The sequence below is a fragment of the Schistocerca serialis genome, chromosome 11 (genome assembly GCF_023864345.2).
Source record: "Schistocerca serialis cubense isolate TAMUIC-IGC-003099 chromosome 11, iqSchSeri2.2, whole genome shotgun sequence".
Classification (NCBI taxonomy): Eukaryota; Metazoa; Arthropoda; class Insecta; order Orthoptera; family Acrididae; genus Schistocerca; species Schistocerca serialis.
Window position 1 is genome coordinate 48,090,668 of NC_064648.1, and position 72,089 is coordinate 48,162,756.

Sequence of the window (72,089 nt, forward strand, 5' to 3'; positions counted from 1 at the left end):
TTGATTGTGAAAATTTACAATTTGATCACGTTGGAGTACATACTGACGAAACAAAAATGAGCTCTAACATGGAAATTAAGCGTTTCCGGACACATGTCCACATAACATCTTTTCTTTATTTGTGTTTGAGGAATGTTTCCTGAAAGTTTGGCCGTACCTTTGTGTAACACCCTGTATAATCACAACAAGTATATGGCGCAGTTGTTAGATCGGTTATTGCTGCTACAATGGCAGGTTATCAAGATTTAAGTGAGTTTGAATTTGGCGTTGCAAACAGCGCACGAGCGATGGGATGCAGCATCTCCGAGGCGGCAATAAAGTGGCGATTTTCCTGTAGGATCATTTCGCGAGTGTACCGTGAATGTCAGGAATATGATAAAGCATCAAATCTCCGACATCGCTTTGGCCAGAAAAATATGCTGCAAGAACAGGACCAGAAACGACTGAAGAGAATCATTGAACGTGACAGAATTTGCAATCCTTCCGCAAATTGCTGCAGATTTCATTGCTGGGGCATCAACAAGTGTCAGGGGGCGAAAAATTCAATGAAACATCATTGATATGGGTTTTCGGAATGAAAAGCCCACTCATGTGCCCTTGACGACTGCACTATGCAAAGCTTTACGCCTCACCAGGGCCTAGTAACACCGACATAAAAATGTTTATGGCTGCAAAGTAGTTGCCTGGTCAGACGAGTCTCATTTCAAATTGTATCAAGTGGATGGATGTGTACAGGTATGGAAACAACCTCATGAATCCATGGATCCTGAATGTCAAGCTGGTGGAGGTCTGTAATGGTGTGGGGTATGTGCAGTTGGAGTGATATGGGTCCCTTGGTGCATCTACATGCGACTGGTGACAGGTGATATGTGCGTAAATATCCTGACTGAACACTTGCATCCATACATGTCCTTTGCCCATTCCGACAGACTTGGGAAATTCGAGCAGGGCAATGCAACACCCCACACGTCCAGAATTGTTACACAATGTCTCCAGGAACACTCTTCTGAGTTTAAATACTTCTGCTGGCCACCAAACTCCCCAGAGATGAACATTATTGAGCAAATCTGGGGGGCATGCCTTGCAACATGCTGTTCAGAAGAGATCTCCACCCCCCCCCCCCCCCCCATAGTCTTACGGATATATGGACGGCCCTGGAGGATTCTTGGTGTCAGTTCCCTCCAGCACTACTTCAGACATTAGTCGAGTCCATGCCATGTAATGTTGCGACACTTCTGTGTGTTTCCAGGGTCTCTGCACGATATTAGGCAGGTGTACGAGTTTCTTTGGCTCTTCAGTGTAGTTCTCAGAGCATGTAGATCATACAGATGGTTCTCATTTCTCCGCAGAAGAATGAGCTTTGATTATGAAGTGACAAGAACACAAAGGCATGAGAAAGGTAAATTAGCAGTGGTCAGGTCATATTAGGATAAATTTGTTACAGACTGTGAGGAAAGCAACAATTTAGGTGAGTTTGCAATCATATACGATATGCTGACAGCTTTTAGAGAAAGATTACACAGGCCAACGATGGAAAAACGTTTTTGCTGTAAATACCTAATTCTTATGTCTTTTAGGGTGGGAAATCCAAATATGATAATTAAAAATTGATAATTAAAAATCTGTAACAGCTACCATTTCTTCACGTTTTACAGTTAAATTTATTAAATTAAGCGACTTCTTAAAGAATTTAACAGCTTTTATATAGGTCAAATTATTTTAAAAGCAGGTGTAATGAATGTAGATGATGGTAGCAGTGCTGAAAAACCTTTGCTGGCAAGAAAAGGTCGTTTCTATTTTTGTGATAACAGATGGTGCTTTGTTTACTGTCAACCTAACCTCACTTTCCCACTTCCTGTACATGTGCTCAGTACAATGTCTAATAGTGGCTGTAAAAACTCTGCTGACAGTTTTTGTTACATCTGTGGTGCATTGTGATTAACAAACATCAAAGCAACATTACAGACTTTGTGAAAAAGGTTTATCTATCATACTTTGGATCTAAACTTGGTTATCAACATTAATCTTGGGCGCTGCATAAGGTATGTTATGTGAGTTAACGATCTGAGAAAATGGTCCTAATGATATGGAGGGAGGCAAGATATCATTCCGATGATTGCTACTTTTGCAGTGTTGATATTACTGGTCATAATTAGAAAAACAAGAAGGTAATAAGCTACCCTAACCTTCTGTCCACCATCCGACCTGTAGGGCATGGTGTAGAATTGCTTGTTCCTGAACTACCAGATGGTTTAAATTCTATCCAACAGAAATATTTTTTGATGTGCAATCTGATTTACATGAACCAAATATTCATGAATTCCATTGTAATACAGAAAGTCTAGAGCCCAAATTGTTTACTCAGACTGAACTTAACGATTTGGTTAAGCTACATTGCTTGGCTCGAGATTAAAATAAAACTTATTAGCAGTTGGAAGCAGCATATATACGTATAGAAAGAGAGAGAGGAGCAATTTTCCAAGCCTTTTCAAACAAGAAGGTGATTTAGTGTACTGCCCAGACATTCCCAATCTTATGAATGAGTTTGGTATTGAATACAAAAAGGACGACTGGAGGCTGTTTATTGATTCATCCAAAACTAGTTCAAAGGCTGTTTTATTACAAAATGGTAACATGTATGAATCTATACCTGTTGGACATTCTGTACAAATGAAAGAAATCTATGAAAACCTAGAAATAGTGTTAAATGAAATAGGCTGTTCTGCTCATGGTTGGATGATATGTGGCGATCTAAAAGTAACATGCATGGTCCTTGGTTGGCAAGGTGGCTTTACCAAATTTCCATGATTCTTATGTGAATGGGACAGTAGTGCTAGGGATCAACACTGGCGCAGAAAGACCTGCCCTCTGTGGAAGTCTTTAAAACCTGCTGAGAAGAACATTCTATGCAGAAACCTTGTAGATCTAATTAAACGTACTCTTAACACCTCTACATATAAAGTTAGTCCTAATGAAACAGTTTGTAAAGACTTTGCCTAAAGATGGACCATGTTTTCAGTATCTCTGCCAAACGTTTCCAAACCGTTCAGAAGCTAAACTAAAAGAAAGCATCGTTGTCAGACCTGACATTACAAAATTGATGTTTGATGTTAACTTTGAATCCACAATGACCTTAAATGAGAAGGAATGACGGTTATCATTCAAGCAAGTCGTTACAAAGTTCTTAGGACATGAAAAAGAATATGTTTCTATTAAAGCTACAATGTTAAAGAAGTTTAAAACCTTAGGATGTTCAATGAGACTTAAAGTTCACTTTTTGAACAGTCACCTTGAATACTTCCCCCACAATGTGGGAGATGTTAGTGAGGAGCATGGAGAGCGATTTCATCAGGACATAAAAGTGACGAAAAAACGCTACCAAGGCCGCTGGAACACCAACATGATGGGGGACCACTGTTGGTCACTTCATCGAGAAGTTCAGCAAGAACCTCATCATAGAAAAAGCTACTCAAGAAGCTTCAAGGAAAAAGAGAAAGAAAATACAAACCTATTCCAGCTGACAAGTGAAAACTCTATTAACACATATCATTGTTTTAAGTAAAAACAACTGTAAATACAAACCATGCCTATTTTGTAACAAAGCATTTCATTAATGTCCCCATTTACCATATAGCATGGGATTTTTATACTCTATAATAAAAAGCATAATGTTCGAAAACCATGGACAATAGAAAAAAACCTGGGCTAGATTTGGATTCAGCTCATAAAAATCTATAAAGATCATTTACCAAAGTAAAAAATTTTTTTTCAAAAAACATTTTTCGTTGGCCCATGTTATTGTTCATTCAGTACATAACAAACAAACCAGCCATTTATGGCTCGAAATTCTTTGCTATTTACGAGGCCACATCATTCTACAAATCATCAGTTGGTGGAACACAATCAGATACCCTTACAAGGTGTCAAATAAAGTATATAACATTATGCTTTGCCTGGCAGAAACTGTGGATGGATCCAAATGGAATATTACTTTTGGTAACTGGTGTACTAGTTTTCCAATAGGAGTCCCACTTTTGCAGAAACACATCACTTACATTGACACTTTGAAAATAAAAATGCTCAAACATTGTTGCAGTCCAATGTAGGAAGCCCAAGAAAACCAAGAAGGATATTTTTGAAACAGTTGTCTCAACAACTTAGAGGAAGCTCATTAGTTACAGCATTGCACATTTTTACCCTTCCAAATGATCCCAAAATATTTTTGGCACCTTATAAATAGGAATAACCTTGACAACTGGAAGAGCCTGCAAACAAGGAAGAGTCACTGCTTTATGTATGCAGGAAAAAGGAATGTTGTTACCAAAATTTGTTGTAGTCAGTCTAAGATGTTTATGTGCAAAAATCATTCTTCCATTGTCTGTGGAAACTGTACATGTGGTACTTTGAATGAAATGGTGGAACAGGAAGAGTAAAATTTTGTGTATAAGTAACAACACGTCTAATAAATAACCTGAGTATGATGCAATTAGTGGTGTAGAAGCAATATACACTGTAAAATACATGTCGACCAAATGTGATGTGAGATTATTGTGTGCATTAGAAATTTGTGGTTAAATAAAAGAGTAGGATACTTCTGAGATTTGGTAACTACCTATGAAGAAGAAATAAAATTCAAACATTGAAATATATATTTATTTATGTAAAAAGCAAAGTAAAGTTTTTTCTCAATACCAAACATATTGAGGCACTATTTTTCGTGCCTCTAAAGAACATGAAGGCTGGTTGGCGACTACTAATGTTACAAAACTGACGTGACAGCTGGAGCGTTAAAATGGTTGCTCAACTAACGTTTTTCAGATCTTTCCCTAATGAGGAAGAATACTTACATTACTTATGTTACTATCCATATTGTACCTATTGCTGAGTTGTTAGTGGAGTAGTACATGCACTACACAGTGATGGGTGCAAACAACAGATGCCGGATTAATACATTACTCAAAAATAATGTTAAGTCATGACATGATGCTTTGTTTGTTTTCCTCCTGATTTTTGTTGCCTTGTAAACTTCACGTGAGTATCCCTACGAGCTGCTGCTGATTGTTATGTCTAGCAAGGTCCAGTGGTGTGTTCCCCCTGTTATCTCTTGCACTCCTGTCAGATCCCGCCTCCAGCAGCACAGCCGCCACTTCTGTGTGACCATAGCATGCCGCAAAGTGCAGTGGCGTCCACCCACAGTCACCCTTGGCGTTGGGGTCTGCAGAACAAGCCACCAGCAGCCGCACCACAGCCGTGTGGCCTTTCCATGCAGCTAAGTGCAGAGGTGTGCTCTGCTTCCTGTTCCTGTCTTCCAGGCTTGCACCACACTCCACCAGATACTTCACTGCATCCACGTGTCCCTCCCTCGCTGCACAATGCAGGGCGGTCCCCATGTACTTGTCCCTCACTCCTAAGTCAGCACCTGCGGCGAGTAGAGTCCGTATCTCTTCCACTGACCCCTCCTCAGCTGACTGGATCAGCCTCCTGCCTTTCTCCTCGACCGAAAGACTCCTGTACAGAACATTGAAGTTCTTACACTCTACTGTAAACACATAAATCAAATGAAGGTAATTGTCATAGCAATGAAACTGTATGAATACGCATCTGTCCAGTGAAAAATTAAAAAAGTAGCAGCATCCCATCTGCGATATGGAATAGTCAAAGTCAATGTAAAAGATATTTATGTATATCAGCATGCTCTCATCAAAGTTTTCATTCACGTACCATTACAACTTGCTACAATTCAACTCATGAGTGAGTCATCGCATTTTACGATAATTCATTCTAGACACAAAGTTCCTTTGAAATCAGGATGTTACTGTTGACCACTTGTTGACCTCTGTAGAAACATATACTTAATACAGCTAACACTGGATCTCTGAACAGCAATATTTTCTGACGCTTTAAAGGGAAAACACAAAACCAATCAAATCTCTAGGAATTTGATGGCAATGTCCTCAAATGGCAGGATAAAATTTCAGTCCAGTTAGTCAAATTCTGTGCATGCCCTCACCTATTAGAGAAAATTACAGCTTCGCAGAAAACAATTTGTTGACATATTACAGATATAATAATGATATTACGTCCATTACACACACACACACACACACACACACACACACACACACACACACACACACACACACACACACACACACAAGCATGTGCACATGCACTCACACTATTTGAAATAGATTATTGTGGTGGCCATGTCTAAATATTACATCAGAAAGACCTATAGCCTCACAGTAAATTAACAAATCAAGCACTTGTGTACATATTATATGTATTCCTATAACCCAACCTTAGCTTCCTGAATACACTGTACTATACATGCAGCTCATGAAAGAACTAAGAAATAGCACAAAAGTGTAGCACACATTCTGAGACACTGACAAACAGAGATGAGAAGGAAATGTGTGTCCCACACAAAGTTGCTGTGTTACTGTTGTGTGGACTGGTCTGATGTCTTGTGGATACACAAGGAATAAACTGCTACACCCTGCTGCCCCTGTGCTTGCAGCACCTTGTGTACTGGATGGCTTGCACACACAACCAGACTGAGAACCATACCATTTTCCTTAGTGCCTGATATATTTTATTTGATGTGCATTAAAAGTTACATTGCTGGCAGTTAATAGAATAATTTGCTACCAAAACTGTTCGCATATTGCGTACATGTACTAAGGAAGTGGAAGCGAATAATGCAACACACAGACCTGTGGTATTGTCCTCTACTGTGGCAGACACATGCCGTGGTAGTGTGAGAGGAGCACCAGTGTAAGAACTCCTCCATCATCACCATCAGGGAGGACTATGGTGGAGGATACAATCGAAAATTTGAGTTTTATTCGAATCTGATGTGGCAACTGAGAATTTTTCAGGCAAAGACTGTCATGAAAAACTTCATAGCCAACGCCAGCTGTTGATTACACTGACTGGTATGTAACACCATTAAGTAGGCGTTTTTATTTATTAGGAGATGTCGAGTTTTAATATCCACCAATGTAATCACCACTAATAATGCAAGGCTACCCACTTGTTTGGCACTTTATGGGAAGTTTGTGAAAGCTGGAACAGCTAGACTGTAGAATGCTGAAGTGTGCAGATGTCCGCTTGTCAGCTCTAATGTGTGGTCTTCGTCGCTGAATGCATAGTGAGAGACGTTGATTTAGGACTGAGGTAACAGTGGTATACTTCCCTGCACCAAAAAGCTTCGACAGGTAAGCGCTTACAGCATGGTAACACGAGAAATGCAAACTGTAAATATGTTGCTGCCCTCGTTGATTCAAGTTCAACATACTAACATGTTCTTGGTGCTGGTATAGATTGACATACTTACTTTTTATCTTCAACTTCCCTTTATCCAACAGTATGCCATTCATAGCGATCTTATTGCCTATAGCACCAGCAGCTACAGTGACACGAAATACCTGAAGTATTCTCACTGTAAAGAGGTTATGGTGACCTGTAGTTCATGCAAAACAAATTCCAAACACGCTCCTGCCTAACTACAAACTACACACACACTCATGTCTGTTTCTGTAGTGAGCAGCACATCTTTGTGACCACAGCAAGAATGTCACCTGCTGGGTGCATTGTTAACATAATCTTTGTTTGGAAACCAGATGCCAACATCTAACAATGTGTTGTACATACACAATGTAACAAATTAATTACTGCAAACAAATGGAACATGTTAAAGATGAAAACAATTTTTGAAGCTATCAAACATTTGGCTGATCCCTGATTTTTCGTAGCTAACTTATCTACTAATAAACACAGTTCCATCCAGAGATCCAGTGAACCAGTCATGAGAATACAATGAAAGCTTTGTGAGCTATCAGCCAGTGGCTTTTGTAGCTGTCAACAGATGTATTTCACAGTGTGGACACATGCAAGGAAATTCAATGGCAAACATTGTAAACTTGAAAACACACACACACACACACACACACACACACACACACACACACACACACACACACACACACACACACACAGAGAGAGAGAGAGAGAGAGAGAGAGAGAGAGAGAGAGAGAGAACTGGGCAACACAGATAAGCACATATTCTCATATTTACCTGATTTCTTCTGGTGGTTCAGCAAGCAGGCGACTCACTTCAATCAAATCTTCAGTGTGGCTACGCATCATGTCTGCCCAGCCCTGTGTAGCCATTACTCGGAAGTTGTGGTCTTTTATGAAGGCGACTGAAGCCGTAGTCAGGCTTGGGCAGCAGTGCCTCACTGCCAGGACAGCTGTGGCTGCCGCGTTCTCCACAGTCAGCTGAGTGGCCAGCTGCTGCTCACAAGCAGCCTTCAGGGCCGACAAGCCGTACTTATCAGCAGCTGCCAGCATTTGTGGGGTCATGCTGGACAGCTGGGGGGCATGGAGGGTGTATGTGTATGAGAGCAGCTGGCGCAAAACTGGGCCCTCCATATCCGTGATGCTGACTTCACCTGTGCTGGCCTCCAGTGTGTCGTGCTGGAACATGGCCGCGAAGACGGGGCTCCTGGCGGCCAGGACTGCCCTGTGTGCCACCAGACGCGTCTGCCCTGCCACCAGAATCACTATGGCGCCCTCACTCTCATCGAGGAGAGCACCCAGATCCACAGCTGCGGTCTCCTGAACTTTCTTGGTGGCCAACATGGTGGTTGATTCTGAAACATGTCGCCACTGAGCAGCTCTTTGTCCTTACAACAGCATCCTCAGCATTTGTATAGGGTACAGAGACCTGTGTCAAGAAACAGTTCGTAAAAGCTACCCATAACAGATGAATTACAACACCAAGTTATCATTGGTATGTCAAACTACACAGGTGAACAGCTGGAAATCTTCGCCCCAATTTAGAAGATTTTCCACAATCTGTTCTCAGATAGACTGGAGATGTAGGTCCGTAAATTTGTAGCTACCGCACAGTCACCAAAATCGATGTCTAGCAAACTACTAAGAACGTCATAAATAGCTACAGTAAACGATGTATCTTACTAATCGCTCATCGTATTAAGGAATCTGTTTACACTGCTCTTAACAGCTATTTCTGTACGTTGTCTTGCATGACTTGGATCACACAGTCAGTTAACCAATCCGACTGTGACTCGTCAACACACTCGACACATTCCAAGAGGACGACACCCAACCACGAATAGGAAAAAATGTTGAGCCAGAAATATAGAACACACCAGCCGTCCAACTAACATGTGTGTTATCGTTCTGGAATTGATCTCCCGTTATCGCAGCACTGGAGATAATACTGATATAGTTTTCATTGACATTACTCCTCCATTGTGTAATTATTTTGTTTCAAACATCCAAAGCCTTTCTCTGCTCATGCTCACGTTCAATGCAATTAGTGTCAGCATACACTTTGTGGTGAACTACCCAGTGACTGATATTCCAACATGTAACCTGTATGCCCCACTACTAATTGATCTGGACATTCACTGTCGATTGCTGAGAATTGGTTCATGCTCCCCCACTCCGAACTAATGACCAAATACACGGAATTCTTAAACAAAAATTTGAAACCTACTTGAAGAGAAAGTACTTTTTTCATTACTTTAAAACTTTTACGGCGAAATAATTACTATGTATCAGAATCATGTAATAGAAAATGAATATAAGGCCAAGGATAACAAATCTAATATTCGGTTGCTCCTCACCGCAGCTGTATATGAGAAATGCTAAACATAATATCATGATCTCTCTGAATTTCATCTCGAAACAAAAGTTTGGGAAGTGAGGATCTTCTTGGATTTCATTTCAGTTCTTACCTATGAGACGACAGAAGGCGTGTTTAATTGGGAGCTGTGTACTATCTCACTTTCCGAATAATCATCACAACTTTCCTTGTAAACTTGTTTGCATTCATTATAGGATCCTCTTAGTGAGAACGTATTGATTTCGTTATTTGAGTTTTGTCTTGAATACCACCCTTTTCTCGCGAACATAGAGGTAATGAGAACACACACACACACGCAAGTGTAGAGTTACCCCCTTTCCTATATCTTGTCGTTACCCTAAAGACGCAGAACTCCTCTCTACGATATATTCCGATTACTCCCTCGGTACAAAGCATTCTCGCGCTCGCGCGTGTGCGCTTGTGTGTGTGTGTGTGTGTGTGTGTGTGTGTGTGTGTGTGTGTGTGTGTGTGTGTGTGTGTGTGTGTGATGCTCCTCCCATATAGAGGATGTCCGTAATTAAATCTCCACTTTCAAAACGCCACTGCTCAGAATGGCGTCAGATTTGAACATCATATTATTGACACAGGGAAACACATGATGGAACAAAAAAAAAAGCTAAAGAACATTTTGTCAATAGATGATGCTGTAAAGCTCTTAAATTAAAATGGGGTCGGTTTCAAATCACAGGTCAACTGCAATACGAAGTCTGCGGTTTAGGTAGCACATTACACCATCTGTACTGTTCAATGTGCGCAACTGCACAAGTCTGGCAGTCTTAACAGATGTGGCAGTGTTATTTAGGCAAGCCCATCCACCGCGCCGAGATCGTAGCACATCGGATGGGAAAAACCGGTTTTTAATTGTGCTGGGGCCAAAGCCCGCATAAAACGCAACGTGACATCTGTTTCTAACTGTCGTGAAACTGGCGCGAGGCACGTACAGTAAGCTGTCCACCGCTTTGTGCCACAAGTCGAAACTGAGAAACAGTGTGTTCCACAACAAATGGAAGTGCCTCGGGGGTCACGCTGACAATACGTCGTGCATGTGTGCCTCCAATTCAGCAACGTTCGTAACTGAAGCACTGAGCGTGTCATCTTTCAGATAACCTCACAGCAAGAAGTCACACGGATCAAGATCAGGTGAGCTGGACGGCCAGGCTGATAATTCAACCATTTCCGAAATGGCTCTGAGCAACTGCTTCACTCGCTGTGCAATGTGTGAAGGAATGCCATCTTGCACAAAAATGATCCTATCCACAGACACACGTGCTATTAAAGGGTTGGAATGACGTTGGTGCGCGAAAGACTCTCACATCATCAACCAGTGACGGTAGAGGTAACAGGACCCACAGGACTCATCCCCTCGGGGAAATACGGCCTTGCGATAAACGATGCCGTCCACCGATTTCTTTGCAGAATGAAGTGATATCGTTTGATGGCCGTCCAGATTTTTTGTTGCCCATATTCTGCGTATTCACATGTCGTTGGAACTGGGCTTCGTCTGTCCACAGAGTTCCATAGCACTCATTTTCCACTTCCATGAGAGCAAGAAATTCCAGATCGAAAATCGGTCTTGCTGGCAGGTCAGCAAGAAGCAGCTCCTGAACATAGGTAATTTTGTACGGATAGCAGTTCAGGATGTTTCGTAGGATTTTGAGCATTGCGTCACAGGCGTGGCCAATGTTGGAGTAACTCCCCATGCACTGCATTTTTGTGCACCACTGCTCGACCGCTCCTGCAATGCTGAGTTCTCATCTGTCAGAGATCGAATGAACTGCATCAGATTGGATGCAGAATGTACATACGAGTTATGTCTGCACTAGTGACAAGAAATGTTTCCAACCAGCGTTGGTCTGGGGGTGTTGGGAGTAAAAGCTGAGAGCGAGAAACCACGACGCACGAAAGTAGCAAAAGAGAGCTATGTATATGTGTTTATAACAGGATTAAGTCAGTTCCTCAAACATTATTTCCATATGTTGCATACATAAATACACCCATCTCGGATCTAAGTTCTGATAGCTGCAGTTGATCAGAATTTCGAAGACTATTTCCATCTTGTACCATTAGAGTCTATATCATAAATTCTGACAGCCCTAGTTGGATTATATTTGGAGTTATTAACTTACAAGAAAATATAAACAGATGTCATCGTTATGTGGTCATGGAGTAATACACTACTGGCCATTAAAATTGCTACGCCACCAATATGACGTGCTACAAACGTGAAATTTAACCGACAGGAAGAAGATGCTGTGATATGCAAATTATTAGCTTTTCAGAGCATTCACACGTGGTTGGCGCCAGTGGCCACACCTACAACGTGCTGACATGAGGAAAGTTTCCAACCGATTTCTCATACACAAACAGCAGCTGACCGGCGTTGCCTGGTGAAACGTTGTTGTGATCCCTCGTCTAAGGAGGAGAAATGTGTACCATCACGTTTCCGACTTTGATAAAGGTCGGATTATAGCCTATCGCGATTGCGGTTTATCGTATCGTGGCATTGCTGCTTGCGTTGGTCGAGATCCAATGACTGTTAGCAGAATATGGGATCGGTGGGTTCAGGAGGGTAATACGGAACGCCGTGCTGTATCCCAACAGCCCCGTATCACTAGCAGTCGAGATGAGAGGCACCTTATCCGCATGGCTGTAACGGATCGTGCAGCCACGTCTCGATCCTTGAGTCAACAGATGGGGACGTTTGCAAGACAACAACCATCTGCACGAACAGTTCGACGAGGTTTGCAGCAGCATGGACTATCAGCTCGAAGACCGTGGCTGCGGTTACCCTTGACGCTGCATCACAGATAGGAGCGCCTGCAATGGTGTACTCAACGACGAACCTGGGTGCACGAATAGCAAAACGTCATTTTTTCGGATGAATCCAGGTTTTGTTTACAGCATCATGATGGTCGCATCCGTGTTTGGCGACATCGCGGTGAACGCACATTGGAAGCTTCTATTCGTCATCGCCAAACTGGCGTATCATCCGGTGTGATGGTATGGGGTGCCATTGGTTACACGTCTCGCTCACCTCTTGCTAGCATTGACGGCTCTTTGAACAGTGGACGTTACGTTTCAGATGTGTTACGACCTGTGGCTCTACCCTTCGTTCGATCCCTGCGAAACCCTACATTTCAGCAGGATAATGCACGAGCTCATGTTGCAGGTCCTGTACGGGCCTTTCTGTATATAGAAAATGTCGACTGCTGCCCTGGCCAGATCTCTCACCAATTGAAAACGTCTGTTCAATGGTGGCCGAGCAACTGGCTCGTCACAATATGCCAGTCACTAATCTTGATGAACTGTGGTATTGTGTTGAAGCTGCATGGGCAGCTGTACCGGTACACGCCATCCAAGCTCTGTTTGACTCAATGCCCAGGCGTATCAAGGCCGTTGTAACGGCCAGAGGTGGTTGTTCTGGGTACTGATTTATCATGATCTATGCACCCAAATTGTGTGAAAATGTATTCACATGTCAGTTCTAGTATAATATATTTGTCCAATGAATACCCGTTTATCATCTGCATTTCTTCTTGGTGTATCAATTTTAATGGCCAGTAGTGTATTTTGTAATAATCTGTGGACAGATAGCTGCACTCAAGATAGGGCTAAACTCTGCACTCAAGTACCCACTCTGGCTGGGTTTGGAAACCTAGGGAGGTAAGCAATAAGAACATATACTGAGCAGCCAGAACATTATGACCATCGACCTACTATCGATATAAACCTGTCCAGCATATACCAGCGTCACCTGGCGAGAAACGATTGATAGTCAGATACACACATGGTGCATGTAGTATGAGTGAATGTGTTGTCCATGTATAGAGTGAAGAAGGTGCACGATCTGTCTGAGTTTGACCAAGGGCTGATTGCGATGGCTTGGTGGCTCAACGCGAGTATTTCGGAAACTGCACGGCTTGTATGTCATGAGTGTCTTCAGCACATGGCGAAACCAAGGTGAAACCAAGTCCAGACATCGTGCATTGGTTGGCCATCCCTCATTCGACGTGTTGTATATTGTAGGCTTTGCACACTAGTAAAATACATCAGTCAGCGAACTGTGGCAGAATTAACATCAGACTTTATCCCTGGGCAGAGTACAAGTGTGTCAGAGAACACAGTGCACTGAACACTCCTAGCGATTGTCCTCTGCAGCCGATGACCGATGCATGTGCCAAGGTTAACACCAACAACATCGGCAGCTACAACTGAAATGGGCATGTAACCACTGGCACTGGACATGGCACAGTGGCAGAGCACAGCACAGTCTGATGAATTCCTACACCTTCTTCATCATCATGCTGACGGGAGGGCGCGAATCCGTCATCTTCCAGGGGAACCACTCCTCGATACCTGTACTGTGGGACGGAGACAAGCTGCAGGCGGCTCCATTACGCTCTGAGGAAAATTCACATGGGCATCCGTGTATCCAGTGGAGCTCGTGCAAGGGACCATGACTGCCGAAGAGTATCGTACACTGGTTGCAGACCACATACACCCCATCATGACAATCATGTTTTCGTTGGCTGAGGCATTTTTCAACAAGATAATGTGACACATCACAAGGCCAAGAGTGCAATGGAGTGGTTCAAGGAACACAGTGGCGAGTGCTAATTGATGTGACGGCCCCCAGCTCGCCAGATCTGAAGCTGATCGAACACATCTGGGATGTGGTTCTACGTAACGTCAGAGCTCTTCACCCCAGAATTTACATGAATTGGGTGACTTTTGTACAGATGTGGTGCCAGCTCCCTCCAGAGACCTACCAGACCTCATTATTTCCATGCCATGACACATCATGGCTGTTATCCGTGGTAATGGTGGACATACCGGCTGTTAGGTAGGTGGTCGTAATGTTCTGGCTGATAAGTGTATACATTTTTATTCATTTACATAGACTGGAAAAATACATAAAAGACTAAAAATTTGGAAAATATAGAAAAATCCAGACCCTAAATGGTAATACAGGATATCTGTACTCATACAGAGGGAGTATTCGAAATTTGACGCATAAGCACTACATGATAATAACAGAGGCATGACATCACACATAAAAGAGACTGTGCATTCTAGAGAGATATTGTGTCAACTACCACATCCCACTAGTTCTGCGTCCGCGAGGAAGTGGTATGTTATTCCCAAAAAAATGGTTGAAATGGCTCTGAGCACTATGGGACTTAACTTCTAAGGTCATCAGTCCCCTAGAACTTAGAACTACTTAAACCTAACTAACCTAAGGACATCACACACATCCATGCCCAAGGCAGGATTCGAACCTGCGACCGTAGCGGCCGCGCGGTTCCAGACTGTAGCGCCTTTAACCGCTTGGCCACCACGGCCGGCCATGTTATTCCCAGTTCTTATTATAAGTCTAAAACAGAATGAGATGTTTAGGCAATACATAAATTGGCCTAAGTATCACTTCAGATCCATGAACACAGAAATAAGAAAATTTAATGGTTTAACTAATACACATACAGTACAACTACAAGACAAGCTATGCTTTCTCATATAACATTGCTCTTTTTTAGCGTGTCTTGCCCTTTACGATATATCAAACACAAATGTGCCAGAAAAACTTTAAATAATGGTATAAATGGCTGGTCTTCGAGCCGTGTAATTTTTCGTAATGGCTGCTTCTCAAACCCTTAAGTTTTGAATGAGAATCAAACGCTTCGAAATTTAACAAATTCATCACACGTTCTCACATGTAACATAATTCATCTTGCGTGAAAGGAAATCTACTTCGAAAGTAACGCTTCCCAAACCACCATTCACAATATTTTCCCGCAATCTGTGACAAACGTGAAGAGTTGTGACATCACGCTCGTCGAAGGCGAAAGCAGTTTGTTGTTACGAAATACTGCATAGTCTTCGCCCTAAAGCTGTGACATTTTGCTGTAGGCAGATGCTTGTGTGTGTACTTTGTTTTGTTGTTGTAAACGGCGCATTTTCTTTGTAACTTGAGTTTTATTTGGGTCTTGTGTTGTTTATGGTTTATTGCTGCAGTATTATTCTGTGCCAGCGGTATAAAGCAAAATTACAAAAAATTAATTGAAAACTGCAACAACAAAAACTGTCAGAATTTTAAAAATTCCCGCGTTTCCCAGAATTTCCCAGTTGTCCTGGATGCAATACTGTGCTCTGTAGGCGTATTATTTAACACAGAAATGAGCGTACGGCATTGTGGGCCGGGAGTCCCCCATTCGGGGGAGTTCGGCCGCCGAGCGCAAGTACTTACTGCATTCGACCCCACACTGGGCGACTTGTGCGTCGGAGAGGGGGATGAAATGATGAGGAGGACAACACAACACCCAGTCCGTGAGCGGAGAAAATCTCCTGCCGCAGCCGGGAATCGAACCCGGCCCCATTGGTGGGGCATTCAGCCACGCTGATCACTCGGCTAACGGGAGTGGATAGATATGTAACATGAAAATCAGTTACACAAAGTACCAAACAACGATACCGACTGTTGTATTCCAGACTGTATCTTGGTGAAATTCTATGTTGCTATGCTGGATGGCTGTCTAGTCTTCGTAAGAAAATTACATTTCAAATGCAGTACGGAATGCATCTGCTGTAGTTTCAATGGAACATTTGTTCGATAGTAGGACCGAATGGGTGAGTGGCTATTTGCTACACGGAAATCTATTCGTCAGCGAAGTTGCTTGGGTTTGACAATTGCTATGGAACGAAGTTGATGATAATGATACTAGGGAATATGTTATTGTTTGAAGTTACGCACTCGCAAGTATGGCGGGCAAAAGCACCACCGTCCCATAGGGTTTTGCTCGTGTTAAGAACATGAAAAACTCGGTGAGACTCATTGTCTCAATGAGGCTAAATCTCAAAATGCAAAGAATATCTATACGTCTCTCCTAACCAGGGAGTTAGCTGACTGTCTTGCTGGCAAAAATGTAGATACCTAAAGTGTTGTGGACTGACAAGACAGCCAGTCCACAGCGACGGGTAACCGAAAGGCATGCGTTTAAACTCACGCAGGCTGGCGTGAGGTCTGAAACAGGATACGTAATGAATGCTATAAAGAAAAGTACGTAGCTGCTGGAATACTTAACTTTAATCCACAATTGGTGACATTGGTCTTGTTACTGTACATGTTTCATTAGATACATAGCAAAGGATAAATGGCTCCTTGCTAGGTCGTAGCAATTGACTTAGCTGAAGGCTATGCTATCGTCTCGGCAAATGAGAGCGTAATTCTCAGTGAACCATGGCTAGCAACGTCGGCTGTACAACTGGGGCGAGTGCCAGTACGTCTCTATAGACCTGCCGTGTGGCGGCGCTCGGTCTGGATTCACTGATAGTGGCGACACGCGGGTCCGTCGATACTAGCGGACCGAGGCCGATTTAAAAGGCTACCACCTAGCAAGTGTGGTGTCTGGCGGTGACACCATATAAAGGATTCAATCTGTCAGTGAGACTTAAGCCATTACTTGTTAAATTATACACTGAAGCGCCAAAGTAACTGGTACAGGCATGTGTATTCAAATACAGAGATACGTAAACAGGCAGAATACAGCGCAGCAGTCGGCAACGCCTGTATAAGACAACAACTGTCTGGCGTTTTTGTTCGATCGGCTACTGCTGCTACAACAGCAGGTTATCAAGATTTAAGCGAGTTTGAACATGGAGTTATAGTCGGCGCACGAGTGATCGGACATAGCGTCTCCGAGGTAGCGATGAAGTGGGGATTTTCCCGCACGACCATTTCACGAGCGTACCGTGAATAACAGGAATCCGGCAAAACATCAGATCTCCAACATCGCTGCGGCCGGAAAAGGACCTGCAAGATCGGGACCAACGACGACTGAAGAGAATCGTCCAACGTGACGGAAATGCAACCGTGCCGCAGATTGCTGCAGATTTCAATGCTGGGCCATGAAAACGTGACGGAGTACGAACCATTCAGCGAAACATTATCGATACGGGCTTTCGCAATCGAGGGCCCACTACTGTACCCTTGATGACTGCACGTCACAATGCTTTACGCCTCGCCTGGGCCCGTCGACACCGGCACTGGACTGTTGATGGCTGGGAATATGTTGTCTGGGCGGACGGGTCTCGTCTGAAATTGTATCGAGCGAATTGACGTGTACGGGTGTGGAGATAATGTCATGATTCCTTGGACCCTGCATGTCAGCAGGGGAGTGTTCAAGCTGGTGGAGGATGTTTAATGGTGTTTGGCGCGTGCAGTTGGAGTGATATGGGAACCCTGATACGTCTAGATACGACTCTGACAGGTGACATAAGCATCCTGGCTGATCACCTGCATCCATTCAAGCACCTTGTGCATTCCGACGGACTTGGGCAATTCCAGCAGGACAATGCGACACCACCCACGCCCACAATTGCTACGGAGTGGCTCCAGGAACACTCTTCTGAGGCTAAACACTTCCGCCGGCCATCAAACTCACCATAGCTGAACGCTACCGAACGTATCGGGGATGCTTTGGAACGTGCCCTTCAGAAGAGATCTTCAGCGTCTCGTACTCTTATGGATTTATGGAGAGCACTGCAGAATTCATCGTGTCAATTCCCTCCAGCATTACTTCAGACATTAGTCGAGTCCATGCTACGTCGTGTCGCGGCACTTCTGCGTGCTCGCGAGGTCATTACACGATATTAGGCGGGTGTACCAGTTTCTTTGCCTCTTCAGTGTCAATATGCAGTTCTGCCAGTTGTCTACTGCGAAGAAATAAAACTCTGTAAGTTGATCACGTGATCATGAGTTCCAAAATTAGAATAAATGTTGGCACTACTGTGATTAGTCGGTACTTAATCTTCTCGATTTGTGTTAGGTGCTCTAACATTACAACATAAGACATTTGAAGTGGCCATGTGTTACAGTTTCACCACGACATCCTAATGTCAATATGCAGTCTTAAAATACCCACAACACACATCATGATGGGTCTAATCTATAATTAATTGTTATTTGCCTTACACATTTCTGGAAATGATTTCGATTTTTCGTGGTGTGTTACCTGAAAGAGACATCACGATATGAAACTTGTTCATCAGCATGCGAAAATTATCAGTTTGTGTTAACAGATGTGAGGTATAACTTTTCGTGAGAAATTTCTTGTGACTATCACGGAAGTCTATTTTACTGCAGAGATGGGAAACCTGATCAGGGTTTACATATGCATGTGTGTGAAGAACAATCACACTGAATCGAGAAGCAGACAAATGTTCGCTAACCCTGCACACGTCATCGTGTTCTTTTTAATGCTGGTCCGAGCCCTGGGTGGCTGTATCCTTACTGATCCTGATCATTACGACTCTTCTAACCTTCTAGAACACATCTACTCCAGAGGGCACTTTGTGCTGCATAGTAGATGGTACGTCATGACACTCAGAAATAGAGCGTCTATGTTGTATGTCACTGTATGAGCCCTAGATATTCTCTTGTCTTCATGGGACTTACACAGAATGTACATCATCGACCCCTAAATTGTCTCGAATGAAAGGTCACCTTCCCTCCAGGGATTCTAAGGCATCTTCATAATACTCGCAAGTTAATCTATTCTCCTGGTAAAAGATCTCTGATGCAGCGTTGTGCGGTTTCAAATCAAATGGTTGAAATGGCTCTGAGCACTATGGAACTTAACATCTGAGGTCACCAGTCCCCTAGAACTTAGAACTACTTAAACCTAGCTAACCTAAGGACATCACACACATCCATGCACGAGGCAGGATTCGAACCTGCGACCGTATCAGTCACGCGGTACCGGACTGAAGCGCCTAGAACCGCTCGGCCAGTTGTGTGGTTTCATCTGGAGTACACCGTCTATAAAGTTAGCCATTAGTGTGCATTTTCACATTTCTGCAAGCGACACACGATTTACTCCTACCAAAATGCATGTTACAGAGGGATGTCAGGAAGCTTACGAATCACAAACAAATTAAGTGTAAAGGGATCTGGTGTCATGAGCGCCCAGAAAATGGATTTTTTTATTTAATAAAATTATGCGATTCTTCCTTATTGTAAAATATTCATGCTTTGCGTGTATTACCTCACTACTGTGGTGTTTAAATGTCCTTCTAAAGCATAATATGTAGCTCTTGAATGCCTGTCACGCTACCATCAAACACAAAATCTTGCCTGCAGTGTCTTGTTACTTCACTTTGGCGCCGCTATTTCCATAGCAAGTCATTTGTATAATATCCTTAAAGAAATTATGGACAGTATTATGACCAGGGATTTATTACAATCGATCTTTCTGTTAATACAATTAGATTACTTTACTTACGTTTTTCGTGAGTTCGTGTTGTAAAGTTGTTGTGACTGCGTATTTCAACGATTTGACATCATAAAGCACCAAAACCGAATAAGTTTAATTACAGTCGTAAGTTTTACTGTAATCACTACAAACATTTTGATGGACACTGTAAAAATGAAAAACCTGTTACGCTGCGGCAAAGTGGGTTTAGGCCTGAAAGTCCGGCAGGCTGTACTTCAAAAATAAGTTGAAACATCTTTTAGAGATTTTATTAACAAAATGTTGGTGCTTTAAACAGTGAAAGCAACGGCTACATTTATTAGTAAGTGCATCCTTTCACAATTGCATTTGTCTGTTGCTAATGTAAATACTGTACTAGTGAAAAATATCTCACATTTAATGAAGACGTAAGTAAGAACGAATTCTATCCAGCAGACCTGTAGTGGGATGTCAAGTCTGTAAAGAAACGAAATGTACATGGTGATTACAATTAAAGTTAAACTTTCGAAACGCTGCAGAAATAGCACCACTGGTCACAATGACATCAAATTGCAACGGAATATTATCGGAGAAGGGGGAAAATACGTGGCAGAAGAAAAATAAATAGTTGCAAAACGTAGAAATAGACGGCGCTGTAAATATAATTTAATGGTGCTCGACTGCAAATGACAAATGAGTCATACGACAATGCCTGAGGTGTACGTTTGACGTTAAATAAACTGTACTATTCATTGTGCATGGGTGTACAGGTGTTATACTGTTTCTTAAGTAAGTCCATCCACAGCGGCAAGGTCATATCACATCGAATGGGAAAAATCAGTTTTTAATTGTCCTGAAGCCAACAACCGCATAAAAAGCATCACTCACATCGGTTTTCTATTTTCCCGAGGCCAAAACCCGCATAAAAAGCATCAATCAAAATCAAATCGGATTATTAATTTCCGTCTGACTGGCGCCGAACATGTTCAATATGCTGTCCACCGTTTACGGCAAAAAGTTGAAATCGAGAAACAGTATGTTCCACAACTGATCGAAGTGTTTCCGGGGTCACTTTCAGAATGTGTTGCGCAATGCGTGCCTTCAGCGCAGCTAAGTTTGCAATCGGAACAGTGAACAGAACATCTTTCAGATAGCCCCACGGCCAGAAGTCTCACGGATTGAGATCAGGTGATCGGGACGGCCAGGATGTAGGCAAATGGCGGCTGATAATTCTAGCATTTCCGAAATGGCGCTTCAGCAGCTGCTGAACTGGATTTGCAATGCGCGGAGGAGCGCTATCTTGCATAAAAATGATCCCATCCACACATCCAGGCTGTTGGAGTGCTGGAATGACGTGGTTGCGCCAAAGACACACACAGCGCTTACCAGGTACAGGCAACAGGACCGAAAGCACCTGTGTCTTCGAAAAAATTATGGCCCTATGATAAATAATGCCATAAACCTCCGCCACACAGTGACCTTTTCATGATGAATGGTACTGGTTAATTTGCGTGTGGAAACAACTAGTGTACATGGATAATTTTGAATGGCTAGTAAAGAAGGATGTTTCGTAGGATTTTACCCGCCGTGCTCACGGGTGTGTCCAGTGTTTGGGCAATTGTCCGGCACCACACGTTTGCACACCACCACTCGTCTCCCCCTCCACTGCAGTGGCCACTGCTTCCACTGACGTCGAATCAACTCGTTTCCTCCCTCTACCAGGTTGTACACCAAAAGAACCCGTCTTTTAGAATTTCCGAGTAATTTTCTCCAGACCCACGGCAGTCATCGCACCGACGCCTTTTTTCAAACCCTTAAGTGTCCGGAACTTCTGCAGAGCGACGCGTGCACAGTCATCATTCTTGTAATACAGCTTTACAAGCAGAGCGCGATCCTGCATTGAGGCAGTCATGGCAAACGTCGCAGACGCGAAAGGAGGAAAAGCCGTGTAACCGGCATGTTTATACCAACTTCAGTGGGTCGTGCGCTTAACAGGTGTTTCCATTTACGTATTCTGACACATACAGCGCCATCTATTTTTTTTTATTCTATCGTACGTTTTCCCCTTCTCCGTTAATATTCCGTTGCAATTTGACTTCATGCTGACCAGTGGTGTTACTTGTACAGCGTTTTGAAAGTTTAACTTTATAATTAAAGTTTAACTTTAATTATAATCAACCTGTACAATGACATCTCCTGTAACAAGCATAAAATGTAGGGAAGTAGATATTCGCTTTGCACGTGACATGAGGTGTATTCGGAAGGGAAGAAAGCAGCCCAGATGTTGTGTGCTATGATGGATCTCCCACTGCGACCTGTCAGGTCCGAGAGGTATTACAAGTGTTTGTACAATGGCCTAACAAAGTGAAGTTTCTATGTGAGGACAGCGAAATAAACTGCAGGTATTAGTCAGTATGCTGATACTGTTGCTGCACTGGACGGTTCCTGGCAGACGTGACGCCACACATTGCTGACTGAAGTTATCACAGCTACCTCTGTAGATATGAGCAACGTGCTGAACTACGAATGTCTGACAAAACATTGCCAAGATTAAGTCAGTAACGCAGACTAACACAAATGTGACAAAAACTTTGAAGGTTTCAGTGATGGTATGAAATGTAGGGAGGTAGTCTATTTTCAGTAGGTTAGTTGTTAGATGCTGTGTGCAATACATTCACTACTGTGGAATCTGTGACTTTGTTGTGACTGCTAAGCCATATGCTGAAACTGAAATTTAAAAAATGGGATGTGTAGCGTATGTGCAAAAGAGAAGAACACGATAGAAAAAAACTTTTCTATTGGCATAGCTGTTGGTGGACAAGGCTGACAACAAATCGAAGATAGAAAACCTTACACAATATTATGGTCTGTTCATCAGGAGAAACAGTGATGTCAGTGAGATGAGAAAAACAAAAGAAAATGGACAAAAACAGGCACATGCACACCTCATGCCAGAAACTGTTACTGTGGAACTAATGCCAATATACAGAGATCTTTCAGATTCTAAACCCCTGGAAAAATATTTACATGGCAAAACACAAAAACAGAATGAAAGCTCCAATAGCTGCAATTTGGGAATGCTTGCCTAAAACTGTCTTTTTTTTTCTTTTTTGTAGGTCACCCCTTCATGATGGTCTGATTGTCATAATATGTTTTAATAATGAAGTAACAAGCAGATTACATAGCATGAATGGACTAGGTGTCAAATAGTGAGTGGGCTCCATGAACGGACTGGCAATTTGTAGCTGAAGCTGAAAAAACTCCTGAAACAATAACAAAGAAGGCCAGAATAAAGAAGATGACTGCAGGACAAAAAGCTTTGTGACTCGCCTGGACCCGTCAACACCGACATTGGACTGTTGATGACTGGAAACATGTTGTTGCCTGCTTGTACGAGTCTCGTTTCAAATTGTATCGAGCGGGTGGACGTGTACAGGTATGCACACAATGTCATGAGTCCATAGACCCTGCATGTCAGTGGGGGACTGTTAAAGCTGGTGGAGGCTCTGTGATGGTGTGAGGCATGTGGAGTTGGAGTGATATGGGACCCCTGATACGTCTATATACGACTGTGACATGTGTGCATAAGCATCATGTCTGATCAACTGCATCCATTTACGTCCATTGTTCATTCCGACGGACTTGGACTATTTCAGCACGACAATGCGACAAGCCACACGTCCAGAAATGCTACAAAGTGAATCCGGGAACACTCTTCTGAGTTTAAACACTTCCGCTGCCCACCAAATTCCCCAGACATGAACATTATTGAGCATATCTGGGATGTCTTGCAACGTGCTGTTCTCCACAACCTCATATTCTTACGGACTTATGCCCTGCAGGATTCATGGTGTCATTTGCCTCCACCACTACTTCAGACATTAGTCGAGTCCATGCCACGTAGTATTGCGGCACATTGCGTGCTCGTGGGGGCCCTACACGATATTAGGCAGGTGTACCAGTTTCTTTAGCGCTTCAATGTATATTCTTTTCGTCCGTGGCATATGAAAGAGTTCGTAGAGGTTTTCAATAACTTAACGGTATGCGGAACGTGATGGAAGAGTAACGATATAACATCGCAGCTGATGTTAACTGGAAGTTATGCTTTTTCTTTACAGTAGGGTATAAGAATTTGGAAGTTACTTCGTTCATAAATGTGTAATATTATGCATTCACGTGAACTGGGCTGTGGGTAGGAGAGAGATTAAAGTGTTGTCAAGAATTAGCGTGGAACTTACTGAAAAACGTTGTGCTATTTTCTCTATACGCCTTTGTCAAAAATTTGTACAAAATTTTGGACATGGCAGGACGCGAATCATTCCCACAGTTACCTGCTCTGTAACTCAACGCTTATAACGCCTACATCACAATGAACTACTGCAAGCGCAGCCTCCGTACCGTAACTTAAATGTAATGAAGGCTTTACCTGCCCACACGTCATTACATGTCGTTTATTTATAACAAATTGTACCAAAAATTACGTTTTTTTTGCAAAGCTTCGATGTGCTGTTGCCTTGAAACGGCTTTCATAATACGCAGGCGAGACTAACTTCCCACCCCCATGTGTTGAGATTTCGCCCCTCCCCTTTCCCCCGCCGCCAACAGAGCTGACTGCCCATGACTTTTAATGGAAGTATACACGAACACGAATTCACAAAATTATCTAGTCAAACTATTCCAAAATATAAGCAACCGTTTGTCAAAGATGAGGAAAACATTATTCTACCTGACAATTTCATGTAGCGTACACAGTTACTACCTATGCCACAGTATTTTCCTACGAGGGACGGTCCGAAAAGTTTCTAGCCCGAGAAGGTTACCGTAATGTCTCGCACAAACAACGTCACCTACTTTTATGGTGGCCTTTAGTGGATGTGCAAGTCAAATTTCGCGGCTCCGGCTTCGTTAGTTTTGCCGCTAGGATACGTTGTATACCGTAGTGTAAGCTTAATGGCAGATAACGAGACACTCAAGAAACGTGCTGTGTTTGAATATCTTCATTTGAAGTGAATGACGCCCAAGAAAACTGAGCAGGACATGCAGAATACACTTAAGAAGGAGAGTGCTCCGTCTTACGCGACAGTGAAAAACTGGGTGTCCGACTTCAGACGTGGATGAACGAGTGTGGGAGACGCGCCAAGGAGCGGAAGGCGTGTCAGCGTTGCCGCTGATGAAACAGTGGCTGCAGTTCACGATGCGATGTTGCAGGATCGCCGAGCACCATCGCAGCACACTGAAGCCACATTCGGAACCTCCCACGGGCGTGCGCTTGACATTGTTGTGAATGTTTCGGGAATGCGGGAAGTTTCATCTCGGTGGGTCCCGAAAGACTTGAATGCAAATCAGAAATTGGAGCGTGTGCAGTGTTGTGAAGAAATCGTCCGCCAATCTGAAGCGGATGAAGAGAGGTTTCTTGCATGTATGTGACAATGGACGAAACGTAGGTACACCACTTTGATCCTGAGACAAAACAACACTCACAACAATGGTAACATCCTTCGTCCCCTACCCTCAAAAAAATCTCTGGTGGAAATACCAGGCGCTAAGGTGATGACATTGGTCTTCTGGGATGCAGAAGGGGTAATTGTGGAGGATTGCTTGCAAAAGGGCGTTAACTATCAATGAATCATACTATCGCACCCTCCTGCGCCGTTTGAGAGAAGAGATAAAGATAAAAAAAAAGGCGGGGAAAATTGGCGAGCGGAGTGCTTTTGCATCAGGACAACGGACAAGCGCACAAAGCCCTCGCAACACTGGAAACTCTGCGTGACTGCCGGCTCGAACTGCTACGTCATCCACCATATTCTCCGGATTTGGCTCCATGCCAAGTTTTTCTTTTCCCAAACATAAAAAATGACCTCAAAGGACGGAAATTTCACAATAATGATGCAGTGATTGATATTATGAACGCTTGGTTAGACTCTAAATCGAAGACCTTTTATTTTAATGGTTTTATTTTAATGGTTTTATTTTAATGGTTTGAGCATGGCTACTAAGTGTATTAGTGTACACGGGTATCATATTGAAAAATAAATTGGTATTATGAAATTTCTGCCATTGTTTATTTGTTAGAGTAAAAACTTTTCGACCCCCTAGTAATTATTGTGAAACATTATTTTCAAACAGTATGAGACATGAAATGCACTCTAATAAGCATATTTTTCTATTCCGATCCAAAAAATCGCAATTCAAATGAGTGAATCAAAGTCTTGCTGATCATGTATATTGTGTGAAAATGAAACCGAAAGATGTAGCACAAAATTATTGTTGACCAGGAGCATGTTGCAAAAATAAAAAATAAAATAAAAAAATAGAAACGGCTAATACCAACTACGCTACAGTGTGTGGCGGAGAGTACTTGTGACATCAAGGCCACTGCTTTTCTCTGCCGTCGTGTCAGCCTCGCTGCTGCTATTTCCCACCCTTCTGCCCACAGTACTTTTCCGCCAGTGTGGCCGCACTGCGTCACCTGCTCCGGGAAGCCCCGGCCTCCAGCGACCCTGTGTTGCTCGCAATAGATGCAGTTACCTTCACTGCCTGCTGCCGATAAAGTGCTGTTTCGCAACGGCAACTTATTTCCTCACAGCTTCCAGAGCAAGTGCTTCCTATAGCGTCCACCAAAGGAACTTTGGGGTTATCAGATGTCTGTGCCCTGAACGAGGCTTCAACGTTGACCCTCTACTTTCACCACCTGAGCTATTTGTGGAGAGCCTTATGACAGCCAGAAACACATATAGACGTCGAGTGTTCACGTATCGTATGCTTCAAAAATATAAAGTGTCTGGAAGATTTACAATTGCATAAACTACACTGCCAAGTTCAACATTCATCCTCATTACGGTGAAAAAGTATGGACTTATTTATAAGGAAGATACTCGAGCTTCACACCAAACATACCTATGTTAAAGTGAAAGAGTCACAATTTATGTTGAAATAACTTTTCCCACTAAAGAAACTGTTAGGTGCGCGACAAATTTTATAGACATCCCCACGATAAAAACGTAACATTCACACTGCAGGTTCATTGAAATCGGAAGCGGTTTTCTACACGGTGACTCTGGGGCGGGCGGGGGGGGGGGGGGGGGGGGGGGGGAGGGTACGTGGTTCCAGGAGTGATAGTATTGCTTATGTTGAACAAGAAACTTCATATCGATGTACACCCTATTCTGAATGGTTTCCGAGATAGAAACGTTTAATGGTCATTGTTGGTTTTCTCGTGAATAATTCAGTATATTGCGATTGTTCTGAAAGCACCAAAATAGTGCAGAGGAATTCGAGACGCACAGTTTCACATGGGGAATATCTGGTCTATTAAGTCGGGAAACTGTCGAAACTGGCCTACAAGAAATACCTAAACTACGGTGCATGTACGTCACGTGAGATCGTTATATTCTCTTGGTCTTATCAGGCCAACTATTAGATCAAGAGAAAACGAATAGGAACTTTCTTATAGCAAATTTAGTGTCGCTTTTAATTTTGTACTGTGACACGTTTTGGCTAAAGGCTATGGTTTTCGAGTTATTCAAGAAAACTGTACGAAACTAACATTTAATCTGTTCTATCTTGAAAACCATTGGGAATACTAACCAAACAACTTGCACCATAACACAAAATTTGCAGTACAGACAGAACAAAACGAATCATTAAACTTTTTAGACCTAAAATTGAGCAACAATAGCTACCACCAATTTCAAATATATAGAGGAGCTAACCTACTACGACTGACATCATAAACAAAAATTCCTGACACCCAAATTCGCATAAATACCCAAATTTCAAAACAATGATTAAAATTCTGTTAAAGTTAGCTTTCGATGATAACGAGATACAAAAGAAAAAAAAGTCTGCAATACTTGAAACAATGAAATGACTTCAACCCCAAAATAGTTATAAAGTTACATGAACAGCATGCAAAACCATAAAGCAGGTGGGAAAAGTAAGGAAGTAACAATATAATGAGACGAAAGAAAATCACAAACTTATGCTACCTGTTACAACACCATATGTAGGCCAAATACCAGAAAAGGAAACAAAACAAAAATCAGCATTTCTTACTAATAACTTCAAGGCTCAAATACGATAAGAAATAGTATCTCGATATTCTACTTGTATTTAAAAAGTCAAGATTATAAGCCAGAAAATATGTGTCCTTAAAATTCTACACAAAGTACCTTAATGACAACCTATGAACATTTTGGAGAAAATGGAAATTTACACTCATACAGAAAAATATCCAGAGTACATCCCCAACTATCACAGAATTTTAATATGAAAAATATTTCTAAAATTTTATTCCTGCTGTAAAAGAAAAAGGGTGAATTATCGTGATAAACACAAAATATCAATATTTGTAGGCGCAAATACCTCAAAATACTGTCTCTGAAAAATTAAGTGTGATCACAGACTTCTGGAGAAATATAAATTCCTTTGCAAACATATAGCATCGATGGAGGATGAAGCAAATGAAAAGCAAACATATAAATGATATGATCAGATCATAAAAAGGCAATCGACATTTTCGCTGCAAGAAGCCGCAAGGGGCACGTGATACCAGCTAAAACCTCAGCATAAGGTGGCCTATTTAGGCGTGGACAGACGTAAGGTACAATGTTATACGTATTACACCATCTTCACAGGTACAGTTCGTAATGGAAAGTCGCCGAAACGAGGTCCTCGTGCAAATTTATCATTACGAGTAAATAAATAACTCGGCAGTAAAAATGTTGTACTTAAAATAAGTCATTCTATCATTTCCATTGCGTCTCTTCTCTTCTGAAAAAACTGGGTGACAAGAGCTAAGAAACTGCTATGATACATTCCTATGAAATCAGCCGAGTAATACTTTTGTTTCGGAGGAAGTTCCATTCTTGTTCGCCAAACGTTTGCGACACGAAAACATTACTATGCTCGTATCCCTACCTGCCGTTTCCGCACACACTCTCGCCCGTCCTGCTGTAGGAAAAGAACCACGCGTCGCCAGAGAGTGTTCCAGAACTGACGGGGCAGCTGACCCCCCCCCCCTCCCCTCCCCCCTCCCGACTCACGCCACACACACACACACACACACACACACACACACACACACCGCGTAGAATGCTGCCGCAGGAGGTCGAAGGCACGAGGCGTGACCCTCGCTTAGGCTCGTACTACACTATCTTTGACAAAGAAATATTATCACATACTGATTCGTCAAATTGCTTTGACTCAGATCATTGACGTCGCGCTAAAAAGGGGTATTACGTTGTTGTCACATTTATCAGCAAATTTCAAGACAGCGGACAACAACAACTTGTTATTAGGCGCTGCAGTTGCTAGAATCGCAATTCCACTGTGTGCGTATTTGGAAGAAAAGCGGCGCAAAAAGGAAGGATACCTACTTGGATGAAGCCATAGGCATTACGTCGTGACAGTAAAAGCATTCAGCAAAATTTGTTACGAGGGCTGCTAGTGGAGGATGTCAACTCTGCTATTATATAAATTACTTACGAGTGGATGAGAGTGCATTTCAGTATTTTCTCAGCACAGTGACTTCTCATATTACCAAACAGAATACTCTCTTGAGAAAAGCTGTATGTGCAGAAGACAGGCAAACCGTGACACTGGAATTTCTCGATACAGGATAGAGGTACTCTAGTTTACAACACAGCACTGGAATATCAAATTGCACATTAACGAAAATAGTTGCAGAAACGTGTGAAGCGATTTATAAAGCACTGGTGGGAGAATATTTAGAGGCAAATAAATGTTTAATACACTATATGGGCAATAAGAGCTATTTTTATTTTTGAATAATTGAATTACTGGAATTAGTGTTCGAACAACTACAAAATCACGAGGGAAAAATCAAGATTTTTCGATAACAGACCCGTGATTATATTTGTCTAGTACGGTTTTTGTTGAGTAACGTCTGGCCGCACTGCTAGTAAACACAGCGTACAGCGCACACGCAGGAGAGCCGCTCTGCGATTTTCGGCAGAGGGCGTTGGAGTGTGGCACCATCTACCTGCAAAGCATTGCGCATGCGTCATTTCCGCGCCTGCGCATTCTTCGCGCGCGTGTTCTAGAAACGAGGCGTCGACGTGCGGATACCGCCCGTCGTACCAAGCCACCAGCAAGGTTGAACAGTTGCTTCGAGGAAATACTGTGGAATTTGCACAACGTTATCACGCGGCAAATCTGTGAAGACTATGCACTACATATCCATCGGGTAAGCTTAAAGAGTCACAACTACAAAATTAATAAAAAGTACTAAACAGATGAAGCGCTTTTTAACTTGTGGTATCCAGAGTTCGAAAACAGACAAAGTAGAACGCAAAACTAAGAAAGAATTTTTATTTTATTTTATAGTGTGAGCACATCCTCTATGCCGGCTTGATGAAAAGCTGCCTGGATGTTTCCAGATGTAGATGGCTGTAGCTGTGATCGTGGACATGGAGTCGCCTGCAGCAACTCCAGCTGCCCATCAATACACAATTAATAGCGTGCACTGTGCCCCTTGCTCAAACCCTCACCATAGTCGAAGCAAGATTGTAATTAGGAGTCGAAGCAAAACGCCAACTGTGAAGCCATGTTTACAGACACACTGCAGAGACGTCAAATAGCTGTAGCGACGCCAGCGCTCCAGGCGGTTACATTTCACATTGCAATGAAGAGCAAGCAAATAACTTGTATGATCAAATCTACGGCGATACACTAGGTTTGATCATATTTATTTGATGGCAGGCTAGATTTGAGAGTATTTCCTATTCCACCATTAAATTTCTTTGACATAAGTATTTGACGTATCAACTTTTACAGGGCTATTACAAATGATTGAAGCGATTTCATAAATTCACTGTAGCTCCATTCATTGACATATGGTCACGACACACTACAGATACGTAGATAAACTCAAAGTTTTGTTCGGCTGAAGCTGCACTTCAGGTTTCCGCCGCCAGAGCGCTCGAGAGCGCAGTGAGACAAAATGGCGACAGGAGCCGAGAAAGCGTATGTCGTGCTTGAAATGCACTCACATCAGTCAATCATAACAGTGCAACGACACTTCAGGACGAAGTTCAACAAAGATCAACCAACTGCCAACTCCATTCGCCGATGGTATGCGCAGTTTAAAGCTTCTGGATGCCTCTGTAAGGGGAAATCAACGGGTCGGCCTGCAGTGAGCGAAGAAACGGTTGAACGCGTGCGGGCAAGTTTCATGCCTAGTCCGCGGAAGTCGACGAATAAAGCAAGCAGGGAGCTAAACGTACCACAGCCGACGGTTTGGAAAATCTTACGGAAAAGGCTAAAGCAGAAGCATTTCTTAAACAGGAGATTGGAAAACCGATGGATCGGTCGTGGTGGAGATCATGATCAACAATTCATGTCATGGCCTCCACGCTCTCCCAACCTAACCCCATGCGATTTCTTTCTGTGGGATTATGTGAAAGATTCAGTGTTTAAACCTCCTCTACCAAGAAACGTGCCAGAACTGCGAGCTCGCATCAACGATGCTTTCGAACTAATCGATGGGGACATGCTGCGCCGAGTGTGGGAGGAACTTGATTATCGGCTTGATGTCTGCCGAATCACTAAAGGGGCACATATAGAACATTTGTGAATGCGTAAAAAAACTTTGAGTTTTTGTATGTGTGTGCAAAGCATTGTGAAAATATCTAAAATAATAAAGTAATTGTAGAGCTGCGAAATCGCTTCAATCATTTGTAACAACCCTGTACAAAGAAATATGATAGTGCAATTCTGGCATCAGAGCACTTTCTTTTCCCCGAAGTCTGGACTCATCCTGCGACTGAATGCTGCACGTCGAGTGAATCATTGCGTCCTCCATTATCTTCGACGCCCCACAAAGTAATGACACGAGCCGTCTATCGCAGCCGCAAACTTTTTGACGGCTGTCTCGCAGTTTAAGGTGAATGATGTCTCGTAAAATCGCCCTCCCGCTTTTATTATATACAGAATTTACCTATCCAACATCACACACAGAGAGGCAGAATGGCTGTGGCCCATCTTAGGTAATATCGCGGTTTTACAATGTGTCAAGGATTTCAGATTGAGTTCCAGCATTACAAGTACTTTTAAATCGAAGGGCACACCCTCTTATATTTTTGCGGTGCTGTTTTGATTTAAAGCTTACAGAGAAACAGAGACGTTGCAGGTATGTGATGGGATTACACTGGCGTGACCAAGGTCACGGGACAGCGGTATGCGCGTGGTAGTAATGCGTATACAAGGTAAAAAAGACAGTGCATTCTCAGAGGTGTGACTTGTACTCAGGTGATTCGAGTGAAAAGCATCCCGAAGTGATTATGTCAGCACGAAGGGAATTGATAGCGACAAGACCACGTTTGAGGCGTCACCTCCCACTGCGGAGACAACGCAGTGGCCGGCGGCCATCACGTAACTACCGAGAGCAGCGGCGCTTACGTAGAGTTGTCAGGGGGCAGTGGTGCTTTATTTACGTGACCATCACGGCACTCCAACCCCAGTTCTCGATACCAGTAATATCGTACTGCTTTTCCGCGAAGTAACAGACATTTTTGTGACAATATTCACATTTGGTTTTATTAACGTAAAGGTACACCGATGTATCGATATATTACAGTGATATGGTTCTTGTGTGTAATCATTTCTGTGAAACTGTCATAATCTTTAACTTACTTGTAACCGTTTTGGCGCGAATGCGCACAGAGCGGTCTTTGTTTCACTTTGGCAGAAGTTAAGTTGTTATTTCGCTTTGTAAAAGAAGTCAAGTCTTGTGTTTGGTTAAAGTGGAAATTAAATATATGAAGATTGATACAAAACTGTTTTCTTGATGATGTGACAATTAAGAAGAAGTATATGTGTATTTACAATAAGTTTAATAAAAATGTGGATGGTGGACACCAATAAATAATTATTTCCACCATACCATTGTTCTGATCTGGGATTGTTTGATCATTAAGAATTTACTGAAAAACCCATTTGTTAGGTCTTCAAATATTGCTAAAATACAGATCTGGACCTTCTAGCAGTCAAAGTGGAATCACCCTAGAATCAACAAGATGAGCCATAATAACTTCGACGAAGTCTACATGGGAATCCATTCAAGATAAGTGTCAAAATTAATAACTTTTTTACAGTGACTTCATTATTTCCATTGTTGTTGCCCGATAAAGCGAACATATGCTGCGTGAGCAACATTATTAATCTGATTTCTAACCTACTGCAAGTAGTAGTATTGTTGGAATGGCTAACAGACGAACAGCATTGCCTGGAATAATTAACCGCAGATTTCAATGTGGCACGTACGAAGAACGTAACCGTTAGAACAATGTGGCGCCAGTGGGCTACGGCAGCAGAGGACCGGCACGAGTGCCTTTGCTAACAGCACGTAATCGCCTGCAGCGCCTCTCCTGGGCTCTCGGCCTTATCTGCTGGAAAACCGTGGCCTGGTCAGGTGAGCCGTTAACAGCTGACAGCTGTGTTCCAGTGTGGTGCAGGCCCCACGAAGCAACGGACCAAACTTGGCAACAAGGCACTAAGCATGCTGGTGGCGGCTCCATAAAGGTGTGGGCTGTGTTTACACGGAATGGAATCGGTCCTCTGGTGCCACAGAACCGATCATTCACTGGGAACGGTTATGTTCGGCTACTTGCAGACCATCTGCAGCCGTTCATGGACTTCGTGTCCCCAAACAATGATGGAATTCCTATGGGTGAAAATGTTACTGCGCCCCAACTGTTCGTGACTAGTTTGATGAACATTCTGGACAATTTGAACGAATGATTTGGCCACCCCGATCGCCTGATATGAGTCCCACTGAACATTTATGGAACATAATCGAGCAGTCAGTTCGTACACAGAATACTGCAAATATCTTAGTATGTTATTCTCCAAGTAAAACCAAAGAAAAAAGTTCATATAAACATATGTCCGCAAATGTTTGGTTACGGAGTTGAGGCTAATAAAAGATTTGGTCTGACATTTAGCAAATTCGCTGATACGAAGCCATCGCGAAACTGTACGAGGTTAAAGGAAAGCACGGTTTCCATTTACTTTGTTGTTATTGGTCTGGTGAATCTAATACAACATGTCCCAGATGTGAATCTGCAGTAGTTTTCCAAAACATCCAGAGAAGCAAAGACTATTATACAAGTAAATTTGTTTACTTTCCATTACGAATTTTGTAACGTTCATGTCGTTGTTGACAACCATGAGTGACTTGTTTCAGTCGTTTCCGAACCTTCAAACGAGTTAGTTTTCTGTGTTTTTCAGTGAAAGAACATAATGTAAACAGTGTATTTAAGCGTTTTTTCCCGGTTTAACATGAATTCACGTGTGCTATGGTATTTAATAAAAGCAGATTATCTCACACATTCACACAGTTTCGGTTAATGTTATCATCATCATTTTACGAAAATTAAATTCTCTGCTACTTCTGTTGAAAAGTTTGTGCAATTGTCTGGAATAATTCGATGGAGAGAAGCTATTCTTAAATACAGTAACGAAGTTTGGTAAGAAGTTATAAAAAGTGCACGATTCCGTTTCTTAAATGTCGTGTATTACATTTAACATTGTGAGAACAAGTACTGCTAAACAGACTACATGTCTTCAAGGCCTCCAGAGTGTTCTCTGCAGATGCTGAGGCAGTATCTGGTCGTAGCGTCGGTCGCCTGGACGTCATTCGAGTCAGCTGACGTAAGATGTGGACTCTCCTCAGCAGTTACGTTTGCCGCCTTTTCAAAAAGATGCGTGGCGTGGCGCTTGGTAGAACATCGTCGCAAGTAAAACAGCTTCTTGAGTAGCTTTTGGAGCACTGCCGACCCAATTTACTCCTCCGTCTTAAAGTTCAGCCTGGCTCACTTACTCTGGGTATAAAGTAGTGTGGCGATGTTAATTCAGGGTGTCCGAGGAGGATGGCCAGTATTAAGGCAGATGACAGAAACACTGATTCATAGCAAAAAGAAAGTCGAGTAATCATGTGCTCTAAAATGCACACAACAAGAGCTCAGTGCACTGCTTCGTCTTCCATACTGCGAAACATCTCCTCTATTAGAGTAGTGTTCATAGCTCTTGAGGCCGGTATTACACTATCAAATTTCTTTGTCAAAGATTAGATCAAAGATATGGTCAAATATTCGTCAAATTTATTTTACAAAGATTTTGACGTGGCCCTAAAAAGGGGTAATTACACGGTCATCATATTTTCCATCAAAGATGAAGATCGCTGACAACAACAAGTTGTTATTAACCGCAGCAGTTGCATGTACCACAACTGCACTGTGTGCACATCTGGGAGAGAAGCGGGGGAAAAAAAGGAAACGTACCTGGGTGAAGCCGTGGGTTTTACGACGAGACGATTAAAGCATTGAACAAAAAAAAAATGGTTCAAATGGCTCTGAGCACTATGGGACTTAACTTCTGTGGTCATCAGTCCCCTAGAACTTAGGACTACTTAAACCTAACTAACCTAAGGACATCACACACATCCATGCCCGAGGCAGGATCCGAACCTGCGACCGTAGCGGTCGCGCGGTTCCAGACTGTAGTGCCGAGAACCGCTCGGCCACCCCGGCCGGCGATTCAACGAAACTCCTTACGTGAGCTTGTAGTGGAGGGCGTCAAGTCGTACATAAATTACTTAAGAATGGATGAGCATACATTTCATTTCAGTATGTGCTCAGTGAAGTGTATCCTCATATCCCAAAGCACAATACGCACTTACAAACTGCTGTATCTGCAGAAGACAGGCTCACTGTTAACACTCCGATTCCTCGTTACTGGAGAGAGTTACTCCAGCTTACAGTACAGCACTCTAATACCACAGTGCACATTAACGAAAATAATACCTGAAACGTTTGCAGCAATTTATAAAGCACTAAAGGACCAATGTCTGAAGGTAAATAAATGTTCAATACACTTTATGTCCATTAAGAACTATTTTCTTTGTAAACAAATCAATTACATTTTGTGTCCGAAAACTACGAAATTAATAGAAATGTATGACGCTGATGAGGCGTTTTACAACGTAAGGCATCATCATGAGGCAACTTTACTTGCGTAAATAAAAAGAAATAAATATGCCGATACGTACTTTTGCTTTCTCGTGGGAGTAGCTTGTGTGGACGCCATGTATTTTTGACTTTTGCTTCGAATAATGTCTGCTGCCGTGCAACCAGCCCGTATCTCACGGCTAATGACTCCGCAATATTATACCTCTACAATGTTCTTAATCTATTTTTGTATTCAGGGTGCCTCACGTTGTAAAGCGCCTCATCAGCTTCATACATCTCTATTAATTTTGTAGTTGACGGTACACACCAATTGTATTTACCGGCGATGTTTATGAACTCACTGCAGCTATGCTAGCGCTCCCCGTGGTAACATGTCACATTGCAGTGAACAGAAGACAAGCGACTCATGTTCAAATCTACAGCGACGCCCTACATTTGATCAAATTTATTTGACGACAGACGAGATTTGACAAAGTGCCCTATTACACCATCAGACTTCTTTGACATAAATATTTGACATATCAACTTTGACAAAGAAATTTGATAGTGTAATACCAGCCTGAGGTATGCATTTTAGAGCCCATGTATTTTGGACTTTTGCTTCGAATAACCATTCCTCTCATTTCCCTGAACACTAACCAGTCCTCCAGAGACATCCTGTACATGACTAGGGTAAACGAGGGATGCCTACAGCCGACAAATTCTTGTAACTGATAACACATCAGCGATACGAGAAAATTTGACGTCCTTATCAGCTACATACAAATCTAGGTTTTGCAGGAAACTTTTTTCTGTGTTTCACAACCGACCATGGAAAAATAATAAAATGACCATTGAAAAGACAAATATGTTGCACCACAGGGCGGGAACCACAGTGGTAGAGCGCTTTAGAAAAAACTGGAAGAGCGTCGCACGTACGTTTGCTGACCAAACTAAGTTGCGAAGGGTTTCAGTGAGCCAGATACAGAATGGAGAGTCATGCTGTTGAAGCTGTTGTCCGAGATAGGTACACGTATGAGATCTGAAAGTCTTATTCGAAAAATATTCTGAGCAGATGGCCATAGTACCGACTTGAGAGCATCAGAGGTCATAAGGCCGTCATAGCCACGCTTCCCATAAATGTTGGTCCTAAAATCGCGACAAAATCCACAGAAATCCAGTTATAAGATGACAGTGAGGAGAGATTTCAAAGGCCTAGAAAAATTAATGTATATGTCAACACGGAGCATAATACTTGTATGCATATATCTGATGCATATATTTGAAAAGAACAAAGTATAACATGAGTTACTTACGTACACAACTTTTACACAGATTATTTTATGGACCACTCGTACTTCTCAGATATTCTGACAGCCTTTAGTTGTAAGTACACTGCCAAGTGCTCTCAGTTGATACACCCAGACTATTCCGGTCCTCAGTCCATTGAGCTCCCATTAATTAAAAATTTCTCTCAATATTAGAAATATGTGCTAGAATTGAAAACATATACTGAAGAGACAAAGAAACTGGTACACCTGCCTAATATCGTGTAGGGCCCCCACGGGCATGCAGAAGTGCCGCAACACGACGTGGCATGGACTGGAGTAATGACTGAAATATTTCTGGAGGGAACTGACACCATGGGTCCTGCGGGGCTGTCCATATGAGTACGAGGGGGTGCAGATCTCCTCTGAACAGCACGTTGCAAGGCATCCCAGATATGCTCAATAATGTTCATGTCTGGAGAGTTTGGTCGCCAGCGGAATTGTATAAACTCAGAAGAATGTTCCCAGATTCACTCTGTAGCAATTCTAGACGTATGGGTTGTCGCATTGTCCTGCTGGAATTGCCCAAGTCCGCCGGAATGCACAATGCACATGAATGGATGCAGGTGATCAGACAGGATGCTTACTTACCTTTTCACCTGCCAGAGTCGTATCTAGATGTATCACGGGTCCCATATCACTCCAGCTGCACACGTCCCACACCATTACAGAGCCTCCACCAGCTAAAACAGTCCTCTGCTGACATGCAGGGTCCATGGATTCATGAGGCTCTCTCCATACCCGTACATGTCCATCCGCTCGATACAATTTGAAACGAGACTCTGAAACGTCCCCTTTGAAAAATTATGAATGACGGTTTTGGTAAGCTTCTACGTTATTTGATTTTGAAACAGATGAGTAAAACTCAACGTACTCCAACAGTTTTCTGTTTACTTATTCTGATTATCACTAAACTGACAGACAATACTTTTTAGCGCAACGCAATATGACTTTCAATAATACCTACAAAAGAATGGCACCGGCTAACAATAACCTATACCTTTCATGAATCACTTACCTCACAAAAATCTTCGTTACTCGAACTAGTACAATACAGCGAGCGCCAATACTGCCAGCTGAATAAAAGATTTTAAGTACTCAAGGCACTACTCATAGGCATAGTTAGCAAATGAAAGATTTTGATAGAGAACAAACAATGTATTTACCTTAATAGTGTTCAAGTCATCATATATATATATCAATTCATGACATCCATCTTTACAAATTTCCTTTTTCTGGCGGACACACGTCCAGATCGTTTGCTTATAGTAACTTCTCAGAACTCTGGCATCTCTCTCTCTCCACATCCACAACTGCTGGAGGCTCACTTCCAACTGTGCAATGCTACGTGCTGTTCACATGCAACTGCCCAACACTCCAATAGCGAATATTCCAACAATGCCAACCAGACACAGAGTGCACACAGCAGTCGGTGATTTTCATACAGAGTGCTACATGGCGTTACCAACATAAAAACCTAAACAGCCTATTTACAACTCGTCCGATCAGGCAACATGTTTCAGTCAACAGTCGACTGACGGTGTTGAAGGGCCGTATTCTGTCTGTTTACACATCTCTGTATTTCTTTTGCACTTCAGTGTATAAGTGTAATTTTGCAGCCTCCGCCACGTTGCTTGGTTCCCCTCTCTTGCCTCACCACCTGAATCTCCCTGAACCGGAATTTTAGCCGGAAGCTTTCTCTGAATACTGCACCAGGAACTTCTGTGGGCATCTCGTATTCGCGACGTGTTCTTCGCTTCTACATGTACCTGCTACGCCGTAGAGACCTCTCAATTTTCTTTTCATCCACTTCAAAAGAAAGGGAGTTTCTGATTTCGAATCGGACACGTAATGTGAACCTCACTGCATGCAGATGTTTGCGGTGGACGCTGCTCTCTCCCCCTCCCCCCCCCCCCCCCCCCCGCCCACCCTCTACCGCCCCTCCACGGCGCCAGACCCCGGCCTCCGCTGGCCCTGAGCTCAGCTGTCGCCGACCCACGTCAGCCTGCCCTGGCAGGCGGCCACAGCGTCGTAATCTCTCCGTGCGCTTCGTCACGGCGTTTTATCGACTGCAAAGTTCATGGCTCACCGTGGGAAATCACGTTCTGAACGAATACTGCGCAGAGAAGCCATCAAGAAACAAACCGTACGCTTACCACGTTTTTGGGCAGCTTCATCTAGCACGAAGTTGAGCCACGTTTCTCAAGAATGGTTTTTTGCTGAACTCGGTGAGTCTTTCCCTTCTCTCACTCCTAGAAGCAAGGCCATATTGTCCTGTACCCCTTTTTCCTACTCCTTTCCATACAACCGCATTCGAATGCCCGACGACTATTAGATGTTCATCTTCCTTTACGTACTGAATTCCTTGTTCAATATCCTCTGTCTCTTGGTCTTCAACTTGCGACGTCGGCATGTATATCTGAACTATTGTTGTCGATTTCGTGAGCTGCCGATTCTGGTAAGAACTCTATCATGGAAGTCTTCACATTACCTCACCCGCTGCCCTACCTTCCTCCTCATAACAAATCCTACTCCCATTATACCCTCTCCCGTCGGAGGTTCGAATCCTCCCTCGGGAATGAGTGTGTGTGCTGTCCATAGCGTAAGTTAAACTTAGTTTAAGTAGTGTGTAGGTTTAAGTACCGATGATCTCAGTACTTTGGTCCCATAAGACGGCACCAAAAATTTCCAATTTTCCCATTATACCACTTTCTGCTGTTGTTGATATTATCCTGTAATCATCTGACTAGAAATCCTTATCCTCCCTATATATCCAGATTGAGCCTTATTTCCCTTTCCATATTTTGTAGTTTCCGTACCAGGTACAAACTTCTGACATTCCACTTCCCAACACGTAGAATACTATGCTTTCGTTGGTTATTGAATCTTTTTCTCATGTTACCTCCCCATTGGCAGCCACCTCCCAGGGATCCGAATGGGAACTTGGTTCAAATGGCGCTGAGCACTATGGGACTTAACATCTATGGTCATCAGTCCCCTAGAACTTAGAACTGCTTAAACCTATCTAACCTAAGGACATCACACAACACCCAGTCATCACGAGGCAGAGAAAAATGGGAACTAGTCCGGAATCTTTCGCCAGTGGAGAGATCATCATGACACTTTTCCGCAAATACGTAATACCAGATTAAACAAATAACACAAGGTGTGATGTTCTGCCTTCTGCGGACACACAGGCCCTCTACCCCAGACGTCAGCCAAGGAGAGAACGGCCGACAGTCGGTCTCTCCGGAGTCTGGACAGCAGCTCCAGTCTCCACTTCCAGGAGGCCATTCCAGAACATGGTGAACACGATTGAGGACGTCAGGTTTCGCACACCCCCTGCTGGAGGGGTGGGGACACTTTTCCAGCCGGTCAGCTCGGTGAACCCGTTTTATAACCAAGCCAGCAGATACGAAGGTCAGAAAAGGAGAATTAAGTATTCTAGTTACACGGGGGAAATATAGTCGCGACATTTTATCTTCAAGTACGTTTCGAACAAAAGCAGTCAATCGAATTACGTGAAAGTTACAGGTTGTGCACAGTGTGAACAGTCCAACCATCATGCCAGGTTTTACAGATAGGCTATACCAGAAATATTCACTCAAATACAGCGCTCCAAACGTGACCAAAATTTCTGAGGTGCCACCGCTACTTTTTGTCACGCTTCACTTACTGGTCTCCCTGTGTGGGCTACAAATTAGTACATCTTGCTTTGATTGCTCAGAGAACCTGCCCAGAAAATTTGGACAAAATGTGGCATCACCGACTGGCGGCTGGCAGGCCACTCACCATGCGATCATCATGTGTGTGTTGTCAACTCGCACTGTAAGAAGGCCACACGACAAAGCTGTTCATTCAGTCACCACTTTTGAGAGGTGGAATTTTTTTCTTAGCGATCTTCTGCCACATATTGATTGCCACAGCAACGTCCAAAACGTCTCAAAAAATTTAAACGTGGCCTTCTCTGGTCTCCGAAGGCGATCCTTGCGCTGGTTGTTAAAACTTTCGTCCGTCATCATATTGCTTACCATTGTGTTGATTACACTGGATGAACTGATGAAATATGCTGAAACGTCTCTGTGAAGTCGTTTCATAAGACGCTTGTCGAATTCGGTACAACTTATTCACTTTACTACCCGATTTTAGCTCAGTTCAGGAACTCTTCCAGAAAGACAGAGCACTCAAATAAGGCCTATTGAATATTGATATTACACGTGTGTTTCAATGTGGGGTTTCGGTTTTGTTTTATGGGAAACGCTGAGTTTTTCATAGTCTGCTGGGAGCAGACGATGTTGCTTCCCGTTTGAAGGAGAGCACAGGACGACCAGCTTAGGTTTCCAATACCTGAACATAGGTTTACCCATCTTAGTCGAAGGCTGTGTCGAAGGTTATTTTTGTGTGTGAGGTTGGTGACGGAGGGCTACCCCTCTGGTAGCTTCCGCTGCAGCGGGAGCTAGGCAATCTCAGTGAGAAAGGGGCACTCTTCGGTGAACGCTTGGTGAGTACGGATCGTAGTTCTTAAGAGGAGTTTCAAGTGATAGGAATCAGGTTGAGTTACGACTTCCTTATGTTTAACTGGTGAAATACTTAAGAACTTTAGCTTATCTGAAGCGTGTGAAGCGAGTTATTTTTTTTAATGATTTTTAATCTTATATTTTGTGGAAATTGCTTCTGTCATTGTGTGTCGATTTTGTGCCACGTGTTTCGTAATCAATGACCCTTCTGGTTCACCACGGCACCGCAATAGGCTTTATTTCAACAGTTTGCTTGTTTAATGAGCTACAATTTCTGCAAGAATATCTGTTCTTTCGTGCACTTTCTACAAAGCAGCATAACAGTTTGAGTCAGAATACACCACGTGCTCTAGTTCGGCCATTTGCAAGCAGCAGACGCAGTTAGTATGTTAAATAATTATCGCACAGCCTTGTGTATTGGTTAAACCTCTGTCCAGAATACAGCATGCGTAGAATCGTAATACGACTCTCACTGATGTTTTTATGGTATTAATGCAAAAAGAGATAATAGTATAATTGTCTCCCACCCCCGTCTTCTGTGTTTCTTCTTGCTGTAGTTAAATTGTGCTCTGTTTCATTCTCACGTAATTCTTACTTAAATATTTTGAGTCAGGCACCAGTTATGTGTAGTTCGGATATGCAACCAAATATTTAGTTCCAAAAATAAATTACGTGAAAGATAAATTCTTTGGTGTCGATCTTACCCCCTTACTCTGATTTCCATTCCTGAATTAATCAAGTTGTTTCATGCACGACATGGAGTGCTATTTATCTGGCTGCTTAAAGAAATATGCATACTTGTAATTAAATTATTAAAGTAATTAAACTAATAATTTTCCAGCTCCGTTTTTTCTAAATGGTTAGGAACGGCTTGGGCTGGTGGCGACCCTGAATTCCTGAATTTTTATCATTATTTGTGAGAGAGAAGCAGCTAGAAATGCGAGATAACGTATATGGCCCGATGAGAAACGCCGTAAACGTAGTAATACGTTACAATGTGTTTAGTGAATGGGTTTGCAGTTCCCGTTCTGCTGTCCTTGTTGCTTCCGGTTGTTCTGGCCAGTTGTTTACAATTTACACACAGAAGAGCGAGCATCGAACCATCTATGGTCTTCAGTTGCTGAAAATGCAAACAACTCGACAGAACAACCGGGAGCACACCACTAATCAGTCGCTCCGCGAAAAGCCGAGAGATCGTGTTAGAGAAGTATGTTATCAGCCAATTCATTCCAGTTTTTTTTAGTGTTTCTTGTGTAACCAACAAACCGCCGATTCTCTAAGGCAGTGTTTTTCAACCGGTGGGTTGCGACCCCCTGGGGGTCGCAAAGCCTTCTTCCTCAGGGGGCCGCGGTCGCAGGAGAAAAGAAACTTGTCCATATTGTGCCTGCTCAGAGCGAAATGCGAAGACAGTAATCATGTCCGTACTTGCTGGCATACCCGGACAACTCATTCTAGTGACCGAAAACGCGCGCGACTATGCCTTCTCACACCCACGCCTCTACCGGGAAAAGAATTTTATTATATCTCTGCAGGCAGAGATTTATCGATCAGTATAGCATCAACAGAAAGAAAACTGAATACGTTGCCTTTGAAATCGCTGACATACTTTTATTGTGGTTCTGGGGGTCGCCAGAATATTTTTACTTGGAAAGGGGTTGCGCATTTAAAACGGTTGGAAAACACTGTTTTAAGGAACGCAATTCCCATGAGCAAAACGGTTTCAAACTCCTGATTACAAGTGAATTAATACGTTAAATATTCTGCGTTAAGAATGTAAGTGACAAAATGTTTAGACAAGATACGAAATTATGCTCCCATGTGTACAACAGTTTCAAAGTCCTGATTACGTTACAAGTGAATTCATACGTTAAATATTCAGAGTTAAAGATGTAAGCAACAAAAAGTTTAGAAAAGATATGAAATTAAGCTCGAAGTTTGTCAGAGGTCATTGAGTTCTGTCATTATGAAACACTGGGTGATACATCCAAGGGAATTTGAGCTCCACTTTAAGAGCAAGCGGGTTTTTCACGCATGACAATGTTTCTGACGTCGCATCTCCTCATCAACATGGGGTACAGTGATGTAATTTCGCAGCTACGTCCAGTAGTGTATCTGGATGCTGCCTGCAAACTGCGTTGCGAACAGCGTCAGTAGTAAACAAGTAATAAATTAAGAATACAATGCCTTCGGCTGAACTTTTGCTGATCGAACAGTAAAAAAGTTTTCTTCCTTCACAGGCTCTGTGTGTGTGTCGGGGGGGGGGGGGGTGGATGGGGGGGGGGGGGGGCAGCGAGAAAAAGTTTCGTGAAGGTTTGACGGAGGAACGTGTGTGTAAAGTTTACTGGGCGTTGCTGAGTGCCTTCAGTCGGACAGCGAAAATCCGGCAGCGGCACCGCATGCGCTACGGACGGCGCACTCTTCGCAGTTTCGGCAAACACCGGCATTTCAGCTGCTCAGTGCACCCCAGGCTATAATAGAAGTGTTTACGTTTCGATAGAGGTAGTTTTACACAAACTCTCTTAGGAATGGCTGAGAACTGTAAATATCACTTCCAAACATTTTTCAGTGTCACGATTAGTTCTTGGTTACACAAAACGGTCAAATATTTGCAAATGTTTCAGTAATTGTATAGCAGTACATTCTATTAGACATGTTTTGATTCTAGTGTGGCCATCAAGGTCCTGAATTTGTACAGAATGGCGTCTCTACCCTATAGATAAGGATACATACTACAACAAAATCCGGTACACATGCTCCACATTTTTTTTGCTAGGGATACTTCCCACACAGTTAAAATAACAGTTTTTAATAACTGCAAACATTTCGGTTTTGTTTGTATTTTCGTTCAAATAGCTTACCATGCACAACATACCAGATCCCTACGACAGGGATGATGACAAAAAAATTAAGAAAAGTACTCCTATGTACGTGTAAGAAGTGTGGAGAATTATATCTGCAAAATAATTGGTTATGTTGCGCAAATTGTATCTTTTGATTATATGAAGATTACACAATTTTTTATTCGTTTTGTGTCGACTGTGGACGAGAAAATGGAAAGAAATCAGATTAACTAAGTTTGTAAAACTTTCTTTTGTGTTTTATTTAATATTTCACCATGTGTTATAGAGTGTATCAACTAAAGTTAAATGTGTTATGTGTCTTAATTTTAATGTTTTCAACTATCAGCAAGTAGATTAGTTACGTAGACTGGTAAACTATTCAGATACGTAAATGATGTATTAAAAAGCTATTGTTAACACTTCATAGTTTTTCCTTCACCCCACAACATATTTATAGCCAAAAATGTGTTCATGAACGTGTATACACAGATTTTGACTTAAGAACAGCGTGGTTTGGCGGTTTTTAGCATCCAGCATATCACCCATGGAATAACGGTAGACGCCATAGTGTAAAGATGTTTTCATGGCCAAATACGCGTAAACGTTACGTAGAAGAAATAAAAAAATATCTAAAGAGAACTGGTGTGCTTATTTGTACAAAAAAGTTTTAGTAAAAGTAGTAATCGTGACAAACTTAACTACATTTCTCTTGTGATGCATAAATATACTAGTCACGTAGATACGTCATGAACTCACAGAGCAACAATGTGAGAGTTAACTTTTGCCTTCTATTAACCAGTCTTCACGGCCCATATAATGTCTTCTCCCACTGCCTTTTTTTTAAATTTTTGTCTTCACAGCAAGACAGCCGACCAAGCATCCTGAATCGTCTTTCCAACTCCAGGTACTGGAAACGTTTCCGACTGCTCGTACTGTGTGCCTGGACTGCCTGGATACGAAGCTGATTTCGTTCTTCAGTATCTACGTACAATAAAATTTACCACGAACTTAAAAGTCTCGTAGTGTGCAATTTAATAAACAATGTGCCACTTTCGCGAAAACTGAGCCTCTGCTCCGAGTGTTGTTTTCAGCCAATCACAGCAGAAGGCAACTGTTACCATGAGAAAAGTCACTGACGTCACGTCATTTGTTAATTATGGGAAAATTCTGAGTGCACTTTCGTGTGCATTATGTAGTTAAAATGAATTTCCCGCCCTGACGGCAAATTTGCTACTGTCTTCATTTTTATGTTTTCCGTCTTTTTTTAGTTGCCTTAAAATTCGGGGACGTATGTTCCGTCTATGCAACTAACTGAATGCAGTTTTGTGTATTACCATACGCGTTTCGCTTCTTTTATTTGTGAAGCATCTTCAGTGGCGATTTCCAGCGGTGTTAACTCATGTTCTGGAGATGTATTCGTTAATTTCTATGCTCCAGCTGGCCGATTTCCGGTGTTCTTTCACGCACATTTGATTCAACACATTGCATATATCACTTGCACTTTCCTGCCTGCAATTGGTTGCATAGGTGGAACATATCTCCACGAATTGTTACTACCCGTTCATTTGCATACTGGTGACTGAAGGCTGTCATTTGAATTCTGGGCTCCAGACAACACTTGACAGATCTGCATCAGAAGATCATATGATCAGAAAGATCTGAGGAGTGTCCAGTAAAGATCTTGTTTCCCGGCCGAGACGCAAAAGCACATATAGGCGCACATGACGATTCTTGCTGTACCGATTTTGTGAATGAAAATATAAACCAGCGCTCTTCATGATGTGCCCACACTAGCAGTTCGAAAATGCGGCACCTGTTGGTACTACTACATATCTCCTTTGACCGCTGACGAAAATGCCGGATAAATCACTCATCAAAATGTAATATACGTAAAATACCTTTAGCAGTAAGAACTATTTAATTTATTCCCACTACAATATATTCGTACGCATCGCCAAATCACAAACTACCCCTTCAATCTAAGTTAGATAAAAGTATCACCACGCTGTGCCGTCCAAGCAAACAATGTAGAAGGAAAATAAATGTCAGTGTTGTGTTCCGTCCATGCACTCAGGATGTCCCGTCAAATTACGACACAGGTGAAAGCCAATGTCTGGCATCGGGAAAACACTAGTGGGAGACTTGTTTTGTCGTACTTCTGAAGGTGTAATGTATATATACGCCAGAATGCGTTAAACATAGTAAAAATGCGGACATCGGACTATGATACATACGAATCCGCTGCCCCACGCTTCCTTTCACATTCACATTCATTGGCTTACCCATCTCACAACGATACCACCTTACTTCAACCTAACCTAGAACTCATGCTGTGCTACAGATAAGTCTGTCTGCATAACCAGGATTTCAGGGAGGTGGGGAGGACGCTATCGTATCAACCCTTCTGGAAAGTTCGTCTACAACCATTTGCATTCCTATTTTTTCGTTTACTTCAACAAAAAGCGCTGAATTTACTTTTTGCGTATTAATATCAAGAGATCCGCTTGCTGTGATATAAACTATGTAGCTTATGCTTCTTCTGTATACAATAGCAACACACTTTATGCTGTGGGAAAGTACAGCTGTAAGAGTGCGTTCTTGTTAAGCAAAACCACAGCAGTAGTTTATTAATCCTTTGTTTATCCTGATAAAGTGTTACTCAAAATCTTATGTGGTTTCGTTTGACAAAAATATGTATGTCAATCTTCAGTTTCTGCCAACGTATCTGTTGATCGAACAGCCCAAGTGTGGAATGCCGGTTCATAGTGGACTGTTAGATCAAGAACATGTGTAGTAGTTGTGTTCTGCACTAAGATCTGTAATTGTCATTCGGTGTATTTTGACATTATTCTGAACACTGATGAAGACGTATCAGAAAATACACTGAAGACGACTGGTTTTACTGTCAAGTTCTACAGTACTGGTCGTTTATGTGCAGTACTGTTTCCCTCATTCATACACCCTTCTTATTAGAAAAAAAGAGTGTTTTTTGATCAGTGTAAGCTACAGTCACTGTCTGGATATATAGAGTTCGTATTAATAGAAGTGAACAAAGACGAAACTTATAACGGCGAACTTTTTGACATCTGCAAAAGTACGCAGTAAAATTATCAGTTTTAGGTCAACGTAGCAGTTTATTAATGTCTGAATTTACAGAGGTAGAATAAAGATGAAATGCAGCACAACCTCATCTAACTTACTGCCTATCCAACAGACTGGTCTGTCACCACAAACGTTACTGTAGAAAAGATATACCGAAATTACATGGAAAAGCGCTCTGTACTACAACATGTTTGCGTGACGTCATGTGCCGTGGTCTGCTAATTCAGTAGTGGGGGAAACAAGCTGAAGAAATTAGTTGGAATAAATCTTTGTTTAGCCGAAGTTTCGTACTCTGCAGTTTTCGTAGAGCTCAGAGATTCCGAAACATGTGATTGAATGCTCCACTAAGGAATTGCTAAAACTCGTCCCACTTGCTTTGACGTCGAGCGATAAATAACGGGAACAGACTGAGCAAGCTAGAAGCAATGTGCCAATGCAAACTTATTTTATTCCCCAGTAGTTTAATTTTTGTCTTAACATCGTGTCTCCTTAGAATAGAAGGAAAACGTTTCGTTCCACTGGAGCAGCTATTTTTCACCATTCCTCAGCAACAGTAGGTTAATCCTTCTACAAATCAGATGTATACGAAACAACACTATAATTCGAAAAAAAAAAAAAGATTCAAGCGTGAACAAGAGAAGAAACTCGTTCTCAGCGGACCAAGCGTGTGAAATGCTTCGAAATAAAGTCTAAAATTCTTAGAACAGCAGACTTAATGGGAATTTTGGTATGACTATACTATACCAAGATCTTAATAAGCAATTTGCGAGTGAAATAACCGACAAAAAATAAATGAGACCACAGAATTACTATCACTGCGACAAAAAAAGACTCAACAAAGCAGGGAAATATGAAAATGGTCATCCTTACCTTAATAACGATATCCGTGTCCCAGAAGAATTTATCGGAGCGGGAGCTGCAGTACGAAATCCCGACGCAGACCCTCACACTGCGAACAGCTCACTGTAAATGCGACAGACAACTGAAGTCGCAGGACGTGGCCGCGGCGCCAGTGCTGCCAACGGCTGAGAAGGCGGCAGGTACCAACCGCAGTCGGCCTCGGCAGCCGCTACAGGGGCCTCACGCAGGGGGCCGTGTGTGGCCTGCCGACTCAGTACTGGCGCTGGAACTTGTGTGGGCAGGCTTTCTTGCGAACACTCCTCTGTCTGTCTGCGCTGCCCTTCTGTATACACGTTCAATATCCCTTGTTAACCTGTTTGCAATGGGCCTCACCCAATCGAGCGATGTATGTGGATGGGTCACACGAGTGATTTGTAAACTGTCTCCCTTGTAGACCGACCGCATTGCTCCAATGTCTTGCCTGCGGACAAAAGTCTGCCTCTTACTTTACCTACAACTGAGTCTATGTGATATTTCCATTTCATATCCCCACATATTGCCACACCCAGATCTTTATCTGAGTTCCCTGTTTCCAAAAAGTGACTCACTAATACCATAACCCTAGAACATAACGTTTCTACGTCTTCTTAGGTGTACAGTTTTCTATTAAATATTGTGCAAATAAGACTCAAGTGCGTGGGAGAGAGACACTCGTCAGGGCGATGGAGAGATTTGCAGTTGTGAATGGACACTGGGACGGGCAGCTGTCGCATGTCGGGGCCCGCGCGCCTCGTATGCTGAAAGGCGAATGTGTGTATTTTCTATGTGTGTGACTGTTGTCGGTAATAACTGCTTCTCTACATATGTTGTCATTCATTGAAATCCGAATGGATTCGAACCATTATATAGTCAGTTGAATTCCTGGTCCTCCGGTAAAATAGACGATTTGTTTTAGAATTCTGCAGATTTAAAGCAATTTGTTAAACTCTGCTTTTACTTGAAATCGTATAAAAGTCTGAGTAAATATTTGTGCAGCTTCTTTGAAAATGGTTGAAGTGGCTCTAAGCACTATGGGACTTAACATCTGAGGTCATAAGTCCCCTAGACTTAGAATTACGTAAACGCAAGTAACCTAAGGACACCACACACATCCATCCCCGAGGCAGGATTCGAACTTGCGACCGTAGCAGCAGCACTGTCCGGACTGAAGCGGCTAGAACAGCTCGTCCACAGTGGCCGGCACAGCTTCTTTCTGAGAGTACTTAATTATAGGTAATGCTATCATCTCTACCAACTGTGACCTTGCTGTTAACATTGCTTCCAAAGCCACCAGCCACATATGTTGTCATTCATTGAAATCCGAATGGATTCGAACCATTATATAGTCAGTTGAATTCCTGGTCCTCCGGTAAAATAGACGATTTGTTTTAGAATTCTGCAGATTTAAAGCAATTTGTTAAACTCTGCTTTTACTTGAAATCGTATAAAAGTCTGAGTAAATATTTGTGCAGCTTCTTTGAAAATGGTTGAAGTGGCTCTAAGCACTATGGGACTTAACATCTGAGGTCATAAGTTGGAGTGTTGTCTGGGAGGGGGAGAGGAGAGCGGGGGAAAGAGGAAGACAGGGAGAGAGAGAACTACTTCATCCGCGTGTAGGGAACACCCCACGCATTTGTTCTGCTATGTCCCTCGTCATCGTGAATGTTCCCACAGTGTGAAACATAGGCTCCCGACATTGCTTCTCATTTTGTATACACTCCTGACAGCAGCGCTCCAAACCGACAATAAGATATATACTTCTGAATACGGTAAACAAGCAATGCTAGTAGCATGATTTATATTGATCTGTAACACAGTTTTTACGATAGGGAACGTCTGTAATGCCATAAAAATCTGCATTACCTAAAAGATTACATCTCATTTTGCTTATTTACTCAACAACTTTAGATTTTGCTAACTACACTTCCAGCCAGATCAGTGAACGTGTAACTTGGAAAGCGTGTATGGAATGCAACATCTAGATTGTTTAAGGTACCAAATAAGCCATCACAACTGTAGATGAGGTGAAAACCACAAAAAATGGTAATAAGACAGCAAAATCAATAACACTTTTTGTCAACACTCAAGAAACCAGTGCCACAAACGGCAAGAATCATCCAGCAGATTGATTATATTTACAATAGTACTCGTTTATTAGAAAATTGAGTAAAATGTAAAAACCTGGGAATCATTAGACTCCTAAAAACATGTTGATTGTCAAAGAGTGTGTCTACCATAACAAGTACACACAGAAACAGACATAATTATGTGCTTCTCATGCTCGATACATGTGTTTATTACGTTCTCTTGCTTTCAGAGGAGTGAGCTGCAGTTACAGACACACTGAGAAGTACTGCTCCGTGAATAAATTGCAGCTTACGTCACAGAATCAATGGGGTTCCACTGTGTTTACATTTATTACACTATCATTCATGTCCCTGGATAATTTACTAATGCTTGGGACGCAAGAATATAGTACCAATTTCGTTAATGAAGTAGAAAATTAATGAGAAACAAACGTTAATCTTGCAGCTGGCTTTCTCGCTGCTAGAGGCGCTAGTCTCGTTCAGTAGTCAGGCGCTCAACAGCAGTGACTGCCGCCAGAGAGAGAGAGAGAGAGAGAGAGAGAGAGAGAGAGAGAGTGTGTCACTTATTTTTAGCGGCCATTGCTAACTATCAGCCATCTCTGTTGGTGGAAAGCAGACTGTCTCTTCATCGTTCCGATGTTAGTGTGCCATGTAGGTGTTCATAATGTAAAATGGAGGAAAATGCTATACCGGTGTATAGTGGGAATTTCGAACTGGAACTCATACTCCTACAAAAAAAGGTCAATTTTACTACTTTTACTACAGTTGTGTCTATGAATGCTTAATCTTAGACGTTCTGTAGGTGAGAGTGTTGTGCCTGTGCGATAGTGTACCCAGGAACACACGATTTTTGGCTAGCGAGTTATTTTAGAATCGCATTGGCGAACAGTGGACCAGAGCAGCCGGCTATTCGTCTCGCGCGCCGTACTTCTGCTGTTATTTCCGCGCAGTGGCACCAGACAAGAGTAAGTCATTTCCGTTACAGGCATACTCGAATTCAGTGCCTGGTTAAGGAAGCGCGGAGCCTGTAGCAAATTCTGACAAGGGGCTCTTGGTTTGTTTAGGTCGTATCCCTTACGATATCAAATAAAACAAGATTGTTACAAATAAACTTTTCTCGATGTAATTTCGGCAAATTTAGAAATAATACAAGTTAGATCAATGTAACTGAGCAAATCGTATTCAATGTTCATTATACTGAGGTCATTTAGACGTTCCCGTCCCATCGTATTTCTTAATTCATTTTTAATCCGCTGTAACGCTGTAAACGAACGTTCTTCACTGCAGTTGGTGATAATTAAAGATTAGTAAGTGCGTAAGGCTACTTGTACATATGGAAAACACGATCGTAACGAATTTTCCACTAAAAATCTGTAAATTTGTAGTTCCAAAGCTTCGTTCTTTTTTCTGTCAATGGCAGCAGCGACATCCGTTTTCTGCAGCTCAGTGAGCTGTACCAGTTCAATGAATGGAGAACATGGAACTAAAAGGTCTGCCGTTTCCGAAATGACGGTGAAACCAGGTGGAAGAAGATTGCCTACTGGTTTAGAGTTGTCACAAGTCTGGCTTTCTCCGGATTTGTTTTGGCACTGGTCGCATCCAGAGCTGTCTGTTGCGGGGAGGGATTGTCTGAAACACGCCCGGATTTGTTTGTGCTGTCGGAGAAATTAGAATGATTGAAAACAACACATTAATAAACACTATTTGCTAAATATTTACTAAATGGCGACATTTCTGTGCGTAGCTTCTTTCAACGGCCATTAAAAGAAGCCAGTGCCACGCACACTTACCGCTCTCTTGTACACGTATTTTTTTTCGCCACTTCGCGCGAAACATAGTTTTGAGACTGTTCACGTGCTGTATTAGTCTGTTCCCGTGGTCTAGGGGTAGCGTCTTTAATTCATAATCAAAACGTCTTCGGTCCCGGGTTCGATCCCCGCCACTGCCCAAATTTTGAAACATAATCAGCATTGGCAGCCGAAGACTTCCGGCATAAGAAGTCAGCCTCATTCTGTCAACGGCCTTGTCGAAGAGGGCGGAGGAGCGGATTGAGGTTCAGGGCACTCTCTTGTCCTACGGGTGGGAAATTGCCCCTAAAGGCGGAAAAATCAGCAATGATCAACGACATGAGGCTGCAGAAGGCAATGGAAACCATTGCATTGAAGACACGTAACGTGTATCCACAGGACATGTGGCCTGTAATTGAAGAAGTGTCATGATGATCTCTCCATTGGCAAAAGATTCCGGAATAGTCCCCCATTCGGATCTCTGGGAGGGGACTGCCAAGAGGGAGGTTACCATGAGAAAAAGATTGAATAATCAACGAAAGGATAACGTTCTACGAGTCGGGGCGTGGAATGTCAGAAGCTTGAACGTGGTAGGGAAATTAGAAAATCTGAAAAGGGAAATGCAAAGGCTCAATCTAGATATAGTAGGGGTCAGTGAAGTATAGGGTAATATCAGATGAGTATAGGGTAATATCAACAGCAGCAGAAAATCGTATAACAGGTGTAGGATTCGTTATGAATAGGAAGGTAGGGCAGAGGGTGTGTTACTGTGAACAGTTCGGTGACCGGGTTGTTCGAATCAGAATCGACAGCAGACTAACATCGACAACGATAGTTCAGGTATACATGTCGACGTCGCAAGCTGAAGATGAACAGATAGAGAAAGTGTATGAGGATATTGAAAGGGTAATGCAGTATGTAAAGGGGGACGAAAACATAATAGTCATGGGCGACTGGAATGCAGTTGTAGGGGAAGGAGTAGAAGAAAAGGTTACAGGAGAATATGGGCTTGGGACGAGGAATGACAGAGGAGAAAGACCAATTGAGTTCTGTAACAAGTTTCAGCTAGTAATAGCGAATAGCCTGTTCAAGAATCACAAGAGGAGGAGGTATACTTGGAAAAGGCCGGGAGATACGGGAAGATTTCAATTAGATTACATCATGGTCAGACAGAGATTCCGAAATCAGATACTGGATTGTAAGGCGTACCCAGGAGCAGATATAGACTCAGATCACAATATAGTAGTGATGAAGAGTAGGCTGAAGTTCAAGACATTAGTCAGGAAGAATCGATACGCAAAGAAGTGGGATACGGAAATACTAAGGAATGACGAGATACGTTTGAAGTTCTCTAACGCTATAGATAAAGCAATAAGGAATAGCGCAGTAGGCAGTACAGTTGAAGAGGAATGGACATCTCTAAAAAGGGCCATCACAGAAGTTGGGAAGGAAAACATAGGTACAAAGAAGGTAGCTGCGAAGAAACTATGGGTAACAGTTGATTGATGAAACGAGGAAGTACAAACATGTTCCGGGAAAATCAGGAATACAGAAATACAAGTCGCTGAGGAATGAAATAAATAGGAAGTGCAGGGAAGCTAAGACGAAATGGCTGCAGGAAAAATGTGAAGACATCGGAAATGATATGACTGTCGGAAGGACAGACTCAGCATACAGGAAAGTCAAAACAACCTTTGGTGACATGAAAAGCAACGGTGGTAACATTAAGAGTGCAACGGGAATTCCACTGTTAAATACAGAGGAGAGAGCAGATAGGTGGAAAGAATACATTGAAAGCCTTTATGAGGGTGAAGATTTGTCTGATGTGATAGAAGTAGAAACAGGAGTCGATTTAGAAGAGATAGGGGATCCAGTATTAGAATCGGAATTTAAAAGAGCTTTGGAGGACTTACGGTCAAATAAGGCAGAAGGGACAGATAACATTCCATCAGAATTTCTAAAATCATGGGGGGAAGTGGCAACAAAACGACTATTCACGTTGGTGTGTAGTATATATGAGTCTTCCGACATACCATCTGACTTTCGGAAATGCATCATCCACACAATTCCGAAGACGGCAAGAGCTGACAAGTGCGAGAATTATCGCACAATCAGCTTAACAGCTCATGCATCGAAGCTGCTTACAAGAATAATATACAGAAGAATGGAAAAGAAAATTGAGAATGCGCTAGGTGACGATCAGTTTGGCTTTAGGAAAAGTAAAGGGACTCTATAGAGGCAATTCTGACGTTACGGCTAATAATGGAAGAAAGGCTACAGAAAAATCAAGACACTTTCATAGGATTTGTCGACCTGGAAAAAGCGTTCGACAATATACAATGGTGCAAGCTGTTCGAGATTCTGAAAAAAGTAGGGGTAAGCTATAGGGAGAGACGGGTCGTATACAATATGTACAACAACCAAGAGGGAATAATAAGAGTGGACGATCAAGAACGAAGTGCTCGTATTAAGAACGGTGTAAGACAAGGCTGTAGCCTTTCGCCCCTACTCTTCAAACTGTACATCGAGGAGGCAATGATGGAAATAAAAGAAAGGTTCAGGAGTGGAATTAAAATACAAGGTGAAAGGATATCAATGATACGATTCGCTGATGACATTGCTATCCTGAGTGAAAGTGAAGAAGAATTAAATGATCTGCTAAACGGAATGAACAGTCTAATGAGTACACAGTATGGTTTTAGAGTAAATCGGAGAAAGACGAAGGTAATGAGAAGTAGTAGAAATGAGAACAGCGAGAAACTTAACATCAGGATTGATGGTCACGAAGTCAATGAAGTTAAGGAATTCTGCTAGCTAGGCAGTAAAATAACCAATGACGGATGGAGCAAGGAGGCCATCAAAAGCAGACTCGCTATGGCAAAAAAGGCATTTCTGGCCAAGAGAAGTCTACTAATATCAAATACCGGCCTTAATTTGAGGAAGAAATTTCTGAGGATGTACGTCTGGAGTACAGTATTGTATGGTAGTGAAACATGGACTGTGGGAAAACCGGAACAGAAGAGAATCGAAGCATTTGAGATGTGGTGCTATAGACGAATGTTGAAAATTAGGTGGACTGATAAGGAATGAGGAGGTTCTATGCAGAATCGGAGAGGAAAGGAATATGTGGAAAACACTGATAAGGAGAAGGGACAGGATGATAGGACATCTGCTAAGACATGACGGAATGACTTCCATGGTACTAGAGGGAGCTGTAAAGGGCAAAAACTGTAGAGGAAGACAGAGATTGGAATACGTCAAGCAAATAATTGAGGACGTAGGTTGCAAGTGCTACTCTAAGATGAAGCGGTTAGCACTGGAAAGGAATTCGTGGCGGGCCGCATCAAACCAGTCAGTAGACTGATGACCAAAAAAAAAAAAAAAACCTGGTGCCAGAGACATGTTTTCTTTGTGCATTTTTACAGTGCGACCAGCTTTTTTATCCGCGACTTCGTCCGCGTATTGAAGACTCCGGCGCGGGCGGCGGCTTACAAAGCTTTGCCGTCCTGCCGGCATATTTCATTGTTTGCAGCAAGCGACAGTCTCCTGTGTTGTGTAACAGTGCTTACTTTTATGGCACAGCTGCGATAACTTTGACTGGCGTGTCTAAATGAAATCTGTATCAAATTTTAAGTTAGACCTGCAAAAATACAGCTCAAAATCGCATCCAATTGCGGGCATCAGTTTTTGCGTGGTGCGCGTAGACATACACACAAAAATTCTAAAAATAATTTTTTTCGCTTCGATAGCTGTTATAAAAAAACACCCTCCTATTTAGTTTTCTTAAAAAGCTCCTACGTACAGATATCTTCAAGTTGATATTTTATTATATGTGTAAATTCACAATGCAGTGGAAACCACTGAGCGTATCATCAAAGAGTACCGACTTGTATGAAGCAAAGCTATGTCCAATATTGGATGATTTTCGCTGCCAACGTCCTGAGTACCTGGGCGGACGTCATTCCAGATCACCATCCATTGAAAAATTGTTAAAAGTATCGCTAAGGGAACACTTCCTTTGAACTATAAAGCTGACAATATTAATGTGAGGTACAGATTGAAGAGCTACACCTCTCTCTTTAACGCCACGGATTTGCAAATTGAATATTATTAACCTGTTATTAAAATAATTGTCTAACGAATTATCTGTGTTCGTGCTTCACTCTTTACCATTAATAGGATACAGTGGGGTGAGGTACTGCAACGTGCTAATGCTTAAGATGTGCATCACAGATGGTCAAAGTTCCTCACTATCAAAATTATTGCTCAAATTTTGACGCAAAATCGATTGCAAGGTTGCTATTTCACCAGTGTTCTGTTTTCCTCTTTAAAATATGACTTCAGGTCAAGGACGTTCCATTGTGGTATTAAAAACTCTCAAGTGTATACCAGAACTAAGGGTGAACAAATTCTGAGCACTAAATAAACGTCTGCTGTATTCGAAATCATCCAGATGAGAACTTCAGTCTTTTATGATGCTATCAAACGCAAACAGTTTTTCTTTCACAGTTACATACCGAGACACAACATACTTCTTTACTGTTTAAACTTCGGGGTATATATATGTATCACTATATAAAATCGGTGTCACCCACTTAAACAATCTTCTACTTTGTAAAAAAAAAGTTGACGATTGGCCTCCACGCACCGATTGTTAGATGTCTGTGCCTCTCGGAACTTTTGTCAACTGCCTTTTTTTTTAATCAGTGTTGCCAACGTCAACACTCCCGCGCTTTTACATTTATAACTGTTGCGCGGCGCGGCGTTGGTTGCATGCAGGGGGTTTGCTCCATGAACTAAACGTCACTAAGAAGCCACTGCTGGCCATCGAGGTTGGCTCTGACACACCTGTTACCCGGTTCTTCCTCGTGACGCCAGAAACATTATCAATCAGTTGGCAGAATGTTGCGAACTTAACCAAATGGCGAGATAATTCACCTTTTTCAACAGATTGCTTGCAATAAATAAATGCTATACTTGACATGACTAGAAAAGATGCATACGCCCTGCACAGTGCGTGTTGCGAACTTAGAAGCAGGTAACCATAAACTGTACGCGTTCTAATGAAACATCTATTATACTACACACAGAAGGCGAATACCACTGAACGGTTCAAATGCCTCTATAATGAACTGTGTACGACGAAGTGTCGAATCTCCGCAGCTCACCTAGCACATAAAATGTTACCAACACTCTCCTGAGCTAGTGACAGTAGAGCATAATAAAGGGAGGAGCGGAGTAGCTGGACACAGTCACGACACACACAGCTTCCATGCGTCTGGCTCTTTCACGTTCCATAAGTGCTGTAGTACGTTCGTGCCATGCATACACTGGCAGTCGTCACGATCCATTTTTGACTGCTACGAACGTTCGTCTCTACTTTACATTATTTACCTCAGACTCACACAATTATTCTCTCTTTCATGTGGACGTGACTCATTCTCTTGGCTATGGGGAACTTCTAATGGAATCATTCAGCCGTTGGGCTCATTTTCATGCGAAAATATTGTAACACTGGTGCATACAGAATTACAAATACGAGACGCTGTACAGGTTGGCCGTGTTGCGTACTGCCTGGTACGTCTCACTTTCGCTACACGTTACCGTTCTGTTGAACTGCAGCCTCTTAACCACTCTACCAGGTGCAGAAGCATGAAATCGGACTTTCCGTGTAGACTGTAGAGTGTAGACGGTGCTAGCCGTCAGTGTAGGGCCCGTGAGACCGCGTGTGCAGCGCCATGTGTTTCCTGACGAATGTCAACACACAGTAACCCAAGTCCCGTACATCGGTGTCTGTTTCGAACCCGTAAACATGTCCAGTTTTGTGCCCTGCGGAGTACGATTCGCGGACAGCACTGGTCTTCTGTTATCATTTAAAGAAAACAGCTGATTTCGGCGAACATACTTGGTTTAAAAAATTCAAAGGTGGTGATTTTGACGTGAGAAACGACTAGCGTGGGAAACCACCGAAAAAGTTCGAAGAGAACGAATTGCATGAAGGTGATACTGAAATTCAACAGGAACTCGTGGAACAATTGAATGTGACGTAGAAAGCTGTTTCTCTTCGGTTGAAAGCTGCGGGAAAGTTGTAGAAAGTGGGAAAATGGTTTCTGCCTGAAATGAATGAAAGACAGCAAGCAAATCGAAAGACCACTTGTGAAATGCCGGCCAGATACAAAAGAAAGACGTTTCTCTATCGAATAGTGACACCTGATGAAAACTGGATATATTTTGTGAATTCTAAGCGTCGTAAATAGGTGAATCGGGGAAAACCATCGACATACACTGCAAGACCAAATCGCTTTGGTAAGAAAGCAATGCTCTGTGTTTGGTGGGATCAGAAGGGTATCGTCTATTATGAGCTGCTAAAACCTGGAGAGATGTTAACACTAATCGCTAGCAACAGCAAATGAACGATTTCAATCGAGTATTACGTGAAAAACGATCGGAATTCGGAAAACGCCCCGTCACACACAGCAAAACGGGTCAGAGAAGCGATGGAGGCGTTCAGTTGGGAAATACTAGCACATGCGGTTTATATCCAGACTTGGCTCCGTCCGATTATCATCTATTTGCATCACTGGGACACGCTCTCGCTTAACAACGCTTCAACTCTTACGAAAATGTACGACAATGGCACGATAACTGGTTCGCTTCGAAAGAAGAATTCTTTTTGGCGAAGCATTAATAGTTTGTCGGAGAGGTGGGAGAAATGTCTAAATAGCAATGGAGATTATTCTGAATAAAATATTGTTTATCAGTTTCAAACAATGGACGTGTAATTATTGCAAGCAAATTCCGGTTTCATACTTCTGCACCTGGTGTATACATAGTGTGAACGCTAACAATTCACACCGCGCCAAAGTGGTGTAGGTGAAGTTACTATCCGATACTTGTTGTCTGTGAAGCCGGGAAACAGCCTCATGATGGCTTAAAAAGGCGACTGAGTTACTGTGCATGGCCAAAATAGTCCACGAATATTAGAAGCCCCTTGTTCTTGCACTTACAAAATGTGAAACTGAAGTTTGGTGTAAATTTTACCTGGAAGAAGATCGTGAATTTTAACAGCGTACAATCAACAATAACATAGTTTTGTTTGTTTGGCCTTTTTAATACGAAACTAGTTTGCTTGTTAAGCCTAGTTCGCATGACGACAATGGGTCGCGGCATGCGTTGTGTGAACCGAGCTGCACGCGAAAAGCTTCGTATGCGTCTGCACAGGAGGCGGCGTCTGTGTACACTCCAGCTCCGCCGTTTGTGAGTCCCGCGTAAAACGTGTAGAATGAAAATTCCAGCAAGTGTACAGGTTGTGGCGGAGTTAATGTTTCTTTGCGTGAAACCTCTGCGCAAAACAAAAGATAAAAAAGTTGAGAAACGTATATGGGTTCGTACCTGGCTCAAGAAAAGACGTCAGCTCAGTTGCTCATCGACGTAAAAGTTTTTCTTTTAATCATCTTAGAATGTCACCAGACCAGTTCACTTCCTTTTCAATGCAGCTGGCCAGAGGAGAAAAGACACTGTAATGCGTGAAGAGAATGTGGATAGTGGAGTGTATCAGCCAAGGACATGTAGAAGCATAAATCCTTGGTGGGGGGGGGGGGGGGGAGGAGGCAAAGGCAAGCCGGCAGCAATAATTATTCGAAACGAGCCGCAACAAGATGAGAATGGTTTTTCCAACTCCTTTCCTACGGATGGAGCTGTACTTTGGCAAAATTTAAGAGTTTAAAAATACACTGGAGCCAGAGAAACTCGTACACCTGCGCAATATCGTGTAGGGCCCCGGCGAGCACGCAGAAGTGCAGCAATACTATGTGGCGTGGACTCCATTAATGTCTGAAGTAATGCTGGAGGGAACTGACACCGAGAGTCCTGCAGGGATGTCCATAAATCCATAAGAATACGAGGCCGTGGACATCTCTTTTGAACAGCATGTTGCAAGGCATCCCAGATATGCTCAGTAATGTTCATGTCTGGGGGGTTTGGTGGCCAGAGGAAGAGAGTTCTTCGAGCCACTTTGTAACAATTCTGGACGTGTGGGGTGTCGCATTGTCTTGCTAGAATTCCCCAAGTCCGTCAGAATGCACAATGAACTCATGAACGGATGCTGGTGATCAGACAGGATGCTTACGTACGTGTCACCTGCCAGAGTCGTATCTAGATGTATCAGGGGTCCCGTATCACTCCAATAGCACACGCCCCACACCATTATAGAGCCTCCACCAGCTTGATCAGTTCCCTGCTGACATGCAGGGTCCATGGATTCATGAGGCTGTGTGCATACCCGTACACGTCCGTCCGCTCGATACTATTTGAAACGAGACTCGTCCGACCGGGCAACGTCTTTCCAGTCATCAACAGTCCAATATCGGTGTTGATGGGCGCAGGAGAGGGGCAGAGCTTCGTGCCGTGCAGTCATGAAGGGTACATGAGTGGGGATTCGGCTCCGAAGCCCACATTGATGATGTTGCGTTGAATGGGTCGCACACTGAAATTTTTTGATCCCCAGCACTGATATCTGCAGCAATTTGCACTTCTATCACGTTGAACGATTCTCTTCAGTCGTCGTCTTGCAGGATCTCTTTCTGGCCGCAGTGATATAGGAGAATCGATGTTTTACCGGGTTCCTGATACTCACGGTACACCCGTGTTTTGTCGTACGGGAAAATCCCCACTTCATGGCTACCTCGTAGACGCTGTGTCCCATCGCTCGTTCGCCGTCTGTGACACAACGTTCAAACACACTTCAGTCTTGATGACCTGCCATTGTAGCAGCAGTAAACGATATAACATCTGCGCCAGACACTTGTTATCTGATATAAGCCGTGTCGACCGCAGATCCGTATTCTCCCTGTTTACATATGTCTGTATTTGAATACGCATACCTATACCAGATTCTTTGGCACTTGAATGAATGTACCAGTACCACAAATTGTGAATGTGAAGTACTTCAACAGATGAATGCTGAGAAAAGAATAGATCTTAGCAGATGTTTATATCCTTTTATGCTGTACACAATTTCCTTCTAAAAACGAACCAGCCAACTCGTACCACAGACGTCGGCTGTTCCGCCGCCAGATGTTCCACTCCCCAGCATTCTTCTTAGTTTCGTTTGTGCAACGCTCCTCACCGGATGTGTTGTGTCCTGTAGCTCAGAGATCGACAGTCCTCCAAAGTTAAGATCGCGCAGGACAGCAATGCGTCGCGGCCTGTTTTTGTAGTCAGCGTCATAGAAATTCCCCAACACCTATGCTTAGCATAAATGTCCAGAACGCGAAGAATTTCTTCCGTTTCCCACTTCATACTTCAGTGTCTTTACACTATACTATTTTTGCCAAACGAAATAATGATAAAAAAAACACTATACTGACGCACCTAACCTCAAATCTCGTGGAAATAGCGTCGCCAAAACTGGAATGAACCGAAACTGGTTAGTTTCACCAGCGAGTTGCGCGATAGCGCGCCATGCATGCGCAGTGATTGGGTAGCGCAGTTGCATGCAACCTACTGTCGTCGTGTAAACTAGGGTTAAGGGTTAAGTTCAGATACAATTGTAAACGTAATTAGTTCTTTCACACTGTTTGTAAAAGTTTTGTTTCTGTTATTCCTCTCACGAGAAATTTTTACTTGATGATGTCAATGAAACAGCCGACTAAGCCAGTGGCGCGAGACAGTGATTGGACACTGAAACTCCTGCACAGTGCGCATGCGCTATGGCTCAGGCGGCCTCTAGGCAGCCTTCGTCTGCTGATGTGAGGCTGGGTTATATGGACACATACAGAATATGAAACATAAATTACAAGGGTTGCCCAAAAAGTAATGCGCCGAGTTTTTTTTTTCTCAGTCGAAAACAGTGCTACGAATGTGAAACGTTAGGTATGTATTATTTGAAGTCTGGCCCTGGTAGCTGAGTGGCCAGCGCGACGGAATGTCATACCTAACAGCGCGGGTTCGATTCCTGGGTGGGTCGGAGGTTTTCTCCGCTCAGGGACTGCGTGTTGTGTTGTCCTTATGATCATCATTTCATCTCCATCGACACGCAAGTCGACGACGTGGCGTCAACTCGAAAGACTTGCACCAGGCGAACGGTCTACCCTACGCGAGGCCCTAGCCACAGGGCATTTACATCAGAAGGCGGTTCGGCATAGCTCCACGATTTGCAGCGGTCGGGGAGACCATCCATAGCTGACATGTTGCAGTGAGGTGATGTTGTCATTCGCCGACTTCCACTTGTTTGGCAATTAAAGGAAGCCATTTGTGGAAGATTTTGAGGACGATGAGGAGGTGATTCACACAGTGAAGCACTGGCTCCGCCACCAGGACAAGGACGGGTACCGACAGGGCATACACGCCCTTCTTTCGCTCTGGAAGGCAGGCCATAGAACGGAATGGAGGTTACGTGGAAAAATAGGGGGTGTAGATAAAACACCATTCTTTCGTCTGTGCGATTCTCATTATGTTCAATAAAGAATTGGTGGAGAAAAATAATGTGGTACATCACTTTCTGGGCAACCTTCGTATTAATTAAGAAATCACCCTCCTCTGGTTCTGAAACCCGACTGTGGCTATTAAATCACGCACTTTACCATTATTCTCTATTTTGAAGCACAGACGCACTGAACATCAGAGATGCGAAGAGATTTTTTAAAACCGAAGTTCGCTTTGCAAATTCAATGGAACGGCCCACATGGACACGTCCCTCCCTCTCTGGATGATATCAACCCATTCTTCCCAAGTGTGCAGCTTCCATTGCCAACCTCGGCTCCCCAATGCACTCATACCTTTATGCCGCTGGTAAAGAGGCTGAAATGAGGACTTGTGAATTTTATTATGCTGTCCTTCGTGATCTTTATGATAGTGCTCGAGCCGTCCTTTTGAGAGTTATGGAAGTTCACTGCGAAACTACACTGTCTGATCAAAGGTATCCGGACGCCTGACTTAACTTAAAAGTTCTTGGTGCCCTTCATCGGTAATGCTAGAGTTCAATATGATGTTGGCCCACTCTTAGCCTTGATGACAGCTTCCACTCTCGCAGGCATACGTTCAATCAGGTGATGGAAGGTTTCTTGAGGAATGGCAGCCCATTCTTCACGGAGTGATGCACTGAGTAGAGGTATCGATGTCGGCCGGTGAGGTCTGGCACAAAGTTGGCGTTCCAGAAAATCCCAAATGTTTTCTATAGGATTCAGGTCATGACTCTGTGCAGGCCAGTCTATTACAGGGATGTTATTGTCGTGTAACCACTCCGCCACAGGCCGTGCTTTATGAACAATTGCACGATCGTATTGAAATACTAATCGCCATCCCCGAATTGCTCATCAACAGTGGCAAGCAAGAAGGTCTTTAGAACATCAATGTCGGCCTGTGCTGTGATAGTGCCACGCAAAACAACAAGGGGTGCAAGCCCCCTCCATGAAAAACACCACCACACCGTAATACCATCGCTTCCGAATTTTAGTGTTGGCACTACACACGCTGGCACATGACGTTAAAAGCGGTGGCTCGTTTTTCTTATTTTTACAGGTTACTATTCCTTGCTGTAGTGGCTGTGATTTTTGATATTTTTTGTCTAAACCAGCAAGGCAAAACAGAGGCCACTACTTCCGTCACATCAAGTGGATTTAGTGCTCACGTACTCACAGCGAGCCGTGAACACTTCCCAGTTTATCAATGGGGAATAGTTGAACATGGTTACTACTGTTATCGGTGCCATGCGTGCAATGGTCGTGCCAGGCGCGCGATATGGAATCTTTATACTGTTGTTAGTGGCGCGAGACTTGCACGACCTTATAGCAACTGTTATAGTTCCGCATTATTCTGTTACACTAGGGATCAGTTCACGTAAGGAAAGAGAGAGAATGTAAGATTAAGGGACACATCTATTAAACAGTTGAGAATCGAACGATAATACAACCAAATGGGGGTGGGGGGAAGAAAGATTCGAGTTCTGCAGCCTGCCCTAACGTTCGTTCATAACACGCCATGATAGCAGGAGGAAAGGAATTTTAGGAACGATCGCCGTATTATCAAACAGAATCCCATTTAGTAAATGAGCGGGTTGCAGGCGTGCAACGACCGCCACCACGAATTGGCCAAGACTAAGAAGATGCTACTGTGCGTGAATCGCTCGGTAGCCTCCCGTATTAAAGCAATAAAACACGCAAGACGCGAAACTATTCACAATGACCTGTCAGGTCCCCTCTGGGCCGCAGGGCGCGAATCTAGAGTGCACGCCGGCGCTCGTGCTTACCGAACTTCATCTCCTGGAAGCGGCACCCCCGGTCTCCGGCACGGCCACACTAGAGCTGCCCCTACTGCCCCTTTGTCCACCATCCATCCGCGCAGGGCGGTTGGCGCCCGCCCGCGGAAAACGGGCGCGCACCTGAACTGGCCAATCTTAGGGCCGGAATTTCACAGGGAGGCAGGCGACCTCGCGACGTTAAAATTCAGAAGAAATATCAGTTACAAGGTTGGTAAGGCAGGTTGGGGAACTGAGAACAGGAGAAACTTTGGCCACTACAGAACTTTCAAATGCCACCACGTGCTACCCTGGCGATCGGAAAAAGGATAGGAAACGGGAAACCATCATGGGTGCTAGGAAGACTGCTGCCCTCGCCCATAAATAAAGAAAATTCCTGGCGCCAAGCTCCTCTCACAGATCAGTGTGAGACAAGCTGTAAAAATCGTCAGATAAATCAGGCAACCCATAGAAATTATTAATATTACCTGAATTATTATTTTACCGAATACCAGAATGCGTGGATTAGAAATATGAAATGCGAGCACTGAATGGTGAATGAAGTGCAAGTCTTTCAATATATATTAGGAAGTATATCGATATCTAGAGCTTTATTTTCGTAGAGAAGAACAGGTAGCCGTCACATTATCCAGGTCTATCTGATTATTTGGAGAATAGCATTTTTAGTCACTGAAATTCAGAAATACTTACTTGGATTCCCAATAATTTGGGAAACTTATTCCCAAGCTAAGTCGCGCAAATTAACATCTCTGTATTCCAGCTTTGCGTAGTCGCAGAGCACTAGACACTTTCGATCTTGATCAGTTGATGCAGACACTTTGCACAGTGAAGCACGCAGTAGCAGAGCTGTCGAAACACGGGGCACGCGGTTTGTGAGGTGCAGTGTAGTGCGCATGTGCGAGCCGACACACGCACCGACGCAGGCGTGGCTGGAGACTCGCGTGTCACGTGTCCTCACGGTCGGACGCGGCGCCAGTCTGCGGTGACCCGTCTGACTACACTGCGAGGTACGCCTGCGACGTCTTAAGAAGATATACGCTACGCCGCTGTGGAGTGAGCTTTACGGTGCATGCACGACACGCGAAATTTTGGCTAAAATAATGCACGAAAATTAAAACCCCCTGGTTCATGCACTTACAAAATATAAAACTGACCTTGGTGAAATTCTTACCTGACAAGTATTTGTGAATTGTAACATCATAAATTAAGCAGTTACGTATCTTTGTTTGTCCGGCCTTTTTTTACTAAGAGACTACTGTCCTTGTAATGGTTAAGTCTGCATAGAGTTGTAAATGTAATTAGTTTTTGCATATTATTCACAAAAGTACTCTTTCATTTATATTCCTCTCACGGCAAAGATTAAACTGATCATGTTAACGAATCAGCCGACTACGCCGGTGGCGCAAGAGAGTGAGACGGCGCATGCGCTGTAGCTCAGGCGGCTCTTGTGTGCTAATCTGAGGCTGTCCGCCGGCTTCGTAGACCGCAAGTGCCCCGTATCAGGCTGTCCGGCCCGAATTTCCCTGAAACTCTGTGGTACGTTGCGAACGGCTGTCCTTCGCACCCTGTACATGTGTCATGTTAGGCGAGAGACTGGCTAATAAAGGAAAACATGCAGTAGTCACTGAGCATATAAACATGCGACTCCAAACCAAGTAACTATTTACTACCACAATATTGTGCAACATAATGACGCTCGTAACTAGCAGACAAAAAGGAGTACAGACGTCTCAAAAATAAGATCGACAGGAAATGCAAAGTGGCTAAGCAGGGATGGCTACAGGACAAATGTAAGGATGTAGAGGCTTATCTCACTAGGGGTAGGATAGATACTGCCTACAGGAAAATTAAAGAGACCTTTGAAGAAAAGAGAACCACTTGCATGAATATCAAGAGCTCCGATGGAAACCCAGTTCCAAGCAAAGAAGGGAAAGCAGAAAGGTGGAAGGAGTATATAGAGGGTCTATACAGGGGTGATGTACTTGAGGACAATATTATGGAAATGGAAGAGGATGTATATGAAGATGAAATGGGAGATATGATACTGTGGGAAGAGTTTGACAAAGCGCTGAAAGACCTAAGTCGAAACAAGGCCCCGGGAGTAGACAACATTCCATTAGAACTACTGACGGTCTTGGGAGAGCCAGTCCTGACAAAACTCTACCATCTGGTGAGCAAGATGTATGAGACAGGCGAAATTCCCTCAGACTTCAAGAAGAAGATAATAATTCCAATCACAAAGAAAGCAGGTGTTGACAGATGTGAAATTACCGAACTATCAGTTTAATAAGTCACAGCTGCAAAATACTAACACGAATTCTTTACAGACGAATGGAAAAACTGGTGGAAGCCGAACTCGCGGAAGATCAGTTTGGAACACAGGAGGCAATACTGACCTTCCGACTTATCTTAGAAGAAAGATTAAGGAAAGGCAAACCTACGTTTCTAGCATTTGTAGACTTAGAGAAAGCTTTTGACAATGTTGAATGGAATACTCTCTTTCAAATTCTAAAGGTGGCAGGGGTAAAATACAGGGAGCGAAAGGCTATTTACAATTTATACAGAAACCAGATGGCAGTTATAAGAGTCGAGGGCATGAAAGGGAGGCAGTGGTTGGGAAGGGAGTGAGACAGGGTTGTAGCCTCTCCCCGATGTTATTCAATCTGTATATTGAGCAAGCAGTAAAGGAAACAAAAGAAAAATTCGGAGTAGGTATTAAAATCCATGGAGAAGAAATAAAAACTTTTGTTCGCCGATGACATTGCAATTCTATCAGAGACAGCAAAGGACTTGGAAGAGCAGTTGAACGGAATGGACAGTGTCTTGAAAGGACGATATAAGATGAACATCAACAAAAGCAAAACGAGGATAATGGAATGTGGTCGAATTAAGTCGGGTGATGCTGAACGAATTAGATTAGGAAATGAGACACTTAAAGTAGTAAAGCAGTTTTGCTATTTGGGGAGCAAAATAACTGACGACGGTGGAAGTAGAGAAGATATAAAATGTAGACTGGCAATGGCAAGGAAAGCGTTTCTGAAAAAGAGAAATTTGTTAACATTGAGTATAGATTTAAGTGTCAGGAAGTCGTTTCTGAAAGTATTTGTATGGAGTGTAGCCATGTATGGAAGTGAAACATGGACGATAAATAGTTTGGACAAGAAGAGAATAGAAGCTTTCGAAATGTGGTGCTACAGAAGAATGCTGAAGATTAGATGGGTAGATCACATAACTAATGATGAAGTATTGAATTGATTTGGAGAGAAGAAGAGTATGTGGCACAGTTTGACAAAAAGAAGGGGCCGGTTAGTAGAACATGTTCTGAGGCATCAAGGAATCACAAATTTAGCATTGGAGGGCAGCGAGGAGGGTAAAAATCGTAGAGGGAGACCAAGAGATGAATACACTAAGCAGATTCAGAATGATGTAGGTTGCAGTAAGTACTGGGAGATGAAGATGCTTGACAGGATAGAGTAGCATGGAGAGCTGCATCAAACCAGTCTCAGGACTGAAGACCACAACAACAACAACAACAACAACAACTTCATATATTCTGCTGTTACTGCTTATGCACCTGAAGATGGGTACGTGGTCCGAAACCGCTTCTGTGCACCAGTCTGTAGATACGTCTGCCTGTGTTGAGTACCATCAGTGAAACACGTACCAGTGATGCAGTTTTTGTTGAGTCTGCACAGTGCGTTGACACTTGAAAGCGGTCGTCTACCGACTTTTGTTTCTGCAAGTATTTTCGTCTGATGAGTCGTGCATATTGCGAAGAGTGTTTACCCCACGGTTTGCAAACGATGTTTCTCCTTCAAACAAAATCCTGTGTAGAAACCTAGCACTGCTCCTATGCAGCATTCGAAGTGTAACCGATTCTGAAAGTTATTGCCATGAAGCCGTTGATGGAGCAAAGTTCGCTGGAAAGTGGTGGTCGCACAACACTCCTTGAGCTGATGCCTGGCTCACGTTCAGGCAGCCTTTTAGGGAAGTGTGGGTTTGTGTGTTGTCACTACTATACTGTCAGCTGAGTTTCTTTCTTAGTGTGTTTTATTGTACACACTTACTGGTTCTTGAATTTTATAACAAGCTGAATACCCAGTGTTGCCCGCGTGTGTATTTACTCCAGTCTTCTACTAGTCCACCTCCCCTCCGCCCTCTGACTGTGCATTTTCTCCTGTCCTTTGCCTGTCCTCCTCCTCTCTGTCTTTGCCCATCTCTTGCTTCCCCCTCGCTCTCTGTCCATCTCCTGCTCCGCCCTCCTCTCTCCACGTTATCACGCTCACCCCAGTAAGAGGCTGTGGTTCTTAACCCCACATATTTCTTTCCGGATTGTAACTGTTTGTGCAAAATTTGGTTGAAATCGGCCAAGCGGTTTGGGGTCTACATCCATACTCCGCAAGCTACCTGACGGTGTGTGGCGGAGGGTACCTTGAGTATCGCTTCTCCCTTCTACTCCAGTCTCGTATTGTTCCTGGAAAGAAAGATTGTCGGTATGTCTCTGTGTGGGCTCTATTCTCTGATTTTATCCTCCACGATCGTCTTTTTCGAAACCCATGCTGATTCCTACAGAGTAGATTTCTAGTCTCCAGAAAGGTTATTATACTCGAACACAATACGTGTTCCAAAATTCTACAACTGAACAACGTCAGAGATATAGGTCTATAGTTCTCCACGTCTATTCGACGTCCCTTCTTGAAAACGGGGATGACCTGCGCCCTTTTCCAATATTCTGGAACGCTACGCTCTTCTAGAGACCTACGGTACACCGCTGAAAGAAGGGGGGGGGGGGGGCAAGTTCCTTCGCGTACTCTGTGTAAAATCGAACTGGTATCCCATCAGGTTCAGCGGCCTTTCCGCTTTTGAGCGATTTTAGTTGTTTTTCTATCCCTCTGTCGTCTATTTCGATATTTACCATTTTGTCGTCTGTGCGACAATCTAGAGAAGGAACTACAGTGAAGTCTTCCTCTGCAGCTTTGGAAAAAGACATTTAGTAGTTCGGCCTTTAGTCTGTCATCCTCTGTTTCAGTACCATCTTGGTCATAGAGTGCCTGGACATGTTGCTTTGATCCACCTACCGCTTTGACATAAGACCAAAATTTCTTAGAATTTTCTGCCAAATCAGTACACAGAACTTTACTTTCGAATTCATTGAACGCCTCTCACATAGCCCTCCACACACTACATTTCTCTTCGTGTAATTTTTGTTTGTCTGTAAGGCTTTGGTTATGTTTATGTTTGCTGTGAAGTTCCCTTTACTTCCGTAGCAGTTTCCTAACTCGGTTGTCGTACCACGGTGGCTCTTTTCCATCTCTTACGATCCATCTTGGCACACACTCATCTAATGAATATTGTACGATGGTTTTGGACTTTGTCCACTGATCCTCAACACTACCTGTACTTGAGATAAAAGTTTTGTGTTGAGCTGTCAAGTACTCTGAAATCTGCTTTTTGTCACTTTTGCTAAACAGAAAAATCTTCCTACCTTTTTTTTAATATTTCTATTTACGGCTGAAATCATCGATGCAATAACCGCTTTATGAACTTTTTACCCGTGGCTTTGACCTTACATGCACATGTCGAATATATTTCACATATATATAACATATTTCGCTCGTATCTGCAGCGAATTTCGTCTTGCATTTTCATTTTCACAAAGCCCAATGTTTATGATGCATCCAGTCCCGGATCTATGATATTCCCGAACTGGGAAAAAAACTTGATAGTGGCACCACCACCGCCCCCCTTTCGATTGGTGTAGCTCACATCTTTCTGAAGAGTTTTTCATATATACAGCATATACGTTGGAGGAAATGTAAGACATGTTATCTGGATTTAAGTGTGCCAAAGTGCAGTGCCACGCTTCTTCACACAGCATTCTTCTATCGCATGTCTCTCTATCTCGTTAGGTGGAATTCAGTCGCGTATATTTTGTAGTGGAAGCCATCCACTGTATATTCAGTGCAGTTGAAATCAAAATGTCCTGTGGTGCCTCAAATCACAATTAATACTGGCCGTGATTATTCGCGGCCAGCAGAATAACAACTCTTCAGAAAATCTGCACTCTTTATTGCCTATTAGCTAATAACTTCCTGTTTTGTGTGACATAAAAGTAAATACAGGTAACATAAAAGCAGTAAAGACAAAAGACAAGCAAGACGGTACACGTATCTTCAGTCCCTAGGTTCCAGCATTTTTTCTCTAAAATCCTACTACAGGTTTACACGGCGTGCTTTCCTCTCTGTGAAAGAGTATTATCTCATCAATGTTCGTCTCATAGGCAATTTTATTTTCAGTGACTAGGATCGCGAAGCCAGATAGACGTTCCTCACTCATTGTTGAACGCTGATGGCTTTTAACTGTTTTCAGTTTGCTGATGTCGGTGATATGCAGTACAGTACACCCTTACAGCTGCACTGATGTAAGGAAAAACTTCCTGCAAGTCATGCTTGCACAGATGTTGTAACAGGTCAAACGCACTTGATTATTCATTAATTTCGCTCTCTAACTTTTTGAATACGGCGAGTTCCAGGCAAAAATCAACTGCATTGAAGTCTTTCGAATATTTTCGTGCTAGATGGGTTTCATTTTTCTGCAGATCCTCAGTTATATTTAAAAATACGTGGTCATTGAGGAAGGCGAAATTTTCAAAAATGGTTCAAATGGCTCTGAGCACTATGGGACTTAACTGCTGAGGTCATCAGTCCCCTAAAACTTAGAACTACTTAAACCTAACTAACCTACGCACATCACACACATCCACGCCCGTGGCAGGATTCGAACCTGAGACCGTAGTGGTCACGCGGTTCCAGACTGTAGCGCCTAGAACCGATCGGTCACTACGGCCGGCCCGAAATTTTCATGTTGACTCTTTGCGCTCTCTGCCCTTGTTTCAGTTTACGTTAAAATTTTGTTAAATATTACTTTCATATCTTTGGGAAACAGGTTAGTGGGGTCTAGTATCCGTGATTTGTCTTCTTAGATTTCGTCGTGTTTTCTCCTCTTTCTGGAAGCTCGTTTGCTTTCTACATCTACTTGGATACTCAGCAAATCAGATTTAAGTGCCTGACTGAGGGCTCATCGAACCACCTTCACAATAATTCTCTATTATTCCAATCTCTAAAAGCGGGCGGAGAAAAACGAACACCTATATCTTTCCGTGCGAGCTCAAATTTCCCTTCTCTCTCGAAGAATGCCAGTCCAAATTGTGAAGTTGTGGATAAGTTTAAAATCCATGCAGTAGGTGACCAGCTTCATGCCTACATTCTGCGGCAAGAGACTATTGTTCAGTTTCTCCAGAGCTCTGACAAGAGGGAAATTACTTAATAGAGCTGTAACAGATAGGCATCCGCCAACCATCCTGTTTGACTACTTCCTGTTAAGTTGTTTCTTTTACACTTCTGCATTATTTTCCACTGCA

General features: G+C 42.9%; 1 protein-coding gene across 1 annotated transcript; it reads right to left on the minus strand.

Moving 5' to 3' along the window:
• Window positions 1-4,635: 4,635 nt before the first annotated feature.
• On the minus strand, window positions 4,636-28,866 carry LOC126427114 (serine/threonine-protein phosphatase 6 regulatory ankyrin repeat subunit C-like). The gene is made up of 3 exons (XM_050089339.1): window positions 28,825-28,866; window positions 8,081-8,657; window positions 4,636-5,508 (listed from the first exon to the last, which is right to left on the minus strand). The coding sequence occupies exons 2-3, from the start codon at window positions 8,644-8,646 to the stop codon at window positions 5,028-5,030; spliced, it is 1,047 nt and encodes a 348-aa protein (XP_049945296.1). The 5' UTR covers window positions 8,647-8,657; window positions 28,825-28,866; the 3' UTR covers window positions 4,636-5,027.
• Between the last annotated feature and the right edge of the window lie 43,223 nt (window positions 28,867-72,089).

Excerpts from the sequence above, each read along its gene's own strand:
- LOC126427114 (XM_050089339.1), bottom strand. The coding sequence starts at position 8,646 with ATGTTGGCCACCAAGAAAGTTCAGGAGACCGCAGCTGTGGATCTGGGT. Across the intron at positions 5,509-8,080 it reads GAACCACCAGAAGAAATCAG|GAGTCTTTCGGTCGAGGAGA; the intron begins GTAAATATGAGA and ends TGTTCTGTACAG.